This window comes from Neopsephotus bourkii, unplaced genomic scaffold, assembly GCF_033783945.1.
Source record: "Neopsephotus bourkii isolate Nb327-2 ecotype Australia unplaced genomic scaffold, CSIRO-AGI_Nbou_v1 NB_1245, whole genome shotgun sequence".
NCBI lineage: Eukaryota > Metazoa > Chordata > Aves > Psittaciformes > Psittacidae > Neopsephotus > Neopsephotus bourkii.
Window position 1 is genome coordinate 66,273 of NW_026901730.1, and position 60,948 is coordinate 127,220.

A 60,948-nucleotide genomic window follows, 5' to 3' on the forward strand; every position below is an offset into this window, starting at 1 on the left:
ATAACAAGCAGAATTTGGTAGATAACCTGCTGATGTATGTACTGTTGTCATGGTTTAAGCCCAGATGGTAACTCAGAATCACGCAGCCCCTCACTCACTCCCCCTTCTTCTTCCCCGCTCCTGGAGGGCTGGGGAGGAGAATCAAAAGAATGTAATTCCCATGGGTTGATGTAAGAACAGTCCAGTAACTAAGGTATAACACAAATCACTACTGCTACAACCAATAATGATAATGATAAAGGAATTAACAAGGGGAGAGAATACAGTTACTTACCACCTGCAGATCAATACCCAGCCTGACCCAAGCATCAGTCTGGCCTTCCAGGTAATTCCCCCTCCCAGATTATATACTGGGCATGACATGCTGTGTTATGTCTAGCTTTGGGTCAGGTGTCCTGTCTCTGCTTCCTCCCAGCTTCCCGTGCCCCTCCTCACTGGTAGAACATGAGATTGAAAAGTCCTTGATCAGAGTAAACGTTACTTAGCAACAACTAAAACATTGGTGTGTTATCAGCATTGTCCTCAGACTAAAGTTGAAAACACAGCCCTGCATCATCTACTATGAGAAAAATTACTGCTACAGACAGAACCAAGGACAACTATATATGGTCTTTTCTCACACTGATTAAATAATGCATACAGTTCCTACTATTGCATAATTAGCCTGAGTTTGACTGTGAGACTTGACCTCAGAAAGTCATGTGAAATTATGATCTTCTGAATTATCATCTTTGTATTGGCAATTGGTTCTTGTAGCATATGCTATAAATAAATGTGAAGACAGAACATAATGTCACATACTCAAAGGTCAGAAATTCCTAAGTAAGGACTTTTGGGTTCTTCAGAACAGAAAAAAGGTTAATAAAAATAACGCCAGTTAGTCTGGTGATGTCCTAAGAAGCTAGGTTGGTGAGTTTTGTGATTTCAAGTTTTACATTTTGAGAGGATTCTAGACTCCCATAGGACTTTGGAGAAGTGCTTATCAGTTGCTAGTTTTAGTGCTAAAATTTCAACTTGCTTATCACAAAAGCCCTTCTTATAAGGAACCAAAAGTGTTTTTTAGAATTGTAGGGCCTTTTTCACTGCGGACCTTTAACTGTTGACAACTGTCTTAAGCTATCAGCAGGTTTCAGGGCAAGCCTGAGATTAATGTGATTGTTTAGGCCAGGTCATAGCTGAATGGAATTCTTTGATCTCACTAAAGGTTCAAATAAGTGTTTTTTCCATCTTAAAACTCTGATTCCAGTTTCAACTGCAGCCTTTTGTGTTATAGCTATAATGCAAAGGAGTGCAGAGGTCTTCCTGGAAACTAAATTAGGATGACTGCATGTGGGAGCTGGAGCGGCATTAACAGAATAGAAACCAAAAATATTCACCTTAAAATAAAATACTGTTTCCTTTGAAATTTTCTTTTGGATAGGTGTCCTTTTTGCACATGGAGGTCTTTCTACTCTTATCCTATTTTATTATTTACCAAAAATTTCTTAACCTAGCTTTTAATCAAAATAAGGTACTGCATTCTCTTACATCTTCCCTACAGTAGTTTTGGCCAGGTCAGGTCCCTAGACTTGGAATGTATTTGCATGGACTGGTAAATTCAGACCATTCAGTATCTGGTATGACTGAAAGAAAGCAGCTTATCTGTAAATTACTTTAAGTTTGAAACTATCTCTGTTCATCCACACAGATGTATTCTAATAAAAACAAAATGAAGAAGTATCTAAATGAAGAAGTATCTAAAACAAATCCAGTTGGTTTTGTTTCTATTGTAAATGTACAGACTAAGATTTTTTTAAATTATCATGTCATTTTAGTACATCTGTTTTGGGCTGTCTTACTTGTGACCCTCAAGGAGATTTATGGAGAGCACTGATAACATACTAATTTGTAACACATGGACATCCAAAATACATTTTTTAGAGTGTTGATATTGCACAAGCTTCAGACCAGCCATTTCCTTTTAACTGACTTCTGGGCTGGGTTGCTCCTTGGTTTATCTGAGCAGGGAGCTGGTGGTAAGTATGGTAGAAGTCACAGTATCACACAGTATCACAGTATGTTAGAGATTGGAAGGGACCTCAAAAGATCATCCAGTCCAATCCCCCTGCCGGAGCAGGAACACCTAGATAAGGTTACACAGGAACGTGTCCAGGCGGGGTTTGAATGTCTCCAGAGAAGGAGACTCCACAACCTCCCTGGGCAGCCTGTTCCAGTGTTCCGTCACCCTCACTGAGAAGAAGTTTCTTCTCAAGCTTAAGTGGAACCTCTTGTGTTCCAATTTGTATCCATTACCCCTTGTCCTATCATTGTTTGCCTCTGAGAAGAGCCTGGCTCCATCCTCGTGACACTCCCCCTTTATATATTTATATACACTAATAAGGTCACCCCTCAGTCTCCTCTTCTCCAAACTATAGAGACCCAGCTCCCTCAGTCTTTCCTCATAAGGGAGATGCTCCACTCCCTTAATCATCTTAGTTGCCCTGTGCTGGACTCTCTCCAGCAGGTCCCTGTCCTTCTTAAACTGAGGGGCCCAGAACTGGACACAGTATTCCAGATGAGGTCTCACCAGGGCTGAGTAGAGGGGAAGGAGAACCTCTCTCGACCTACTAACCACCCCCCTTCTAATACACCCCAGGATGCCATTGGCCTTCTTGGCCACAAGGGCACAGTGTCGGCTCATGGTCACCCTGTCGTCCACTAGGACCCCCAGGTCCCTCTCCCCTACACTGCTCTCTAACAGGTCGTTCCCCAATCTATACTGGAACCTGGGGTTGTTCCTGCCCAGATGCAGGACTCTACACTTTCCCTTGTTATATTTCATCAAGTTATTCCCCGCCCAACTCTCCAGCCTGTCCAGGTCTCGCTGGAAGCCCACCTCCAACATTTTAATCTGCCCCTTTGTGAGTGCTTCTAGTCCATTTCGGGAGGGTTAATCTATCTGAATACTGACCTGGTTAACAGAGGGCAGACTCAGCTGACTACTGGCTTTACCCTGAAAATTATTACACACATTCTTGCAGTCAGGAATAGCAGACAGGAGATTTAAGAAGCTGCCAGGAGCACTTCCATTTGTTTCAGAGAGTGTTAACCTGTTAACTGACTGTAAGAAACTTCCAGTCTATTTCAGGATAGTGATGGACAGATGATTATAGATCTCTAATGAAAGTAATTTAACTCACCTTTCTGTCTTTGATCAGAAATAACTGCAATTAAGTTAGAGCTACTAATTTGTGTAAATTACTGTTCTTCAGCTGTTACTTCTCTGTTGGTTTTAATTTACTGGGAAATTCTCATCCTTAGTTTCCAGGACTAAGATTCTGGTCACGTGTCTCTACATTCACAAGTTACAAGGTCTCTCAGTCTTACTGCTGCAGTCTCTTCCCTGTCTTCAGCCATGGTACTTTAATGATGATTCACTTTAGTTTTAGCACATACTATCATGATTCATAAATATATGGTATATTTTAGCTGAAGGCAGAATAGCTTTGGTAGTTCAGCTCCAGATACTGATGAATGCAGCCCAGATCTAGACTGAGTAGCACGGCTTTATTTAAAAACAGACAAAACCCAAACCCAAAAGTAAGCCACACCCTATTTCTTTTAAATAGGCAATGAGTATGGCATCCTCATGAGCCATATCAAAGCATGAAAGGTATAATGAATAACATATCTTATGCTTTCAAAGGATGAGACTGTTTCTCATTCTTTAAAAGTGCTTTTCATTTTAACTAGTCCTGTTCAGAGAACAGCTGCTCTAAACCACAGCGCAGATCAGAAGACTTTAAACAGGAAGCGTCCTTGCCGCTGCTGCAGATGCCTGACTTCTACCCGGAGTGAACCCGTTCGCTACACAAAACGCAAGAACAACTGGCTGATTAATCCTCCAGCAAGAGCCTGCTCTAGGAAGATCAGGTTGCAATCCTTCCTTTGTAGCTTTACACCACACCCCTTCAATGTAAATTAGCAGGGAAGGATTCTATTCAGTACTGATTCAGGAATTCTTTCTTCAAGAACTGTTGCTAGGCGTTTGGTGAGTACTTGGCACAGACTTTGTTTTATGTGAGAGTTTTTTTTCCTTTAGCTGGCACAATGGTGTACCTACTGATATGTTTTCTTTAGAGTGTGGTAGATGGAGGAGTTAGGTGTTTAGATTTAAACTCCAGCAATGAATGCTGCAAAAAGGGAGACTTTTTTTCTCTGTAAATTTGAAACTGTAGAACGATTAATATACTTTCATGATTACTAATAAAACTACCCTTTTGTTGTCAGAATGTCAGACTAAGGTATTTTGAGCTCCAAGATAATTCTTTGAAAGTAAGCCATCTTAAAGATAAATATGTTAAACTTGATCAATAGCTGGAGTTCGGAAAAAAGCTTTTGTTTTTTAAAACGATTTCTCCTCTACAGTAGCTCAAATGGAGGCTTGATTCAGGCAGAGTGGTCTGCCATGCTATTTTAAATCATTCTAAGGCATTTGATAAGTAACATTTGAAGCAGTTAATATTTTGAGAAGTACAAGAACATTTTAGAGAATAAAATTAAGCTGATTTTGCTGTATGCCAATTTCACTCACAATGTATGTTGAAACCCTCAAGAAACTATAAACAGTGAGGAGGGTAGTGAATGAGACTTACAGTGGTGCCACTTTAACAAACACCCCACCACCACTCCCCCAAAACCCCAGAATATTATTGGTGATTTGTTTTCATATTTTACTTGGAAGAATTGACATAAACATTTTTAGTAGCTGTGTAATTAAAAACAGTAATACTAGCTTGTAGTAAAAAAGAAAGTTTTCTGGAATTTAAATAACTACTTGTAGAATATCTAAATGCAATTTAAATGAGGAAAAGACATGCAATGATGGGAAGACTGGAGTAGGGAGAACAACAATAATTTGGATGGAGAGCAGTATGTGAAAGGGGTATATGACTCAGTACCCTAGAAATTAGTCATCAAAGTACTTCATGGAAAACATGTAAAGATATAAACCTTACTTCCTGAATGTCTTGTGGCCAGATGCAAAGACAGGAAGTCCAGCTGTCAGTATGGATATGAACAGCAAAGGCAGGCTGTAGGAATTGCTAGGCATATACTTAGGGAAAAATTGGAAACCTTTTCTGCTCTTTATCTTCTGCTTGTTATTTAAGTCTACTAGGAGAGAGCTTGTGATTGTTAAGGCAGCAAGTATCTAGATCCACAGTAAATGTTTGTGTTTAAGCTGAATTTGAGAATTTTAAACATGTTGACGTAGTCTGAAATGCACACAGAGCAATGTGAGGAGGTAAAAATTATTAAAACACATTCTGCTCATCTTTTCTCCTGTCAAGTGTGTCCCATGTGAAAGGTTTCATTAAAAAGTAGTCATGTGGGCAACTGCTTTGATAAATCCATTTCTTTGAAATGTTCCTAACTTTTATGCTGGAACACAACACTCTCAGTGTGTTTTAAATTGACTTTCAGTAATCTTTATGTTTATCCTTACGCTGTGCATTGCATAGTTTGTAATCTGGAGATTTAATGTATTTCAGCTGTCCAGAGTAGTTTTATGACCTTTAAAGTGCATTTACCTTTTTTGTGCAGTGCCCACATTTACTAATATTGCTAATGAAAACTCAGTTGTTACTCATGCAGATAATATTCTAAATGGAGAATAATTGTAAGTTAAAGTTTTATGACCTTCTTGACTCAGGATATGTAGAACAGCTAATGGCATTGAATTTATCCATTTTATCTCATCAGAGAGTTAATTTTGGAAGTTTAATGTTAAAACCTTATAAATTGTTGGTATCTAATTTAGGGTTTAGTGTCAGACATACAGGGCAGTGAGGGAGAGTGTACAAAAAGGAGGCAGATACTCTGTCAGAAATAAAATTTTAAGAGACGTGGGGGGGAAAGTGCTCAAAGATAGTGTCTAGGAAATAAAACAAAGTTGTAAAGGAACAAACTTTTTAACAGGCTTTCAGAGAACATGTCCAGAGCCTTTAGTGAGTTTAAAATCTCACCTGTGTCTGCACCAGACCCACAGTTACAGAAGAAGAGTTACTGGATTCCAGATCTAGCTTCAAGGACTGTTTACATGTTTTTCCAAAAACCCTGGTTAAGTGTATAAACAGGAGCAGATACTAGCATTCAGATTGTTCTCAAGTAGAGGGGCACTGATATTGTTTACACTATTCTTCTGGCTGTGGATTTTGAGTTACTTTTAGGACAGAGAACACAGGTTGCTTCCACAGGCATATCAGTGGGATTAGGATAATTTCTGGAAACGTGGATATTAAATCTCTTAGAAAAAAGACATCAGCACCATCTCCGCATTCTGGGAATCTGCTTTAACATCTGCATCTACTTAAAGGTGATTCTGGCAGTAACTCTCTTCTGCATTTTAAAATAAACTCATAGCTGCATGAAGTGCTTTGTAACCATTATGGTCTTGTGCATTCAGTAAGCTAGTGGGAATGTCTGCCAGAGTCAGAGTGTGTGTACAGGAACAAGAAAATATATATCACAACCCAAAAATACAACATCAATAGATCTTAGGAGCCTCAAGAATTATATGATTCTATACCTCACAATTTTTGAGCTGCTTAAAATATGTCTAACTCCAGTACTTACTAATGCTCTTTGGCCTACATTCTGAACATATTTTCTCTCTAACAACTAGAAGAAGCTGATGGGGTCTTCACATTGAGAGCTGGGAGGACTGTCTCTAAAAAACAGGGACAAATTACCTACTTGTGTGTGTTTCTCTTATGAAACTGTTTTTTACAATAGGGACAGAGTGCCCCTGAGGATAGAATGAAACAAAGCCATATGGGAAATCATATGATTCCTTTCCTCTCATAGTTATTTCACACCAAAATAGGCTTATTTTTAGTCCTTTTAATTTTCTCTCACAACTCCTTTGTTCAGTTTCCTTAATTATTTCCTGTTGCTGTAAATACAGCTCGTCATTTTCCTCCTTTAGTATTGGTGCTATCTTCCATGATGTGTGCCATTCATAACTAAGTATACCTCTGAAGTTAACTGGTTAATTTGATTTACTGTTTACTGACAAAATAAAACTAAGCATCTGAACATGTTAATTCAGGATATGATCTGGGCACAAGAAGGTTCAGCCTTCTTCCAGAAACTAGAGCATTCCTTAAGAACTGATTTAAAAAAAATCACATTGAAAATAGCAATTGCAGCAAGTAAATTAGAAATACAAGTATTCTGTGAAGGAAATATTTAGCTGGTACAATTTTTATGCTTCACAGAAATGTCTGCAGAAGTGTATTATGAAATGCAGAAGCTTTTTCTGTAAACATTTTCCAGTTTGGCTGAAAAGCAATTTTTTTTTCTGTATTTGTACAGTCTCTAACATAATGAGGTTCTGGAAAATGTTTTATGCTTTCATCAGTCAGAGAAAAGGTAGCGTAGAAAGATGAGGCTGAAGTTTTTATGCTCTAAGACTCATTTGGTGAATTCTTTAGGTCCACAGAAACATAGAAGTATACAACCATAGAACAGTTTGGGTTGGAAGGGACCTTCAAAGGTCATCTAGGCCAGTCCCCTTGAAATGAACAGGGACTTCTCCAAGTTTAATCTGGCACTGCCACTAGAACAAGCAGTGGGAGATAAAGGGTATATGACCCTTTCTTTTCTATGCCAGCATTATTTTATGTTGGTTTTAAGTAATTGCAGGGCAATAATCTGATGCAGTCTGAATCTGGGGGCAATCCCACTTATTACTGGTAATTTCAACATTTCTAACTTGTGTGATGGTCTAAAGCTCATACATGCACTGCAGTAAGCATGTTTGTGGTGTCTCCAGCTACGAAGATAAACAGGGTGCTCTTAACTTGTTTGTCAAAGCCAGGAAACTTATATTTTGATGTTAAGTATACATGCAAAATGTGAGCTATGTGATGATGAGTTTACAAAAGGTTAATAGGTATGGTCAAAATCAGTCACAAGAGGCATCAGTGTGGCAAGTAGTTTCCTTCTGTGTCTGCCTGTTCTATTTTCAGTAACTGATAGCTCCACTTTAGTGAAATCGAGTAGTCTGTACAATGTGAAATTACACACAGCTGGCTTGATATCACATGTACAGCACTGAAATGGCCATTAGAGAAGGTTGTGGTAAACTAATTGGCCTCTAAATACATGACTATTTGTCAGTAAGCACAGCTGAGATTAAGAGCATACACTATACTGTTCCAGTCCAAACTGCTAGAAAAAAAGGCTGGAGGTTTTATAATGCTAAAGTTGGGACTTCTATGCTGTGTTCCTAAACCCATAACTAATATTGCTGCTTGGTTGGTTTTATAGTTGCTTTTGTGCTCTGAGAGTAGCTGTTATTAGGATGCTCAAGGTGTTTCTCTTCGAAAATAGGTTTATATGGCCTATATTTTTGCTACAAACAGGTAGTTTCTGTCCTAGTACTGTTTTGAATGTGGTGGGTTTGGTGTTTTAAGATTTATGAAATTATGTAAACTAGTTATTTGGTGTAGTCTACATTTAAAAATATGTTTGCGGGAGCAAACTACAATATCCTTTCCCTGTTGAAACCCATGTCCCAGTGAAAACAGGCTGTATACATGGAGTAGAGATTTACCTGAACTGGGATATGGCATGCTAGACTAATGGATTTGCCACATCTAAATAAATAACTGGCTTCTTTCTTTATTCCCGTTTGAATCAGTCTTCTCTGAGGTAGAAACTGAAGTTTAAATCATGCTCTCAGTAGGTCCTTTATGATAAGCTAATAACGTTGGATCATGTGGCATGTGTTTTATTTTGGGATTTTTTTCCTTATGGGTAGTAGAAGTAGCCACAGAACCATTAGTCATTCTTGTCATGGTTTAAGCCCAGCCTGTATGAACCCAGGGCAGTTCTCCATCAAGGTATCACTAGTAGTTATATGGTTTGATGTAGGTAAATCCAGTATTCCAATAAGACGTGCATCAATTTTTAAGAATCGCTCTTCATTTCAGAGTTTGTAATTCACATGAACTGTTGCATCAGGTGCTCTGCACTGCTTGATCAAGTTGTCAGGAAAATTACTTGCAGGCTACGATTGCCAAGGTATACTCTCACCACACCTCTGCCTCCCAGAATATATATCCATTTCCCAGTTCTCGGGTGGTGGATATCATGACTATGAGGCCCAGACTGAGCCAGGTAAGAAGGGGAACTCAGTGGAGGAGGAAATTAGGATCTGGAGCTGTGTCACAAGAGAAGATGATTGAAGACAGGATGGCAAAAGTACCCAGTGTCAGGTATTAGATGACTAGGAGAAAAAATTAAATAGGTCCAGGAGCTAACTTGGGAAATGTAAAACAGTTTTAAAGCACAAGTGAAGGGAGTTGACAAGGAAAGTAAAAAGGCAAGAGAGGTCTACAATGAGTTCTTGTGGTGGGCTTATTAATGTTGGTAGGGGTTTTTTGTTTTGATTTCAAAACATAACAAAGTTTTCACTTATTAGTTGTGGTTTCAAAGCAGAATTTACAACCTTAATAAAAATATAACCAAAATGGGAGTTTAAATCTGAAACTGACACCGGGTCATACAATATTTCAGCATAAAAGCTAACAAAGACCTTTGTTTTTCTAAATTTTCACTTCCCAGTTTTCACTTGGGAATTTAAGACATTGGAATACTGCAGCAGCAAATCAACATTTATGCTAAATGATGATACATAGGTTACCAACAATAATTCTTTCATAACAAGGTGGTCTCCAGAAAGAGAGCTAGCTGTAAGAGGGCTGTAGCAACTCAGACAGAGACCCCGGCCCTAACCGTGGCTGTTCAGGTCTCTGGATGCAGGGAGTGCCAGAGCCTGCTACTGCCGGGGGAGGGAGGACAGCATTCCACCTGTGTGAGGTGTGAGCAGGTAGAAGATCTGCTTAGCTTGGTGGCTAAACTTAAGGAGGAGGTTGAGACGCTGAGGAGCATCAGGGAGTGTGAAAGGGAGATCGACTGGTGGAGTAACTCCCTGGCTGGCCAGTTGGAACGGCTCCAGGGAGATACCCCCCAAAAGGGGATGGACCCCCTGCCCTCTCAGACAGAGGGGGATGGCCTGAGACAGCCCCTGCCCTGTAGCTGTCGCCCGGAGGTAGGGGACCAAAAAGATGATGAGGGTTGGAAGCAAGTTCCGGTTCGGCATCGTGGGCAGCCCTCCTCCCTTCCTGCCCTGCTTCCCCAGGTGTCCCTCCGTAATAGGTTTGAGGCCCTGGATCTTGAAGGAGAGGTAGGTGAGGATGTGGTGCAAGGCCCGCCTACAAGGCCACATAGGAAAAAGCGGTCGACTTCACACCTCAAGACTGCCTCTGATAAGAAAGAAAGAAGGGTCATTGTAGAAGGTGATTCCATTCTGAAAGGAACAGAGGGCCCGATATGCAGAGTTGACCCTCATCATAGGGAAGTGTGTAGTCTGCCTGGAGCCCGGATCAGGGATATCACCAGGGCGCTCCCCAACCTGGTGCACCTGACAGACTACTACCTGCTGCTGGTCTTCCAGACGGGTGAGGGGGAAGCTGCTTCCCGCAGTCTGAGGGGGATGAAGAAAGACTACAGGGCCCTGGGGCGGATGGTGAGAGACTCTGGGGCTCAAGTGTTCTTCTCTTCACTCCTTCCATCTTCTATTGATGATGTGGGACTGAATGGGAAAATTCAGTCCATAAACACTTGGCTTCGAGGCTGGTGCTGCAGGCAGGGCTTTGGATTCTTTGATAACAACTGGTTTTATAGGGCACCAGTCTGGACATTGGCATGTGGGAAAGGTTTATTGCACAGAGGCAAAAGGGTGCTGGGGCATGAATTAGCAGGGTTCATTTGGAGAGCTTTAAACTAGATTTGAAGGGGGATGGGGTTGTAGCTGGGCTTGCCTCAGTGGGACAGCGCTCCGGAATTGATGAAGACTGGGAGGCCTCCTGTAATCCTAGGGTGAAATCGGTGTGCTCAGCTCGCTCCCTGAAATGTCTGTACACCAATGCGCGCAGCATGGGAAATAAGCAGGAGGAGCTAGAAACCTGTGTTAAGTCAGGAGATTATGACCTGGTGGCAATTACAGAGACGTGGTGGGACAGCTCACATGACTGGAATATAGTCATGGAGGGCTATGCTCTTTTCAGGAAAGACAGGCCAGCCAGGTGGGGTGGTGGGGTTGCTCTTTATGTGCGAGAGCAGCTACAACATGTTGAGTTCTGTCCGGGGACAGATGACGAGCGAGTTGAGAGTCTGTGGGTGAGAATTAAGGGGCAGGCTGGCAGGGGCGATACTGTTGTGGGGGTCTGTTACAGGCCACCGGATCAGGGTGAGGAAGTTGACAAGGCCTTCTACAGGCAGCTGAGAGCGGCCTCACAGTCACAGGCCGTGGTCGTCGTGGGGGATTTTAACTTCCCTGATGTTTGCTGGAAGGACTACTCGGCAACCCAGCCACAGTCCAGGAGGTTCCTCCAGTGTATGGATGATAACTTCCTCATGTAAATGGTGGATGAGCCAACCAGGAGAGGTGCGCTGCTGGATCTCATCCTCACTAACAAGGAGGGTCTGATCGAAGCAGTGAAGGTTGAGGGCTGCCTTGGTTGCAGCGACCATGAGATGGTAGAATTCAGGATCTTCTGTGGTAGGGTCAGTAGAATAGCAAGTAGAATCGCAACCCTGGACTTTAGCAGGGCAACCTTTGGCCTCTTCAAGCAATTGCTAGGGGAAATCCCATGGGCTAGGCTGCTTGAAGGTAAAAGGGCCCAAGATAGTTGGTTGACGTTCAAGGACTGCTTCTTCCGAGCTCAAGATCAGAGCATCCTGACAGGTAGGAAATCAAGGAAGAGGGTCAGGAGACCTGCGTGGCTAAATAGGGAATTGCTGGGTATGCTCAAGTGGAAGAGAAGAGTTTACAGGTCATGGAAGGAAGGGCTGGCCACTTGGGAAGAATATAAGGCTGCTGCTAGAGGATGTAGGAAAGCAGCTAGGATGACTAAGGCCTCCTTGGAATTAAAGCTAGCGAGAAGGGTCAACGACAGCAGAAAGAGCTTTTTCAAATATATGGCAGATAAAACTAACACCAGAGGCAATGTAGGCCCGCTGATGAATGGGACGGGTGCCCTGGTGACAGAAGATACAGAGATGGCAGAGTTACTTAATGCCTTCTTTGTCTCTGTCTACTCTGCCGAAGGCAGTCCTGAAGAGCCCTGTACCGCTGAGACTTCAGATGAAGACAGGTCAACGGAGCGGTCTGCCTTAGTCGATGAGGAATGGGTTAAAGACCAGTTGAGCAATCTGGACATCCATAAATCCATGGGTCCAGATGGGATGCACCTGCGGGTGCTGAGGGAAGTGGCGGAGGTCATTGCTAGACCGCTCTCCATCATCTTTACCAAGTCTTGGGAAACGGGAGAGGTGCCTGAGGACTGGAGGAAAGCAAATGTCACTCCCGTCTTCAAAAAGGGCAAGAAGGAGGACCCGGGTAACTATAGACTGGTCAGCCTCACCTCCATTCCTGGGAAAGTGATGGAACACCTTATCCTTGGTGCCATCCTAAGGCATATCAAGGATAAGAGGGTTATGAGGGGCAGTCAACATGGCTTCACCAAGGGGAAGTCATGCTTGACCAATCTCATAGCCTTTTATGAGGAAATAACACGGTGGACGGATGATGGCAGAGCAGTGGATGTGGTCTACCTTGACTTCAGCAAAGCGTTTGACACAGTCTCCCACAGCATCCTTGCAGCTAAATTGAGGAAGTGTGGTCTGGATGATCGGGTAGTGAGGTGGACTGTGAACTGGCTGAAGGAGAGAAGCCAGACAGTTGTAGCCTATGGGGCAGAGTCTAGTTGGAGGCCTGTATCTAGTGGAGTGCCTCAAGGGTCGGTACTGGGACCAGTATTATTTAATATATTCATCAATGATTTAGATGAGGGAATTGAGTGTACTATCAGCAAGTTTGCTGATGACACTAAGCTGGGAGGGGTGGCCAACACGCCAGAAGGCTGTGCTGCCATTCAGCGAGACCTGGACAGGCTGGAGAGTTGGGCAGGGAGTAACTTGATGAAATATAACAAGGGAAAGTGTAGAGTCCTGCATCTGGGCAGGAACAACCCCAGGTTCCAGTATAGGTTGGGGAACAACCTGTTAGAGAGCAGTGTAGGGGAGAGGGACCTGGGGGTCCTAGTGGACGACAGGGTGACCATGAGCCGACACTGTGACGTTGTGGCCAAGAAGGCCAATGGCCTCCTGGGGTGTATTAGAAGGCGGGTGGTTAGTAGGTTGAGAGAGGTCCTCCTTCCCCTCTACTCTACCCTGGTGAGACCTCATCTGGAATATTGTGTCCAGTTCTGGGCCCCTCAGTTTAAGAAGGACAGGGACCTGCTGGAGAGAGTCCAGCGCAGGGCAACTAAGATGATTAAGAGAGTGGAGCATCTCCCTTATGAGGAAAGACTGAGGGAGCTGAGTTTGGAGAAGAGGAGATTGAGGGGTGACCTTATTAGTGTATATAAATATATAAAGGGGGAGTGTCACGAGGATGGAGCCAGGCTCTTCTCAGTGGCAAACAATGATAGGAGAAGGGGCAATGGGTGCAAACGGGAACACAAGAGGTTCCACTTAAACTTGAGAAGAAACTTCTTCTCAGTGAGGGTGACGGAACACTGGAACAGGCTGCCCAGGGAGGTTGTGGAGTCTCCTTCTCTGGAGACATTCAAACCCCGCCTGGACACGTTCCTGTGTAACCTTATCTAGGTGTTCCTGCTCCGGCAGGGGGATTGGACTAGATGATCTTTTGAGGTCCCTTCCAATCTCTAACATACTGTGATACTGTGATACTGTAGAATTTTGAAGTTCTGATGAAGGAATCTGATGGAGTGTCTAGACTCAGAACTGATAGAGACTATTAGGGCTGCTTTTGTAGGGCACAGGATGGAGGTAAGTGGGGGCAAGGAGGGAGATTTCAAAATCTTGTGCATTCAGTCAGTCAATAATGTTTGCATGCTGCTGATCCACAGTAGACTGCCTCCCTTTTTATTAAGTTGCTGTGACACTGCTAGGCTTTGCCCTGGCAGGAGTCAGTTTGTATGACAGAGCATCACTGACACTGAGACTTCTAAAGCTAGGGCATGTAACATCATTCTTTGTTCAGTTTACGTCAGAGCACAGGTGGTAGAATTGATGCTTATTTCATTCTTCATACTTACACCAGAGTAAGTGAGAAAACATGATTCTCTTCAAACAGCTGCAGAATAGCCCATGTAATCAAATACTTTCTAAGGGAGCTCACTGACTCTGCCAGCTGGGAGACAATGCTGCAGGTATGCCTAACTAAATCACTGTTATAGTAGTTGGATATCAGACAGCAAATTATGTTGCCTCTGAAGTATAGTGAACTGGAGAGGGTCTGATTTTGTATCAGAAGTGCTGTTATTTTGTTTAATTAGATCTTTTTATTTTTAATCTGTGCTCAATTCAGCCTTTGAATATGCACATTTCTTCTTCTGCTGTTCATTCCTCTGTTTAGTTACATTCTTTGCCTGTGCCTCCTCCCCCTCTTTGTTTTCGTGAGTGCATTTCCATTTCCTGGGCTGTCAGTGTGAAGTAAACCACTTTTATGGTCAATACAATGTCACTTTATGCTGTTTTCTAAAGTTGTCTGGTTTTGGCTACTACCGGAAACACTTTTCTTTTGCCTTTTCCAGTTAGTTAGTTAAGAGACAAAAAACATGTTGAAGAAATGTTTGCTTCTAAACATTCTGGTAACTTTAGAAATTGGCATTAGATAGTCTGCTAAGTAAAATATAAGTGTGTGTATATGTATATATATATATATATATAAAATGTATATATACATGCATAAAAGATCTGGCTCCAGAGGTTACAGACTGCAAGAACACACTGAGTTTTATACACATCTGTCTTTAGAAAACAAACAAACAAACAAACAAACAAATGAAAAAAACCAACCCCAAAACCAACAAAAAAACCCCAAACCACTATTTTGGGAGCTTTCTTGTATTTCTATGTTCAAGTCGCAGGATAAAAAAAGCGCATTTATAAGGCCAGGTAATAAGGTTGTGTTCCTGGGAGCTTCCATGCTTGTGCTCTGCCTTATGTACCTATATCACAGCTTGAGGGAAGTTAATGGCATTCACAAATTAAAACATTTAATTAAACTAGTAAATGGTGCAATTATTACCCATTGATCTTTGATCCCCTTTGTGAAGTAACTTAGATGTTGTCTGTTATAGGTATAAAAATGTCTTATTCAAAAGGTAGATAGTTTGGGAGCAGTAGAGTGCCAGTTCCTAAGGAAATGTCTTAGGAATTTATTAAATTTGCATTAATGACATTTGATCTAGAGAAAAGACAGTATTAATGCTGGACTGATTTCTGGCTGTCCTAAATTAGAACCCTTCTGGAGTAAGAGACTACATTTAATCGCAGAGATTTTCAGAATTTGGCCTAAATAGTCAGACCATTTAACATGAATTATTTAAACTCAAAACATTTCCTATGTTTCCTATGGCAGGCAGTCTTTCACAAAGACGTGCGTTTTATATTTTATTGAGCCAGATGTATAGTCAGATGAAGTATTTTGAATTGTGCTTTAAGTATAAATAAAATAACCAGAAAGTATTACAAAAAGAAATAAAATCAGTATCTTGACAGGCTTGCAGCCTTAACATGCTGTTACTGGGCAGCTGAACATTAAATCAGGAAACTTGTACTTTCTGGAGGGTTTTTTTAATTGAAAAAGTAGGGGCAAGTTCACTTTGATCTCGGATTTCACTCTTCCCTGAGGAAAAGCAAGACATAATGAAACTACAGATGGATTTAAGCATTTCAATGCTAAAACCTTCACCCCCTTTATTCCACCTCCACTGATACTTGACACAGTGTTCTGGGAATGTGTGACCATGGGGAAAGATGAAGGAGATTGTGTTTGGACAGTAAACTTTGCAGTAAGGCAGATATATGGTTATAAAGCCTAAATTTTTCTTCTTCGGAAATTTCTGAAGCATCAAGAATGTGTACATTTGACAATGTACTCTTTAAGGGAAATGGTAGGAGTTGAGTGGAAGAATAGAAATACTGTACCCTGGTAAGAATTTTGTTCTTTGCACAAATACACTAATTTATCCTCCTAATCGTACAGTGATAGTCAGGTATAATAGTTCAAATGAAAAAAATAAACTTATTAAAAATTTCAATTTCTGGCTGATTATTCCTTTTACTTTTCTTCTACTGAAAGCAAGCTTTAGGGAATATTGGATGACTGAGTAAAAATGGATTACTAAATTTTGCAGTCTAAATCTATACTTTGCAGATTCCTGGAAAGAACAAAGGCCTTAACTTGAGTGATCCAAAGCAAATTCAAACTGAATTTTGCTGAACTAGGGAGAGTTTTGCTGTCATGTTTGGAATAATTCAGACATAGAAAATGAGTGGCAAACTTGGAATTAATCCATGGACAACTGAGGTTGCAGATAATTTGCAAGTTCCTTTATAAAGGGTCACAACTATGCCAATGATTACAAATTAAACTTCTAAAGAAAACCATGTGCTTAGAAAATTACCCTTTCCATATATTTCAAAAACTAAAATTGACATTTTGGTTTTGGTTTTTTTTTTTGTGTTTTGTGCTCAGAGCAACCAGGCAAAATTATATTCCATTCTACATGTCTATCCAGAATAGAATAATTTAGAATGATTTTATTCTATAATATAATTCAAGTTCAATAAATAGACTAGAATAAAATAGAAGCGAATATAATTCTTTAATTCTATTCTATAATTCTAACTATTCTATGATTCTAAAATGTTAAAGTTATCACTAAGTATCAAGTCTGAAAAGCTGATGATATTTCTGCTGTTATTCAGCCTAGATGATGTCAAACTGTCGTAACCTTTATTTACATTATAATGTTAAATACTTGTGCAGTTGTTTGAAAGCTTTTACTTAATATTTCTGCCCAATTTTTCTTAGTTGTGGATTTATTTTGATTATAGTTAGTGTCAAACATACATCATGACTCAGATCATACAGGCAATCTTACACAACTTCCTGTTGCCTTGTGCAGGGTTATATTCTTCCTTTTTTAAAGCATGGTTAGACGTTTTATCAGGTTTGAATAAAAAGATTGCTGTAACTATTTCTCTAACTTTTGGATAAAAAAATAAAATTCTTCCAAGGCCATGTACCACAAAGCTCTCCATGGAAGAAAATATTTCTGGTATTAGGCCAGATACATCATAAGAGGTAGTCTGTTTCTGGAAACCATAGAATGGACTACAGAATCATAGAATCATAGAATAGTTAGGGTTGGAAAGGACCTGAAGTTCATCTAGTTCCAACCCCCCTGCCATTGGCAGGGACACCTCGCACTAAACCATGTCATCCAAGGTTCTATCTAGCCCAGCCTTGAACACCAGCAGGGATGGAGCATTTACAACAAGCGTGTCAAGGTCCCTCTGGATGGCACTCCTTTCCTCCAGCGTGTCAACTGAACCACACAGCTTGGTGACATCAGCAGACTTGCTGAGGGTGCGCTGAATCCCAGTGTTTATGTCGCCGACAAACGATGAACAAGACTGGTCCCAACACTGATCTCTGAGGGACACCATTCGTTACTGTTTTCCAACTGGACATTGAGCCATTGACCACAACTCTTCGCATGCAGGCATTCAGCCGGTTCTATGAAACCTAGTAAGAAACAGTGTTACCTCTATGCACTTTGTATGTAGTCAATGGAATTCCATTTAAAGATGTTTTCTTGGTTTATTTGGGGTTTGTGTTACAGTCTTACATGGTATTATTTTGATATGTTAAAAAAATATTGCTTATTATGTATATGATTTATTTTTAGTCTCTGAAGCCTAAGACACTATTTTTGCCAGATAGTATCTAAAGATACGCTTTGGTGGATATTTTGGCATTAAAATTCATCCACTTTTACAGAGCCTGATCAAATTCAGGGCAAAGTTCCTGAAGCTGGCTGTTGCCTTTGGTCTGTAATAGCCACTTTGCTTTCAATTTAAGTTATAGTATGTACTGTATCCAGAAAAAGGTAGAGAGGGAATATGTGTTCTTTGACTGGAAAACACAGAAGTACTCAGTGGATAGCAATAATATATATACATATATATACACATATATATGTTATGCTATATATATTTTATATCTATATGAAAATAAAATTTCAGAAATACTCTTCCTTTCCTTTATGTTGTAATGTTGAGGAAAAAGTCAGGGGTGAAATAACACTGGGACAACAGCTTGGAGGAGGATGGCATTATAAAATTGAAGTATCACATGTAAACAAGGTACTTCCAAACAGGGTGAAAAAAAGGTAAGGCAAATGAGAGCAGATGGAGTACACAAGTAAATGTAGACAATTGTATTAATGAATATACTTAAGTCTGGCATTTTAGAGTGAAATGACAAATCCATAGCACAGTGCCATGTTTTTTGCCCATTATAGCAATGCTGCAGGGATATCCTGCAGTCAGCTAAGTAGCCCACATTTAATTCCTCCAGTAAAAAGATTGGGGGTAGATTATTTATGGATTGTTCACTCTGAATGGAGCAAATGGATCACTAGAAATTTGTTGCTGGGGAAAGGGGAAAAATAATACCTTATTAAGTTTTAATATGTAAAATAATATAGGAATGAAAACTGGTGTTCTAGTTAGAAACATGAATAAAGACACTGCTTGTGTTTCTTTGAAAAATACCTGGAAATGAACAGTTGTAGCTCTTGCACATTTTCTCAGCATAATGTCATTTCAGAATTCATAACAAGGTCATTCCTATTCCAAGAGTTTATTGCCTCTGCAGTAGACAGCAACAATTTCTGAATTTGTTCATAGAAATAAAATACAGCACAAAATGAGATCTAGATTATTTTGATAAACTTTATGGGATAAAGGATTTTATTTGTAAATTAAGCTTAAACATTGAGCTTAGAAGGAATGAAAGATAAATGCATTCTTTTGTTTATTTTGGCATGAAAGCATTATGATTAAAAAGTTAACACTGTAATAATTTCCAGTTCAAATAGAAATTTTTTAGATTGCAAAATTCTGTTCCATTATACACACACACAAAAGAATGAAGATATCTGTCAATGTTTTTTCACTAAATGCATACTGAAGCCTTCTAAAGTCGAAAAAATTACCGAAAAAATTAGTGCTATTTATGGTTTGGTCTGCAGTTTAAACAAGACTTACTTTTTAAGACTTTCTACTTAGGAAAATGCTGAATATGCAGGAGGAAAAAATTGGCACATTGTCAAGAGAGAAATGAAAATTCTAGCTCTGATTTGGTGTTGAAGATATAACTGCACCTTCTAGCTCTGGCACAATTCAGGGTGGCTGTGGCAAACTGGTTAATCTCTCTTTGCACAAATTTCACCTTCTGCGACATCGTTGCTTACTAGTGTTTTCTTAGATACCATAGCTGTGATTTACATCTGACTTCACAGACAAAGATGTATCATTAAGAGTTTAATCTGTTAAATTAATTAATCTGTTAATGTCACCTGCCCCTTCATCATCCTCTCTTTAGCCTTCCTGATATAGCTCCGTATCGCAAGCACACAATGACAGGTCATCTCATTTGTTTCTATAGCCCCTCCTGCCCTCACTGTTTTAGGTGCTGCAGACAATCTATCTTCAAAGGTGTGCAAAGGAAAACGCTAAAGACAAAACGGTGTCTGAAGGCTAGGAACTTCCTAGTCCTTAGATCCTTAATTTCTATTAAATCAATATTAATTGGCTTAGCCAAATTTTAGATTTCAGAGATCACAGTATCACAGTATGTTAGAGATTGGAAGGGACCTCAAAAGATCATCTAGTCCAATCCCCCTGCTGGAGCAGGAACACCTAGATAAGGTTACACAGGAACGTGTCCAGGCGGGTTTTGAATGTCTCCAAACAAGGAGATTCCACAACCTCCCTGGGCAGCCTGTTCCAGTGTTCTGTCACCCTCACTGAGAAGAAGTTTCTTCTCAAGTTTAAGTGGAACCTCTTGTGTTCCGGTTTGTACCCATTTCCCCTTGTCCTATCATTGTTTGCCATTGAGAAGAGCCTGGCTCCATCCTCGTGACACTCCCCCTTTATCCTTCAGGATCTTTTAGTCAGTTGGAAAATATGTATTTCTAACACAGTTAAGCAAAAGTTTTTTAGAGGTGCTCACATATGTGCATACATTACCTAATCTTTGTCAACTTTAACACAACAGCTGCCATGGAATAAAAGTGGTTTCTTTGTGTGAATGACTATGATTATACTGTTTCTATGAGAAGAAAAATGGCTCTAAAGTAAGGTATTCAATATTAAAGAGATCTACAAGGTACGAAATACTTCTTATGGTACTGAAGCCCATGTTGCAAAAAGTTCACCAGCTCCTGTGAAATGCAGCTTACACGGAAGTCTGGGAACTCGGTAGCTATCAATTGATGTAATACTTGTTAAAAATAGAATCTTGTGTTTGTGCCAATGAATCTAGGGTCTGCAGACAGAGTAAAACTTATTTGGAAGGATTGTACGTGGTAGTCAACTATACATCGTGTGAAACTGGCCAGGACATTAAAAGTATTAAGTGTTACATTTTGTATTGTTATGTATTCTGGGAGGTGATTTCAACTGTGGCTTGAAATAAAAGTAATATCAATGCCTTTAATACTGGCAATAGGATACGAGGCTTGCAATCAGCTGAGCACAACTATAAATCTTGTCTTGTTTTCCATTATGTTTACAATACACTTATAATAACATAGCTCACATGATTTCTATAGTTCCAAGTTTGTATATCTACCCATAGCCATAGTGCATATGGCTATGCACTACCCTTCTAGTGACTTTTACAGAGCACTCAAGAAGTTGACTGAAGTGTGTGTGTTGTCATTTATGTGTTCTACAGGAAAGATGAAAGGAAGAAAGAAGGGCTGTTCCTTACCTTTAACCTTTATCTTGCTGTTCATCTGTACCACTGGGCATGCAACTACTAACTTAGATGAAAGAGAAGACGACTATGTCCTGGGTAAGAGGTTACAAAAACGTCACATTTTCTCAAACAGCAAAACCCACTATGTTAAAATGCACTGTAGATGTAATTCTGTACCTGACAATAGGTCTGGGAAATGTTTGAAATTGGAACTAGGCTAACAGTGCACTGATTTCTAAGAGGGAGATTCTCAGAATTTTGCATTATGCTCTAGAAAATTGTCTTCTATACTGGCTTCTGTTTCCCATGCTTTTTGGAACTTCAAATCCTAACAAACATTGTGCTAGATATCAAAATTATTCTCTTACATCTCTACTTTAAAACCCATGGAAAAGTTCAATGTTTAGGGAATGATTAAGATCATACAGTTAGTGAATTCAGGTTTTATCTCGCCATACCACACAAATGGAGCAAAAACTGGATGAGTAACATTGCAGATCAATGTTACTCTGTCCTGTGTACAACTCTCTTGAGTCACAGTTAATTTGCAAAGCTTGGCCTAAAGATGATGTAATTACTACTCTAGCCTTTTTTCTGGGGTTTGAAGATGCTCTTTGTATAGCTCCAAGTGATTTGCTGTTGCTGGATAAATGAAAACTCACCAATTAGAGATTTTTGTGAAGAAAAATCATGTCAGAAGTGTGACGGTTAGAACTCAGAAGGTTCTCTGATTCTTTCCATTTGTAAACATTGTTTTCTTCCATTTTACTGAAATTAAGTAAGGTGGATCAAATTTCTCTACTGGATCTCATTGTGAAAGATATATCAATTTACTCCCAAGCAATTTTGAGAAAGCAAGAAGACTTTTTGGGCCATACCAAAATGTTCTTCTTTCCTTTGAGAAAATTATTTAAAACTCTGATCTCTTTCTTAAGTTGCAAAGAACTATGCAGTGGATACTGCTCCCATTTGACAGGTTTGATTTTGAAGCCTAACTGGGAATGCAGCTAAAGGGAGACTTTTTTTGTGTGTTGTCACTATACTTAATATTTCCATGTCTTTTTCAATTTCCATCCAGGTTTTTTCTCATTATCAGACTTTTGCAGCAGTGTTCCTTGAAACAAAAATATTAATTATGCACAATCAAGTCTATAGTACAAATGAAGGTAGTGCTCTAGAACTGTGTCACAATTAGTCCCTATAGTTTAAGATATGCACTGTTCTGCATTAAGCATATGCTTAGCATGTTGCACAGTCAAGATTGTTTCATACAGAATAAATCTATTTCTCTTTAACCCTGAACTGCATATATTCTCTTCTTGTTTGAGGGCAAAATCACACTTAACTTTGTCCTGCAAGTCAGTTTTATAAAAATCCTTATCTTAAATTTGCAGTTCACAAAGACCAAATTGTCTTGCTTGCTAATATAACGCATTTCGTCATCAGAACAAGAAATCTGCTGGATTAATTGTTTTTCTTCTTTTTACTTTCTTTATGAAAGACAATAAGAAATTAATCTCAAAGAAATTAAATAGTTGTGGGGTTTTTGGGAGGGTGGGGGCATTATTTTATCACTGTTAATTTTACAACCCGTTACTCAAGATAACTCAAGATGCCAATAATTGATTTAGTATGAGGAACAGTTCTGAACTTTTGTGTTTGAATTTAAAAGTAAAAAACAAATGTGATGCTTAGAAATTAAACTAGGACCCTGTTTTTGCAAGTACTGAAGACTCTGTAGTAGTGTTTAAAAAATATATTTTGCAGTACTCTATAAAATGATTAGGTTGTTGATAATTAAAATTCTATTTGTGGTTTCTTAAGAGTGAAATTCTGGTCTCAGTGAATGTAACTAGCAATTTTGTATCCTGCAATTTCACTGATAGCATTTATTTTCTAAGTTAGATGGTTATGAGAAATTGACATATTTTACCCTCTAATTCAATAAATTTCAGGTATTAAAGGATAAAGTAAGTAGTGTGCATCCATTATTATAGTAATGTCATACTTTTTGATCACATTGAATACCACTGCTTTGTGAATATGATGGGATTTTTTGTCTATTAGTATTTAAATTACAGTAATAGTAAGTTTGCAAGTCAAGTACAACGGGATACAAAAGGATTTTCAATTTGCTAACTTCTGGCAAAACGTGTCATTTTTCCACCAGTAAATAAGAGTAATAGCAAAAATAAAAGGTATAAAACTAACTAGTGTATGTATGTTGGTCAGTAATACCTTACATGGCTGGGAGCACTTTACTTGGTATTCCAAAGCCTGAATAAAATGACTCTCAAGTTGAATGTGCATTTTATTCGTATGTGAAATTTTACCAAGAATAAAAGTGACTGTTTAAAGAAGGGGTAGGAAACACATGGGTAGGAAGAGCATCGAACTGTGTGCTTGTGGGAAGCTGTCAAACTGATAAAGATGGGGAGAGAAGAAAGGGTATTCCTTAGTGGCAAGTTGTTTAGTATTGATATCACTTATCAAAGAGAAACATTTACAATTGAGTTGCAAATTCTACCATGTGAATGACAATAAATGTGAGAATGGCTGTGCTGTGTAGGAACAGTCTTGGCCAGTATCCTGTTGTTGGCATTTGCCAAAAGAAGACTGAAAGAATGGAGGAAGAAGGCAGTGACATAAAATCTAAGTTCATGCTCATTGTGAGCCATTTCAACAGCATTACTTTGCTCTTACTCTTTCACGGACACCCCCTTGTCATATTTCTGGAGTCGGCTTCATGATTAAAAACTCCATCATCTCTAAACTTGAAAATTTGCCGATAGGTCATTCCGACCGTATTATCTCCTTACGTCTTCCACTACACAATAAGCAACATGTTGTTCTTTTCAGCATATATGCTCCAACTCTGCAAGCTGACCCTGCAGAAAAAGAAAAAATCTACTCTGACCTGCGTCATCTCAAAAACAGGTTCCTATAGAAGATAAGATCATAATCCTTGGTGACTTCAACGCCTGAGTAGGAAACAACTTTGAAGCCTGGAAAGGAGTACTAGGCAAGCATGGTGTTGGCAGCTGCAGTGATAACGGTCACCTCTTACTAGAGTTCTGTGCAGAGCAACAGCTTACCATCACCAACACTATCTTCCAGCAGAAAGACAGCTGGAAGACAACCTGGATGCATCCTCGATCTAGACATTGGCACCTTATTGAGTATGTTTTACTGCGCCAGAGAAATATTCGTGATGTCTGCCAGACCAGAGTGATGCCTAGTGCAGAATGCCAAACAGACCACCGCCTTGTGTGTTGCAAACTTAATTTCCACTTCAAGACCAAACCTAAGAGGGGTGGCATTCCAAGGAGGAGGCTCAATGTTGATAATCTTCAAATAGCTGCAGTGAGGGACAGCTTTCAGGCTAACCTTCAAACTAGGCTTGAAGACCAACTTAGAGATTCTTCTCCTGAAGCGCTTTGGCAATGTATCAAAAATAGCATCCTGCAGTCCTCCGTAGAATCCATTGGGTTCTCCTCAAAGAAAAACAAAGACTGGTTTGACGATAGCAACCAGGAGGTCCAGGAATTGCTGACAAAAAAGAGATCTGCTCATCAAGCACACCTCGCTCAGCCACTCTGCCATGTAAGAAAAGCAGCCTTTCGTCTTGCATGTAGCAAACTCCAACAGAAACTTAGAGACATCCAGAACAAGTGGTGGCTCAACCTAGCAGAAAAGACTCAACTATGTGCAGATTTGGGTGACCATAGAGGATTCTATGAGGCTCTGAAGGCAGTGTATGGACCCACATTTCAGGTTCAAAGCCCCTTACTTGGTGCAGATGGCCAAACGCTTCTTACAGATAAAATCTCCATCCTGAATCGTTGGTCTGAACATTTTCAAACCCTCTTTAGCGCTAATCGTGTAGTCCAAGGCAAAGGAATCCAGCACATTCTGCAACATCCAGTGAAAAACGAATTGGATTTAGCCCCTACCATGGGAGAGACTCTTAAGGCCATACAGCAGGTGAAAACTGGCAAGGCAGCTGGAGTTGACGGAGTCCCACCTGAAATCTGTAAGCATGGAGGCCAAGCACTTCACGCTAAATTTCATGAGCTAGTTGTGTGCTGTAGGGAACAAGGCAAAATACCGTCAGACTTTCGTGACGCAATCGTCGTCACTCTGTATAAGAAAAAAGGTGTCAAGTCAGACTGCTCAAACTACCGTGGTATAACTCTGCTCTCAATTGCTGGTAAAATTCTTGCAAGAATACTATTGAACAGACTAGTACATGCTATTGCAGAAGAACTTCTACCTGAAAGTCAGTGTGGTTTCAGGGCTAATAGAAGTACCACAGACATGGTATTTGTTCTCAGACAACTGCAAGAAAAGTGTAGAGAACAGAATAAGGGGTTATACGTAACTTTCGTTGACCTCACCTAAGCTTTTGACACTTTGAGCAGAAAAGGCCTGTGGCTTATCTTGGAACGATTAGGTTGTCCCCCCAAGTTCCTCAAAATGATTATTCTGTTACATGAGGATCAGCAAGGCCAAGTCAGATATGGCGATGCACTCTCTGAGCCTTTCCCAATAACCAATGGTGTGAAACAAGGTTGCGTTCTCGCACCAACCTTATTCACAATCTTCTTTAGCATGATGCTCCAAAGGGCTACGGCAGACCTCGACGAACAAGACGGCATTTATATTCGATATCATACCGATGGTAGCCTGTTCAATCTAAGGCGACTGAAGGCCCACACTAAGACCCTAAACGATCTTGTCCGTGAACTGCTTTTTGCTGATGATGCCGCCCTTGTTGCCCACACAGAAGCAGCTCTGCAGAGTTTAACATCTTGCTTTGCGGAGGTGGCTGAGGTTTTTGGGCTGGAAGTCAGCTTGAAGAAGACAGTAGTCCTCTACCAACCTGCACCGCAAGAAGATTATCGCCATCCCCATATTACCATCGGCGAGTCAGACCTTAAGACAGTTCAGCAGTTCAGCTATCTGGGAAGCATCATTTCCTCGGATGCTGCGATCGACAAAGAGATAGACAACAGAATAGCAAAGGCATATAGAGCCTTTGTAAAACTCCATAAAAGAGTCTGGTGCAATAAACACCTGAAGAAAAGTACAAAGATCAGTGTCTATAGAGCCATTGTATTGTCTACTCTTTTATATGGATCTGAATCATGGGTCATCTACCGTCATCACCTGTGACTCCTGGAACGCTTTCATCAGCGCTGCCTCTGTACAATTCTAAACATCCATTGGACTGACTATGTGTCTAATGTCACTGTCCTTGAACAGGCAGGGCCAGCATCGAGGCCATATTGCTGAAATTGCAGCTGCGCTGGGCAGGGCACGTCTCTAGAATGAAGGATCACCGCCTCCCCAAGATCGTGTTTTATGGTGAACTTGCCACCGGTAGCCGCAAGAGAGGTCCCTCAAAGAAGAGATATAAGGACTCCCTGAAACAATACCTTAGCCTTGGCCATATTGGTTACCATCAGTGGTCCACCTTGGCCTCCAATCGGGAGACTTGGAGGCACACCATACATAATGCCGCTGCCTCCTTTGAGAGCTCACAAAGAACTAGTCTTGAGGAGAAAATACAACGCAGGAAGAATCGCGCCCCACCTGTTCCACCCAAGAAGACCTTCTGCTGTGCTTTTTGTAGCTGGATTTGCCTATCCCACATTGGCCTTCTTAGTCATCAGTGTGCTTTTATTAAGCGTGGGTAAAGCCCTTCCCAAATCTTCGTTCACGAAGTCAAGCCGTGGTGATGATGACTTTGCTCTTACCACAAACTATGGAGTGGAAAGATGATTGTTAAAACAGACCTGTAGTGCTGTTAGTGTCTTCTGTTATAAAAACCTATGCAAGTGGTGTAATTAAGCTATTATATTAAAAAATCATGGAGGAGGGGGAGGAGAGGAGGTTTTGCTTTGCTTTATTTTGGTTTTAGTACGGCAAGTTATAACTTTCATGTGACAGTGAGCATCAGCTGTAACCATTAGTTAACATATTTCTAATAAAACAGACTCAGTTTTCTTGGTCTAGGGTAGTACGGTGCTATAATTATATGGATTTTCTAAGTTTATCTGGACCAGATACCTAAATCAGATGGGTAATAAATATCCAACAGGGCCAGGTCCATTGTGGAGAGCTAAAATAATTTTCTTTTTAAAACAGCAAATGCAAAATGCTATACTTAAGAAGGAGAACTTGTTGAACTTCATAAGGTTCTTGTTATCCCACTTATCCAGCCTATCCAGGTCTTCCTGCATGGTGGTTCTTCGAAGTGTCTACTTCTCTACTCGGTTTGGTACCATTGGCAAACCTCTTGGTTAGGTTACACTTGATCTCGCCTTCCAGATTACTTACAAAAGCACTGAACAGTGTTGGGTCCAATATCAAACCCTGGGGGACCACACTTCTGACAGGTCTCCAGTTAGAAAAGGAGCTATTCACCACTACCTTTGGGGTGTGGCCAGTCAGGCAGTTCCCCACCCACTGCACTGATCACTTGTCTACACTGTAAGACACCAATTTTTCCAGGAGGAGGTTGAGGGAAACTGTCTTCAAAGACCTGGGGAGATCCAGGTAGATCAAAATAAATTGGCTATATACATGGTACTGATGCGCGGATTGACTCCACAACTCGTTAAAAGTTGTAAAGTAGGTATGCTTTTTATTCAGCGTTGAGACGCACGGGGATAATTCCTCAAAGTCATGCGTGCCCCAGTGTTGTTTCCCTCTACATTTATAAGGTTGCACCATACACCTATACATATTCATGTCCTATCCCTGTTTCCTATTACAATGAGCTAGAAGGTCCTTTGCGCCTGCACAGTGCCCCCTCTGGTCATAGGCAGGGGTCTCAAGATGAAGTAAATGAGTCTTCCTCCTGTGGGTAGGGGTCTTAAAGATGAAGTAAATGAGTCTTCCTCTTCTTGAACTTTTCACCTTTTAGTCTTCACGTACGGCCTTAGGGTTTGGTCCCAGCCATCAACCATCTGCTTCTCCCTCTTAACAGTAGATTCAGGGGTCTGCTTTTCCCTATCAATAGGTGCTTATCGGTAGAATCAGGTGTCTGCTTTTCCTTGTCAATAGAACCAAGTGTCTGCTTTTCCTTATCAATAGTTAGTGCCTTTGTTCTGCTTAGTAGGCATGATAGGTACAGGCAATACCTTTTCTTAAGCAAGCGAATTCCTCTAACCCCCCTGTACGACCCCCCTGTACATGGGTCAACCCTCTGCATCAGTATTAGTCTGTCTGTACACTGAAGGAAGTACAAAAAGGTTTAATATGTAATAAGGAATATTTAGGCTGTATACTACAAAACAGGATTATCTTGCAAGAATGGTAGTAGACAGGGAACTGACTGCTTCAGGTGGATGGAAAGTTTACTTCACTGGATTTTTTTTTTTTTTTTGAAGAACAGTTTGGACAGCTGTCAGGAAAGGTCTCAAGGTATTTATTCCATAGAAATATGCCAAAAGTTGAATGTGAACCTCCCTTAAAATTCCTTCCAGTTTTAGCTTCCCATGTTTCTATTGGAGAATATTCAGTGACCTTCCTGACAGACATTTTCCCTAAATATCATACACTGTGCATTTCACACAGGACCTAAAATGTAGTAGGAACAATTTATGTCACTGTTCAAGAGCAAAGGAGGAGTCCTTATACTAAGAATTAATTTTCTTGAGGTATATTTCATATGAAATATTAGTACAAACAAATTTGGATTTTTTTTTTTATCATCTCCATGAGTTAAGTTTTCCCAGATGTAAAATAATGGCGAAGAATTCTTTCAGTGTTCCCAGACACAAGAATGATTCCGTTCCCATGAATCCCTTTGAGACGTCTTTCTTCAGAGTTACTTGGTTATTGTTTGAACTGGAGGGTTTGGCACACAGGGGTTATAAAGGGTACAGATTTTAGTCAACACACAGTAACTTCATAGCACTCCTAAGAAAATAAACATCTGATAGCCAAAAAGTATGACACAGTGTTGTGGTTTAAGCCCAGATGGTAACTCAGAACCACACAGCTCACTCCCCTCCTTCCTGCTCCTGGAGGGATGAGGAGGAGAATCGGAAGAATGTGACTCCAACAGGTTAAGAACAGTCCAGTAACTAAGGTATACAAAACAACTACTGCTACCACCAATAATAATAATGATAAGGGAAATAACAAGATGAAAGAATATAAAAGTAACAGGGGAAAAGGAAAAAAATAAACACAAGTGATGTAAAATACCACCACAAAAATGCTCACCACCTGCAGACTGATACCCAGCCTGACCCAAGCAGCGATCTGGTCTTCTGGGTAACTTCCCCCAGTTTATATACTGGGCATGAAGTGCTGTGGTGTGGAATACCCCTTTGGTTACTTTGGGTCAGGTGTTCTCTCTGCTTCCTCCCAGCTTCCCATGCCCCTCCTCACTGGCAGAACATGAGACTGAAAAGTCCTTGATCAGAGTAGGCATTACTTACCAACAACTAAAACATCGGTGTGTTATCAGTACAATTCTCAGACTGAAGTTGAAAACAGCCTGCACCATCTACTAAGAAGCTAAAAATGACTGCTACAGCTGAACCCAGGACACACAGTATTTATGTATGCAGCAGATGTCAGTACATCTGACTGACGGTGCTATTGTGACTGCAGAGGAAAGGCCTCAGGAGGTAAGCAAAACAAGGATTTAGTTATGTGGGTTTAATGTGAAATAGGTTAGGAGTTGAGACCAGAAAGTTCCTAAGATAAACTGTACTAAGCCATTTGTTCATCATCTTTCTAGTTTTGCAACTATGCTTGCACACTCTTTCTTTTTTGATAGCCCACAGCAGTGGTGTGGCATAATGTAGAAAGCAAAATGAGCTGACATAACCTTATGTCTGAAATTCCAGTAGTTAGGAAACCTAGTAAGTTTTCACAACCTCCTCCTTGACTGAACTGAGGTCACTAACACAGGTCATGTGGTTTTCATTTCTTGTATTTCAAGAAAATAACGTGTTTATAAACCAGCTGCCAGCCCTCACCCCAACCATATTTCAGTTGGATCAGCTTCTGTAGAGCCGTGAATGTGATTTTTACCATTTCAGGGGTTATTCCAGAAACTTTGATGTTATGAAGCCATTTTATTCCCTACTACTGAATGGGGGAAATCCAGTGTTTCATTTTGCAGTGAAGTATCCTCTCAGCTTCTCAGTGTTGAGCCTTTTTATCCCTTCCAAAGGATTCCCAGACCTGGTGGAGAACTTTAAACCTTTGAGGACCAATTTGGAATCTCTTGAGACTTCCAAATCCTAATTCTTTTTGGACTCAGGAAGATTCAGATAAGGCAGCTGGCAAGAAATTAAATTCAGAAATGCAAGCAGAGTTCCATAGGAAGTTTACTGAATCTAGTGACTCTTAAAAATGTTTCTTTTAACTCATTTGCATTTCTATTAGAAAGTCTTCAATAATATTTTCAAATTCCTGACTTCAAATTCTGGAAATAAAATTTCACTAGTGAGGAAACAATCACAAACTATTTAAGGGACTGAATATTTAATAAGAGTTTTGAAAATAGTAACCGTAATCTGTATTTTAACACCAAATTGTCCATTTTTTGAAAATATAATTTGTGTGCTACAATTTTTGTGTGGATGGCAATTGTGTAATAAAGGTTGTTAATATTTTTAGGATTTGAATGCTATGAATTAAAAAGAGTGCTGAAAATTGTTTCTTTCTCATAGGTTTAATAGTTACAAGTGACTCAAATGTAATAAAATTAGTAAACTTCTACTGACCTCAGTATTTATGAGGGTTTATCTCAGCTGTGCATTTCACTTAAAGGTTATAAAATAAGGTAAACTTTATATGTTAAAACCAGATATCCACTGTGGAGCTAGATAGTAGTTATACCAATTTCCTTTTTACCATGTCATAAAGCCTGATTTTTATGTATTCTTTAAATTAAAACTGGAAACTTTATCTAGTTAGTAGCACAAAGCTGTGCAATGGTCATGTAAATTCTCGTCCCCTGTGGTTTGTTTTTTGTTTTTTTCCCCCTCCTGTTTCCTGGACTGCTGCAACGAACGAGCACTGATGGATACATTTGCATATACATGTTAAGAGACATTAATGTTCTGACTAGCTGTGGGAAAATGAATGAAAATGTTAGGTCTGGTTTTTTTTTGCTGCTGTTGCAAGCACACAAGCTTCGTAAAGATTTCAAAGGCCTCTAGGGTAAAATAGTTCCTAGGAAAAGCAAAGCAGGAAAAGATATTAAACCATATATTGATAAGGGAACTGTATCACAAATTGGATCATCAGTCAGAATTTCCATATTAGGCATTAACAGTGTAAAACTTCAATAGCGTTTTTCATTATATATATGATGTTTTGTTACAAAACATTCCCTTTGAAAACATTGAAAGGCATAGAAATAGCACAATTTGAAAACATATGGTTTCTTTTCACCTTAACTTTCTGGTTGTGTACTTCTTAACTCCCAAAAGCTCTAATGCCAGAACAGTGAGACCAAAGAAAAAAAAGACAGGATGATGACATTTCCATTGTATTGAATGGCTTTATGTGCCAGTAAAGTGTAATCTGAGGGGGGAATGGTGCCCTCTTCAGGGCGTCTTGCCTTGTTTATTCCACACTGCTACGAGATGTCTGTATAACCTATGTTCACTATTAGAAGTGCATTGAGGAGAGCACAAGGAACCCTCTTTCTGCCTTTTTTTATGTAGCTGTTGTGCCTTTAGGAGATATTAGGATTTTCTCAATGTATTTCTTGTTCAGAATTGCTTACTAGCTCCATAGGTGTTTAGATATTAGAATCATAGAACAGTTAGGGTTGGAAAGGACCTTAAGATAGAATCATAGAATACTTAGGGTTGGAAAGACCTTAAGATTATCTAGATCCAAACCCCCTGCCATGGCCAGGGACACCTCACACTAAACCATGTCACCCAAGGCTCTGTCCAACCTGGCCTTGAACACTGCCAGGGATGGAGCATTCACAGCTTTCCTGGGCAACCCATTCCAGTGCCTCGCCACTCTCACAGTAAAGAACTTTTTCCTTATATCTAACCTAAACTTCCCCTGTTTAAGTTTGAACTCATTACCCTTTGTCCTATCACTACAGTTCCTAAAGAAGAATCCCTCCCCATCATCCTTGTAGACCCCCTTCAGATACTGGAAAGCTGCTATAAGGTCTCCATGCAGCCTTCTCTTCTTCAGGATGAAAAGCCCAAAATTTCTCAGCCTGTCTTCATATGGGAGGTGGGTGGGAGGGAGATGTTTATGATGAGAAGTTAAAGTTTATAATATGAGCTGTTTCGGTTGAAACTTGAAGTCGCATACTCGGTTTGCTCAAATGGACTTTGTGTCGCTGTGCAAATGACGATTTTCTTTCTACATTTATGTTTAGAGTGGTCAGAGCTTTACAGCCAGATGTTATGTAGTGCCTGTCTAGCAGAAGATGCAAGCACCGTTATTTTGAAGTCATGCTGTTCAGTGAAGCAAATTAACTTAATTAACAGCTGTTCTACCTCTCTTGTGTATTACAGGTGCTGCTTTGCCACCACTGAAACTAGGGCATTCAGTCTGTGCCATGAAAGCAGATGAAGGTCCATGCAAAGCAATCCATATGCGCTATTACTTCAATATTCAAAGCCATGAGTGTGAAATATTTGAATATGGTGGATGCCATGGCAATGAAAACAACTTTCTAACACTGGAAGAATGTCAGAAGAAGTGTGTGGTAACAGGCCAGTACACATTCTCTTATATTAGTTCTTTATTTGCATGTTATTTCTCATCCACAAACCATCTGAATTTTGGAAATAGAGGCCCTCTTCAGTTCCTATTAATACAGTAATTTGATGCCTTTAATTTTGTTCCCAAGTACTATACTTGGTTTTAGATATCTGAATTACTTTACACTGTGCAAGCAAACGTTCAGGATTCAGAAAAGATAAGTGTGACTTCTTTTAGTGGACTTGTGGAATAGAAAGACCAATGAGAGAAAGCTTATTTTCTAGCTAGAGCCCTTGTTTTGAATGAGTTCTTACATTAAAATTTATTCTAAGTCTGGCTAAGCTGGTGGGCAGCACAGATGCCCTTTATTGCTTTCATAGTACCTAAGCTAACTTTAATCCCAGGTTTCTCCTTTACTTGAGGAACTGATAGAAGCTGTCCAAAATCTTGGGCATCTTTATAACTCAACATAAGTAGAACTACAGTAGTAAATAATTTTCATTAAAAAGTGACAGTTATAGCTGTTTGTCATAAAAAATCTGTTTTGTTGAAAGAAGAAAATGAGATCCAAAATATGATACCCAGCAGAATATGAAGGAAGTGATTTGTAAATGTTGTCTTTTCTATAAAAAATGATCCTTGTAACTAAGGCTTTTAGCCTCATGAAAGTAGCCAACTCCTGTTCCTCGCAGGAATGCATGAAAGTCATAGGATTCTTACAATTGAATGTTAATGGCCATGGATCTAGAACTTTGACAAGTTCATGTTTTTAGAGTCCGAAGGAACTTTATTGAGAGTTTCCTCTGGATACCTAATATGGATCTTGCTTTCATGGAAATTAGGTAGAATGTGTCTGGTTGTCTGAACAGGAACTGATAGTGAGAGAAGTACTGAGGGGGAGCAATAGGAATAGAAAATACCAGAATAAAGATCACCTCAAGGGTGTGTGATAACCCTAATATAGTATACCAAACATACACAGTTTGTTGTTGGTTTGTTGAGGGTTTTGCTTTTTTTTTTCCCAAGTGAATTCATGCATTAGATGTTCATTTATTTAGACTTTGAGGTAAGAGGAAAGGTTTTTTAAGTGTGTGCTGAGTTTAGCTGTAACAGCTGTTTTTCTTCCTCTTAGTAGCTGGTGCAGGTATCTTTTCAACTTCAGTCTGAGAACTGTACTGATAACACTGATGTTTTAGTTGTTTCTAAGTAATGCCTACTCTGATCAGGGACTTTTCAGTCTCATACTCTGCCAGTGAGGAGGAGCACGGAAAGCCAGGAGGAAGAGAGAGAGAACACCTGACCAAAAGTAACGAAAGGGGTATTCCGCACCACAGCACTTCATGCCCAGTATATAAACTGGGGGAAGTCACCCAGAAGGCCAGATCGCTGCTTGGGTCGGGCTGAATATCGGTCTGCAGGTGGTGAGCATTTTTGTGGTGGTATTTTATATCACTTGTGTTTATTTTTTTCCTTTTCCCCTGTTAGTTTTATATTCCGTTCCCTTGTTATTTCCCTTATCATTATTGTTACTGGTGGTAGAAGTAGTGGTTTTGTGTTATACCTTAGTTACTGGACTGTTCTTATCTCAATCCGTGGGATTCACATTCTTTTGATTCTCCTCCCCATCCCTCTGGGAACAGGAAGAGCAAGAAGAGGGGGAGTGAGCGAGCAGCTTCGAGATTGTGAATTGCCAGCCGTGCTTAAACTATGACACTGTGTTGCCACCTGAAGGGCTGTGTCTGCCATAGCTAAGACTGGTGTTTGGTTTCCCCCCCCCAGCCCTGAAGGTTACCACCCCCCTTCCTTTATGCCCCTTTCCTTCTTAGTTAGCTTTAAATTGCTTCCAGTTATTTTAAATTAATTAGTTAATGTGCTTACACTATGATCAGGGACTGTAGTGACAGGACAAGGGGTAATGGGTTTAAACTTAAACAGGGGAAGTTCAGCTTAGATGGAAGGAAGAAGTTCTTTATTGTGAGGGTGGTGAGGCACTGGAACAGGTTGCCCAAAGAAGTGGTAAATGCTCCATCCCTGGCAGTATTCAAGGCCAGGTTGGATAGAGCCTTGGGTGACACTATCTAGGGTGAGGTGTCCCTGCCCATGGCAGGGGTTGGAACTAGATGATCTTAAGGTCCTTTCCAACCCAAACCATTCTGTGATTCTATGATTCATTCTCACTAGAAGGTGCTTTTCAGTCACATATGTCTTGCCAAGCAGCAGAATATGTCAGTAGGTGTTACTGAGATCAAGACAGTGGTGCTGGGCAATTCTGCAGTGCAGTTTACAGGTTATTCTGTGGATGGCCAACACAATCAAATTAAAATTGTTACTCTCTCCTGCCTATTAGACATGTGCCCTGATAACACATTACTGCTATGCAGATCTTGGTTGGTGTTAGTTTGTTTGCCCTTTTTTTTATAACCTGTGCTAGCCCTGGGTCTTTCCAGAAAACTGAAAAACTGAAAAACTGCTGGTTCTGTAGGCACTGAGTTGGTATCCAGGATATAAATTTATATCTCCTAGGATCAGCAGAGGTCACTTGCAAGCACAGCAAGTTTATGTATGTTACAAAAAATGCTTCCAGAAATTTCAAATTAGAAACTTGTTTTCAGAAGTTGCTTTTTGGGGTTTCTGATCCAAACAGACTATATATATATGTATATATATATATAAAAAAGACGATTTATAGCATCATGCTTTGTCTGTATTAAGTATACATGTCTCTGCTACCCACCTCTGTCCCTTCCAGAATTCACACCTATGTAGTATTTAGATCAGGTCTTAAATCTGTTACATTGTCTGTTTCATAGCACATTTGTATTTCGTGAATAAAAATTACTATGGATTGTGTCACTAGATTGTTTCTAGATATCAGAGTAAGTATCTGTCTCCCATCTCAGTGTGAAAATAATGATTGGGACTAATGTGCACATTACAAGGGCACGTAGGGATAGGATAAGGGGGAATGACTTTCAACTGACAGTAGGGAGATTTAGATTAGATATCACGAAGAAATTCTTCCCTATAGGGGTGGTGAGGCACAGGTTGCCCAGACCAGCTGTGGCTCCCCCATCCCTGTCAGTGTTTAAGGCTAGGTTGGACAGGGTTTGGAGCAACCTGGTCTAGTCAAAGGTGTCCCTGCCTGTGGCAAGGGATTGGTACTAGGTAGCCTTTAGAGTTCTTTAACTGTTCTATGATTACCCTAAGTAGTATTTTAATAATGTTGGTCATCATGCTTCTGATCCTCAGAATCTGCAGACTTAAACAGATGATACCAATAAGCCAGGTGCTGTAAATAAACAATTTATTGTCTTCCCTTTTGCAGATGGAAAAAGGAGGGTGGTAAGGCAACAGAAAAATTAGTGAAGCCCACAGGTTGTACTTCAGTCAGAGCAGGGAGTAAAGCTCAGGGTGTCTGGCATTTACTTGAACAGTAGATATAATCATAGAATCACGGAATCATAGAATCATAGAATAGTTACGGTTGGAAAGGACCTTCAGATCATCAAGTTCCAACGCCCCTGCCATGGGCAGGGACGCCTCACACTAAACCATGCCACCCAAGGCTCTGTCCAGCCTGGCCTTGAACACCACCAGGGATGGAGCATTCACAACTTCCCTGGACAACCCATTCCGGTGCCTCATCATCCTTACAATAAAGAACTTCCTCCTTATATTCAATCTAAACTTCCCTTGTTTAAGTTTGAATCCATTACCCCTTTTCCTATCACTACAGTCCCTAATGAAGAGTCCTTCTCCAGCATCCTTATAGCCTCCCTTCAGATACCGGAAGGCTGCTATGATGTCTCCACGCAGCCTTCTCTTCTCCACGCTGAACAGTTCCAACTTTCTCAGCTTATCTTCATACAGGAGGTGCTCCAGCCCCCTGATCATAACCGTGGTCCTCCTCTGGACTTGTTCCAATAGTTCCATCTCCTTTTTATGTTGAGGACACCAGAACTGCACACAGTAAGTGAGGTCTCATGAGAGCAGAGTAGAAGGGCAGGGTCACCTCCTTCGACCTGCTGGTCATGCTCCTTTTGATGAAGCCTAGGATATGATTGGCTTTCTGGGCTGCGAGTGCACACTGCCCCTCATGTTAAGTTTCTCATCGACCAACACCCCCAAGTCCTTCTCCGCAGGGCTGCTCTGAATCTCTTCTCTGCCCAGCCTGTAGCTGTGCCTGGGATTGCTCTGACCCAGGTGTAGGACCTTGCACTTGGCATGGTTAAACTTCATGAGGTTGGCATCAGCCCACCTCACAAGCTTGTCGAGGTCCCTCTGGATGGCATTCCTTCCCTCCGGCGTATCAACCGAACCACACAGCTTGGTGTCATTGGCAAATTTGCTGAGGGCGCACTCAATCCCACTGTCCGTGTCAGCGACGAAGATGTTGAACAAGACCAGTCCCAACACTAATCCCTGAGGGACACCACTCGTTCCTGATCTCCAGCTGGACATTGAGCCATTGACCACAACAAGACATCTCACAAGCATCTCTTCTGTCTGCATGAAATATATAGCCTTGATAATATATTATAGAGTCTTAATACCTATTTATACTTTTACAAATTTTTCAAATAGTTACAGGTGTTTAAAATGAAAGGAAAAGTTACTAGTAAGTTTTCACAGGTTCTGTTTCCTTATACTATTTTTCAGCTACAGATACAGGTAGCTGATGTGTCCTCGGAGATAGGAATACAAACCAATGCAACAGCAACACGTGTCATTGTCCAGCATAGGCTTTGTGAATATCTCAAGTCTGTAATTCAGTTCTCTGACTGAGACTTTTCTCCCTCTGTATCGAATCCAGCCACAGCAAGGGAAAGAATAAGTGACTATACACATTTATTAGACATCTCTAATTACACCAATTTCCAATAGTGTTTACAGAGTAAAGCAGGGGTCATTTTTCACCTGTACAAAGTGAGACAGAATAGTATGGATGAATGGAACAAGGCCTCAATGGGACTGTATGTATAAGTAATAGCAAAATTTAACCTCAAGTGTTTTATATGAGCACAAAGTTTCACTGATCAGAAAATAGTGAAAGAACAGCTAACAGAGGAAAACCCATCCTTCCTAAGAGGTAACCCTGGTCTTGATCCCTTTGATTTTTCAAGTGAGGAGAATGCATTTTATTTACTCACTATGTCAAGGCATTATTCCATTATACTGTTCACACCTATTTTCTGATCTGCTGGCAGCACTGTGCATTTCTGTTACTGTACCAGGCACTATAGACAATCCATTCAAGAAACCAAAAACAAAACCCACAAATATATGAATCTTAAATTCTAAAATGAAGCAGGTTCCAGTTATTTTTCTAATAAATTACATTTTCCTCTCAATTCAATGCTTATAGAACATCAAGATAGGAAAACACTACAAAATTTCACTGACAACTTGTCCAAGTGAGAAACATCAAATTGCTGGCAATCTAGTGTGATTGGCAGTGAGTGTCAATTTTTCAATGCATTTTACTCTACGGTTCAATTTGAAACTCACCTTTTAATGGCTTTTGGCAAAATCCACTAACGAGCCTCAGAGACTAGGTGTGCTCCAGGAAAGACCTTGTAAGAATCTGTCACAGTCTCACCCTCTTTACAGAAGTCACATAAAGTCATATGTGTAAATGTAGTGCTAACGATACTAAAGTAAGGTATACCTCGAAATTACATCCCACTGATGAAAAATGATAGGGAAATCATAATTCCTTAGTTACTAATTAACATAACCTAGCATTTCAAGTTAAAAAAAAAAAAAGGCATAAAGGATCTTCCTTGATTATAAATCTCTTGCCCTAAATGCAACCACACGCTAAGCTTACAAGCAGCAACAAATTTCAGATTTCTTATCTCAAGGCCAATACTCTATATTTGGGTCATTTCCTTCAACCAGGGTATGTCAGTTTTAGTGCTTGTTATTAGACAAGGTAGGGATATAGTGCTTAAAGCCTAAAAGGCAGGAGTTCATGTTGCTTCCAATTTGGACTGAAGGTTGCTACCCACCAAAAACTGTGTGTTAAAGACTTACATTTAGTATTAATTAATCATCACCCTGTAAAGGTTTATGGCTAAAGAAACTGATGTCCCTCCTCTACTTAATTCAACCTGGGCAGATTTTTGAATATTAAATATCATTACTTACTCTGTATGGTTATCCAGAATATGTATCTCTATCAGAATTGAATAATATTTTCATGAGCATTAAAGACAGATTATTTTCAATTAATATTTTACATAGTAATTGTCTGTTTTCCTGAAAAATGGCATTTCTAAACTTAAAATTCTTCCTCTTTCATATGGCTTCCATAAGTCATAGTATGTATCATGGATTTAACTAGCTTGGTTTTTTTTTCTCTATGGACAGCCAGCTTTAAAGTTTCTTTCCATATTAAATTTTCAGCACGGAAATAAAATTTGCTGCTGAACTCCACAGTTAATACATAAACATAAGGTTAAAAAAATAAAAGTTCGCAACATCATTCTGAGAACAACCCTCCTTAAAAGGCATTTTCTTCACTTCTACAGTGATCTACTTATGGCTCCCTAAATTTTAGTGAATACAGTCTTTCAAGATAAAAAATGGAAAATTGTTTTTCTTAATTAGCATTCAGGATCAGAGGGACCTGGGATCTTGAATGTGAAGATAGCACATATTTTTCTGTCACCAGGCTGGCTGTTGGTTACTTTGTAGCATTTTTGCCACTCCTGGAGCAGGGTTGTTTGCAGAACTGCAGCTGCCACCATCTTATCCAAAACATGCTACTTCCTGGTAATTTGGAGTGTTTGTCCTAAATTTGAGCTGAAATTCCAAGACAGAAGGCTAAACTGAAAAAGGCAGGGTTTATAGATAATGAATTTGGAATGTAAAGTATCCAAAAGTCCTGATCATGTCGCATGAGTGAAGATCTATAAAATTATTTCTTCAATCTAATGTTGCTATTTTGACTAATAATGTTATTTTGATTCTGACATATATGTTGGGACAGTATCTGGAACAGATCTTCTGGACCAAATCCTGTACTGGCATATAACTGGCATAAGTCCACAGTATAAAACAGTTTCTTAAAATGAGAACTGTCTTAGTGTCTACATCTTGGTACCCAGCCCAAGTACAGTATTTTGTGTATGCATAATAGTACATAGATCCAAGACTCTGCAAGTATTGAATCTGTTAGAAGGAACTGGAGCAATAAAGGCTCATTATTTCTGTACTCTTTGAATGAATAACAGCAGAGAAAATGTAGTGGCACACAGAGTATGCTGTCAACCATCAGCCATAGAACAAAGTAAATCAATAAGTTAACTGACTTTTGCCAACACAGTTCAGTAAAAAGAACATATAATTCAGTATATTTTTTGTTAAATCTGACTCTGTCTCTGCAGCTTTGTAGTGTATTCATCTTACTTATTGCTTCTAGTGTAGGAAAGTAGGTAGGAAAATGCTTAAAAATAAAGAAAATTTTAAGACACTTAGGCAGTTACCACTGCAAAGAATGTGAAGGCCAAGACTGCTAAAAATAAGCTAAAGGGAAGTTGTATGATATATATAGAAATTGAGAAGAAACAATGTGAATAGTCAAAGTTTCTGGTTTTCCAATACTAAGCACAAATACATGAATAAATGAGCCAACATGAGTGAATTGCCAGGCCTCTTAAATCAGAACAGCTTTTTAAAGACTTGCCAGAATTAAGTAATTCCTAAACCTGACTGAACTCAGAACAAGAGAGTTCAGAGAGCCAAACTACAGTTTAGAAAAAAGAATTAGCCTGCAAAAGGTACTTATAGCTAGCTACTTCAACTCCAATTAGCAGTGCCAGCAGTTACAGCACTTTGGTTGTTAGTCTGCTAAAATACTCCACTTCAGAGGAGTAAGATTGCATAATACATGATTCTGGTTCCAGTAACATGAAGAGGAATTTCCCTGTACAATTCAATATTGCCGTAATTTGATTCCAGTACTTTCCATATCCTCAAGTTTCCAGTATAGCAGGTGTTCTATAGAAAGGAAAAGATACTTCAGTCCTCCAGAACAAGCTTTTGTGTTACTTCTCTAATAAGGAGAAAAAAGAAGGGGAAGAGATTCTATATTCTTCCTCCTCAGTACTCATCATTACTGTTAAGCACCATGGTAACACAGGTGAGAATTATCAGGATTGATTTTGCTAAATACTTTAATACTTTTTTCTTTTCCTTTTTTTTTCATTTATATTGCAGAATTACTTCAGAAGAGGATGTTGACAAAAATTAAGGAAGGTAATTATGTTTACATTGTAATCGAAGGCCCTTATACAACAATAAGAGATTTAGCTTCTTTTGATACATTCCTTATGTGAACTATCAAAAGCAATCAAAAATTGCCATGTCAGACTAAAGTGAGTTCTTACTCCTATTCTCCGTTTGTTTTCATCAAAGACTTTGAGGACAGTTGTGGTCACTGAAGATGGTAGCTGCAGTCTCTTCTCCCCCAAATATACACATCATGACACTTTTCAGTAAAGACAAAAGGACTCTGCAGAGACTCAAGCGCTGCATAATTGATGTGATGTGGAACTCTTATTGTGTGTTTTGAGCCAAATCTAAATGCTTCCTCCATTGTTAGAAAAATAGGAAAAAAATCACTGTGAAAATGAACTTTTCAAGCATTGCCTGGGTAGAAGCTAACAGATGTTAGGACAGATCCCCTCGTTACACATTAAGCCATGGAACAAGTTTCTCGTTCCTGAAGGGGCAGACTGTTTAAAGAAATTTAAATGCCAGATACCCAGAGTTCCTAAATAGCCAATGCTTAAGTACTGAGAATCATTTTTCTGAAACAGTGTTGGTCTGTTCAATATCCTTGTTAGGAACATAAGCTACCTTAAGTTTGAGCTTGTGAAGACTCATTCCACCCTTCCCACTTTAGAGATGTACCTGGATTGGGCCCAATGCTGGTATCCAGAGTTTCATAAATGCAGACTTAAATATGTTTCTTCACAAGGCAGCTCATCTTTCTCTGCTTACACTTCTTCATACCTCCTTGAATTCCTGTGCATTTAACTCCTCACAGAAATACTAATATGTGCATGTATGTTTTGAAATAGATTAACTACTTTATCTTTGCAGGATGGTTTTTGTAATACTTTCATACCAGGAACAGGGAGGGGGGAAAAGGGGAAAGGAGTGAGCCAGCAACTGCGTGGGTCAGAGTTACCAGCTGGGCTTAAACTGCGACAGATGATTATTTTCTTTTCCTGTTTTCTACTGTCTTTCTCATTCTTAATGCATTAAAAAAAAAAAAAAAAAGAGTAATTCCATGCTATGGAAGTTAGTACAGTTGATTTTCTACAGATGCTGCAGACATTTGGCACTACTTTCTTTAAGTCTGACCCTAGCTCCCTGTTTTTAGAAAAAACAGAATATATCCTGTTAAATTCAGTTCATGGCTATCATCAACATCATTACATATTTACTATTGTTTAGAGTAATGTAGTCTTGAACATTGAGTCTCTGGAGAAAGACATGGCATTTAAAGGGATAATACTAGTTTGTGTAGTTAGAATGAATGGCCTTCATGACCTCTTTCTCCAAAAGTGGCTATAAAAGTTAGCTGTGAGCTCAACTTATTTGGACTTAATTTCCTTTTTCTGCAAGAACCATTTTAATATTAAGATTTTCTAAATGAAGAACAGCTGCTTTTAAAAATCTGTCATAATCCTGTAGTCTACATACTCTTATCTATCTAATAATATTTTGCTGTTATTTCACAATTTTGTGCAATGTTTGATGAACGAATTGTTTCTGTAGCTCCTATTGTGCATGAGCTCCTAATGGATGGTATAAGGAATTGATATCACTCTGGTAGACTTTTGCCTGCTACCTGTTGGCATAGCTATCTTATTTCCATTCGCAGCCGAAAGCACATCTTATGTGCATAGGCACATCTTATGCAGCACAATAGGTACTGCATTTGAATAGTAAGAAACATGAAATATCTGAACTGTAGAATACATGTACTCCCTGGCAGAGAATGAAATTGTAATGAAAAACCAAAATTAAGATGTTCAGGAGTGCTTAAAATAGTTGATTTTGTTACTTTATACAACAATGTTTTAATGGTTTAATTTTACATGAAATCTCTGAAATTTACATTTACTGTTCATGAAGATTTATAACAACTGAAATACAAGATATTGACAATTATTTCTTGCAAAAACATTATGAGTTATTATAATGTTTTATATAAATATATGATGTTCATCAGTTGAATTTAATAACATTCTGATTCTAGCAGGTTTTTAATAGATACTTGATCAACCAGATGTAACAGGATTAACTTCCTTGCAACTCCAAATCTACTTCAAAGATCTACAAACTTCAATGTAATTATGCTGTAGTAATTTTTATTAAAACAACAGCACTCTGCACACTGTTTTCTTCTCAATATTCTTTCAAGTTTCACAGGTGAGGCCTTTACATGCCATGTCTGATACAGTTGTCCTATATGATGGCTAAGTACGCTCCTCTCTGCAAGTCAGCTCAATCAAGAATTGTATTTCAAAGTATCTGCTAGTAAGAATTAGAAGACACCTCTGTAAATATTTAATTACTGTTTTCATTAATTTCTTTCAAGAATACAATTTTGATAAAAAATTGAGTATGTTGAGAAATTGATATTTGGGGATTATTGTACAGCTATGTGGTTTTCTCCTCTAAGTGAAGTCATTGGCTGACACTGTAGTTAGTGTGACTGCAAACGAGGAACTGGGACTGAAAAATGATCATAAGAATAGCTGCTCTGTCTCCCAGTTTCATGTATCCTCTAATAGCAATAGAGTGTACCAGACAAAATGTTAGATTTATTTTTTTGCTCGCTCTTCAGAAATTTTTCCTTCTCTGTTAACCCTGCTTTCTGTATAATTCACACAAACATTGGCTAAAATGCCTACATAAATGACAAGAATGTGTGTGTAGATTCAAATGATCCAGCTGAGATTTACATCTTATTTCATTTCAAAGTAAAAACTAATTTTTATCTTAGAGCTTTAATGTAAGAGGACACTTAAAGGAATCATTAGGCCTTAGTTTGCAAAATACAATTTACCGGCTACTTGAAAATAGAATAAAAAGCAATAAAACTATCCCTCTAATGCTCCAGCATAATAATGTAGTGTTATATGTAGAACAAAAGCAGTAGAATAAAGCAGCAGTTATTTTACATTTGTTCTTTAGTCCAGTTACAGGTTTATTTTGTAAATTTCCTCCAGTTCTACTGTTCTCTTGGAATGTGTGTGGATTTTTTTCTTCCTCCACCCTGTTCATCATTTACCATTGTTTGTAGAAAAGCCCAACTTCTGCTTTCATGAGAAAGACCCTGGAATTTGCCGAGGCTATTTTTCCAGGTACTTCTATAACAAAGAGACAAAGTTATGTGAAGTATTCAAGTACGGTGGGTGCCTAGGAAACCAGAATAACTTCAAGAATTTGGAAGAATGCCAGACTACCTGCCAAGGCAACTGTAAGTTGCTGTCCTCATTAGTTTTATTCTTGTATAAACAATATTGCATGTTATACTATGTTCCACAATATTTTGTCAGGCATGTTAAAAAAGCCAACAGTAGGGTACCCTGAACTGGACATAATTTATATTTATAACATTAATTATAGATACATTTTAACTAAAAATATAAACTAAACCAGCTGGTAGGTACTATTAACTGTAATTAATATTACAGACTCCTGCTTTTTTACTTAATGTAAAATTTGCCAGCTGCTTGGCTTTATAACATCATAAAATGCTAATTTATTTTTTTAACCCATACATCTGCATATACTCTTTCCAGACTAAGTCTTGTAATGAAAAGAGGTGCCAGTGTAGGGATTCATTATTCTCTGTTGCTAGCTTCCCACAAAAGTATCATGAGAAACCTGTCCCTCACTTCTGAATGATCTGGATGTTCAACTTAGGCAAAGAACAGCCATTCAGGCAGATCATAGAACTTCATCCACTTTCTTGTCCTTCTAGTTCCTATGAATTGCAATCTGACATGATGCCTCCACATAAATTTGTATAAATACTCAAGAAGAAAGAAAGGATTAGGGGCTATTGCCTTAGTTTAAATAGAACAAGGTTTTTACCTTAGTGATATTGAGTATCACAGTATCACAGTATGTTAGAGATTGGAAGGGACCTCAAAAGATCATCTAGTCCAATCCCCTTGCCGGAGCAGGAACACCTAGATAAGGTTACACAGGAACGTGTCCAGGCGGGTTTTGAATGTTTCCAAACAAGGAGATTCCACAACCTCCCTGGGCAGCCTGTTCCAGTGTTCCGTCACCCTCACTGAGAAGAAGTTTCTTCTCAGGTTTAAGTGGAACCTCTTGTGCTCCAATTTGTACCCATTACCCCTCGTCCTTTCATTGTTTGCCACTGAGAAGAGCCTGGCTCCATCCTCGTGACACTCCCCCTTTATATATTTATATACACTAATAAGGTCACCCCTCAATCTCCTCTTCTCCAAACTATAGAGACCCAGCTCCCTCAGTCTTTCCTCATAAGGGAGATGCTCCACTCTCTTAATCATCTTAGTTGCCCTGCGCTGGACTCTCTCCAGCAGGTCCCTGTCCTTCTTAAACTGAGGGGCCCAGAACTGGACACAATATTCCAGATGAGGTCTCACCAGGGCAGAGTAAAGGGGAAGGAGGACCTCTCTCGACCTACTAACCACCCCCCTTCTAATACACCCCAGGATGCCATTGGCCTTCTTGGCCACAAGGGCACAGTGTCGGCTCATGGTCACCCTGTCGTCCACCAGGACCCCCAGGTCCCTCTCCCCTACACTGCTCTCTAACAGGTCATTCCCCAGCCTATACTGGAACCTGGGGTTGTTCCTGCCCAGATGCAGGACTCTACACTTTCCCTTGTTATATTTCATCAAGTTATTCCCCGCCCAGCTCTCCAGCCTGTCCAGGTCCCTCTGGATGGCAGCACAGCCTTCTGGCGTGTCGGCTACCCCTCCCAGCTTAGTGTCATCAGCAAACTTGCTGATAGTACACTCAATTACCTCATCTAAATCGTTGATGAATATATTAAATAATACTGGTCCCAGTACCGACCCTTGAGGCACTCCACTAGATACAGGCCTCCAACTAGACTCCGCCCCATAGACTACAACTCTCTGGCTTCTCTCCTTCAGCCAGTTCACAGTCCACCTCATTGGTACCAATTTGGGTTTGGGTTTTTTCCTTATTATTTTCCTTTTATTTTTCTTTTAGCAAATTTATTGCCAATTGTTCCAACTGAAGAGCACCCTAACACTGTGAACAACAGTTCCCTGGTAGAAGTACCCAACCAGTTCCCTGGGACTTTTGGTAAGAATTTGCTTTTGCTGTTTATAGTGATCCTTCTTTATTGCAGATGTCCCTTGTCCACTCATTTTCCCATTTATTTGAAGATACGTATGTTATATGAAATCTGTAAGCACAGTGAAGACAGAAACATTAAGGATAACTTCATAACCATTTTTCTTTCAGTAATATGTATTTTGAAAAAGGCTTACAATTGCAAATGTTAGAATGTCTGCTAGCTATATAAAAACAACCTTACCAACCATGTTTGATTTAAAACTTTCATTGGTAAAATTAAAGAAGAAAAAGGAATCCATCCCAAAGATACCTCAGCATATGAGTTTCCTACACTTTTGGGACTCAAAGAAATGCTTGCTGTCTTTTAGTGGTATTAATACTGGCATGGAGCAAGACAAATGGGTACCAGTCGAAAGTTATTTTCAGAGCTTTGGTGTGTCTAGATAACCATCACTTAAGTTTCACACACACCACTTTTCTTTTCCTTTTAGTAAATTTGTTGCCAACTGCACCAAATAAGAAGTCAAACACTCTGAACAGTAGTTCCCCAAAAGAGAAGCGCAACCAGTCTCCCATTTTCTTTGGTAAGAATTCGTTTTTTCAGTTGTTAGCTGTTTGTCTTTTATGTGCAGTCTGGGTTGCTTTTCCATTTCCACCCATTTTCCAACATACCTGAGACTAAAGAATGGGCTTTGATCCATGTCAAATGTTTTCATAAGCAGAGAAAAGCAAAGATACATTGCTACTTAGAGATCTTACATAAATATCAGGAAGTGGAGGACTGACCAAATCTTGTGCTCTTCTGAAAGTGTGTGTTTCCTGAAGATCTCATAGATACAAAAAGAGCAAAAGCAGTGATGCAGAGTTCTTTTAGTCAATATTAATATTTTTGTGAGGATCAACTGGAAGCTGATTTAAAGCTCCTTTAACTCATTTAAAAAAAAAAAAAGGGACCATATTTGGATTTTGGGATATGGCACTGTATATTTATAGTAATATGTTTTCATTTTCACTAAGATAATCTGAGTGAGAGTAAATTTTTTGTCTGCTTCAAGGTAGTATTTTTGCATTATGTATTATAATGCAGATGGGACCTGTACTGTAGAGTGTTAGGTTTTAACAATTTCTGCATCTGGATGCTGTCCACTATAGATTGCTGTTATTTGCTCATACTGTAAAACGTAATTGAATTTGAGACATGTCATTTTTGATCCACAGTTATGCAAGAGGAAGCAACAAACAGTTGGAAAAAGCCTGAGCGTTCTTACCAAGTATTTCTGTTATTTTTTTGCATTTACACTTATTTGTACTTCTGGGGATTGAGTGATGACTTACAGACTCATTGAGGGGTTTGTGTTTTATATGATCTGTAAGATAGTGGGCATGTAAGATAGCATTCTTGTGCTTTTTGCTTAGAATGGTGTGTCTAATAAAGCTTGAATGTGTGTTGTATTCTATTTTTTCATTTTCACTGTGATCCATGTTAACTGTTGGGTTAAGGTAAGTTTCTGTGATAGCTGGATTGTTCACTTGCCACATACAAAGCATCAATACACACTGTTATTAAAATGACTAAATATAAACCAGTAAAGCTTTTGGCAACTTATTTTACTGTAAAATATTTTACTTACTTAAGGCCTGGTAATATGTCTAGGGAAATAAGAGCATACATGTTCCCTGAAGGTTTTCACTCATAATATGAATCCTCAAAATTAATCTATACAAGCAACAGGGCATGACTGACTGTTTTCTCAGAGGAAATTGAAGGGTTCTTGGTTGCTTCAGCACCAATGAATTTTCTGGTACAGCAGATTTTCTGAGGCATAGATGAAGGTAAGAGAAAGAGAAGATTTGAAGGTTAGTGGAAGAAAGGGTCTGTGAACAGTGGTGAGTGGAGTCAGTGTAGCTGGATGGTCAGGTAAGGTATATGACCTTGGAAGGACCAATGCATTTCAGCGGAAAGTCTGAAGGCCCCACATGTTCTCCCGTGCTATATAACCTTTGTCTGTCTTGCACTAGCTTGCCATGTGCAGCCAACTCCTGCTATTCTGTTTATCAGACTGTAGCTTTCAGGCTGCTGGGATGAGCTAAAATCTTGTGCTTTTGTGCACTACAGAGGGAGGAAGGTATAGGGCCAAAACTAACAGGTGATTTCTCCATATAGACATGGAGCACATAGCCTCCATTCCTGCTATTAATAGAGGCAAAGGTGTAAACTGAAGTTGTAAGGTAGAGCCACCTCACACAAACACACACTGTGACTTTCCCCTCAGTGAGACAAGAACCTCGCTTGTGCCTCGCTTCCCCACCTAAAAGTCCATTTGAATCCAGCCTCTAGGGTGGCCGCTCTCGGCTGTCCAGCAACAGAGTGAGTAGAGCATGAATGTTTGGCCTCTGCTCCCACAGCCAAAGAGCCAGGACAGAAAGCTGGTGCTGGGCCTCTTCTGCAGACAGCACATAGGAGGTCAGGATGAACTGTCTGGGAGGGAGCTGCTGAAGTCCGTCTTCTCAAGTACAGGCAAAATCACTGGTCTGCCACAATAACATCAGTTTTGCATGAATATTGACCTGGCTATGTATCTACATGATACGTGACCACGATTAAAAAAAATTTGCAAGAAGTTGTGTTTTATAGAATACCTGACCTCACAATTGAAATGTTATTTCATCTTGATTTCAGGAAAAAAATACATATTGTTGGTGGTATGTGTAACTCTGACATCAGATTATTAGATTTAGATGTTCTTGATCTTCAGAAAATTAAACACTTCAGTTAAACTCTTGGCTAAACAAAACACCTTTTTAGTTCCTGCATATAAACATGAAATTTACAATGCTGTCTCTCATCAATGAACTTTCTGCAGAGAGTGAAGTTGTTCTAGTCTTTGTTGCAAGATCTAAGATAACTTTTATTCTGGGAAAGTTAAGAGAAAGTGAAACCAAGAATAAAAGATTTAATTTTTAGATTGTACAAAGTGTTCTATGGTAGGAAATTACGAGAATTATACTCTACATTTGATTTGTGAGATCTAAGTGGGGTGCAGGATCAAAAGTCAATTCAGCAAATGCAGAATGGCACGCAGAGACAGTTCAGGGCTGTATCTTTCACTGTTGTAAACTGACATGGTTCTATTTGCTATAATGGATCTGCTGTAATTTATACCTGTAGAGCACTGTCAAGTGCAGATGACTCATTGTTTTTGTAATATTTTGTGTACCTGAAGATCCTTTTCTTTTCTCTCTGCTGCAACTAGAAATGAGATACTGAAGTCTACATATATCGAAAATCTGTCAATTAATCTGAAGCTTCTTTAAAGTCACACCCCTTTGTCTAGCGAAACAAAATACGGTGAGCATTGTTCCTCATCCAGATCATTTCAAACTTATTTTGTTGTGTGATGAATTAATAATTGTTTGTCACACCACCACAGATAATCCTGAGAGGTAATGATTAATGTTGCAAGGCAGAGTTGGGATTATTTTGATAAATATGAGTCTATATCTGAATAGGTATGTTTCAGAGATTCAAAAGTATAATCAGGTCATCTTTTCATGCCGTAGAGGAGTTTGCCTGGGATTCATGATAATGCTGTACCATAAGAATTAAAGCATACATATTTAGAGATTGTTTAGGTAGCAGTGAAGGATAAGGTACAGAAGTCTTACAGGTAAAAACAATAGCCTGCTTTTTGTCTATTATTTCATATAACTGGTTTACCTATTTTTTTCCAGAAATGAAATATTAAATATTGCAATTTTGGTCTTATTCTCTCACCAAAACAAAATCAGTCCAAAACATCTGCAAATTCAAATAAGAAAAATAAAAAAGTAACATAAGGATAAGGTAACAGAAAGATCTACACTATATTCTGCTGTTGTAAAACCTGAAACTCATGTGAGGAACCCCTGCAGAGCTAGTTGGGGAGTTCCAGTTCCCGAGCTCTGCTTAAGATAGGTTCCGAGACCTAATTTCCTTCAAAAGTTTTTGATGGAATTGGCATGTTTCTGAGGAACACTTTGTATTTCATTGTATTGGCATTTTCCAGAAGTAAACTTCACACCTGGAAATGTTTGACTAGCTCAGCTTGGAAGCTTTCGTTTGTCCTTTGCTTGTACTAATTGTAAATTCTTTTTTCCCAAGCTCGTTCATGACCTGATTCATAATGAATATATTTGGCAAATAATATATATAGCAAATCCGAGTTTGTGAGCTTGCTATTGGGTATTTAAACCGAGTTTCAGTCAGGTATTTTGAAAAAACAGAATAGCATGAACACAGGAGTGAAGACAGAGTCTTAAGGCTTCTTCTGTAAATGTAAATAAATAACCAGTTGGTTTCTGTAGAAATCGCATCAAAGGCCAGAAGATGGGCCATGTAGTTGCATGTATTAATATCATGGTTTAAGCCCAGCTGGTAACTCGGTACCTCAGGGATGGGGAGGAGACTCGAAAGAATGTAACTCCATGGGCTGAGATAACAGCAGTCCAGTACCTAAGGTATAACACAAACCACTACTGCTACCACCTATAATAATAATGATAAGGGAAATAACAAGGGAAGAGAATACAACCACACACCACCTACCAACCGATACCCAGCCAGACCCAGCAGTGATCTAACCCTTCTGGGTAACTGCCCCCAGTTTATATAGTGAGCATAATGTGCTGTGCTATGGAATACCTCTTTGTCTAGTTTGGGTCAGGTGTGCTGTCTCTGCTTCCTCCTGGCTTCCTCTCCTCCCTGGCAGAGCATGAGGCTCAGAAAGTCCTTGGTCAGAGTAAACATTACTGAGCATCAACTAAAAAACATTGGTGTTGTCAACGCTGTTCCCAGCTGAAAGTCAAAAACAGAGCACTGCACCGGCTACTAAGAAGGAGAAAAATGACTGCTACTGCTGAACCCAGGACAATTAAAAAGTTAGAAAGCATTTAATGACATCTGTTAATTTTCAGGTTAGTTAACTTGGTGTTAGCATGTAATGAGTTACGTAATGTGTACTGCTACTTGCACTGTGAAAATGTTTGATAAAACATAATCTAAATTGAGAAAAAAAGACTTACAAACAGCATTTCTATCTCAAGTAGCCTCTTAATAAAACTGATATCTGTAATTTACAGATCTGTAATGACTAGATTGGGGAAAACAATTCTGATAGTGGAACATGCATTGATGATTTAGTTTTGTTTTTTTTTCTCTTTTCAGTGTGCACCCTTCCTCTCTGTGTAGCTTTGTAGGTTGTGGGATTTTGCTGCTTTCATTTCTTCTTTTCTTTCATAGAAAAAGTAAGAGATACAACAGTTCAACAACACTCACTAAAATGAGGTTGTAAAACATTAGAGAGAGGAACTCAAGAACAGGCATAATATCTAAACTCAGTGTAACAACATGCGTATAAGCACAGCATTAAAAGCTGGGGCTGATAGACTGTCCTGACAATCTAGACGTTGGGCTGGACATGACACATTATGTATTTTTTGTTTACAGTAATTTAAAGATAGGTCTTTTAGTGATCAGTATATTAAAATCAATATTTTTTTATGATCCTTGGCAGACAGGAAATTATGATAAGTAATTTAATTTTTATTTTAATATCTATATTTCAGCTATATATATATAGTTGAAAAACATGGCTGCTGTATGGCAAAGTTAAGAGGTTTTCTTCATGGGCTGGTTGCTTCTGTGGTTATAAAGAATATGCAGATATTTTGAAGATGGACAGGAATAGTATTTGCTTTCTGGGACATTTATCTAGCAGTGATCTAGACAAAGAACAACATAAGTTTTAGAAAGAGTACACGAAGGATTCTGAATAGTATTTGGATGCTGCTCTGCCTGTTGCATTATATGTACATAGGTAATCCTTACTGCTAACCACGTTGTTGGCTCCGTGGCTCCCCTAAAGCTTACAGTTGTGACAGATCCTTCATGAAGGGACTGTGGAGTTTTTGGAAACTTCTACATACCAGATAAGTAATTAACATTACAATGTACTTAAATTCCGTTATATAATTAACAAATGTATGCTGTTTGTCTCTTTCCTTCTGGCAAGCCTTTCTGCTTTGTTCTTTTTAGGTTCAGAAATTATAAGGTTAAAATAGGTAAGCATTTATTTTTTTAATGTTTCTGAACATGTACTTTGAAAACTCTCCAGCTAGAGAGATTAAATGAATTCTAGGTACAAGAGTTCTCAGAGCTGTACCAAAAGCACTGCATTACTTAATTCAGCTGCCATGTTCTTTATAAATAAAACACTACATTTAATATCAAGTGTATCACATTGTGGGCTCTTACTCTGAATCCAGGGTGAACCTGTCTCTTATGATAATGTCACAGTGTATAACAAGAAATAGTGCTCATTTTATAACCTGAAATTAATTTAATCTATCTTGAAAAAACAATTTATGACTCAGTTTTTGCATTTCAGGATTCTTGTTGTATAGTATGACGATGTAACACAGCTTATTATTATTAATTTCATTTTGCTGTCTTATATATCACCATGCTGTTTCTTTCCCAGCAATTTTTCTGTAGTTTTCACCATGTCAGTTCAGCTATTATGTTTGACAGATGAGCTTTTTTCAGCAGGTGTAATGTATGAATCCATGTGTCCTGGGTTCAGCTTAAACCACGACAACATGTAAAATGCATCATGTTCTTTTTGGATATTTTCTTGTCAGCCTCTTGAATTGGCCACCTTAATTCATAACTTTTGCTTTCAGCAACTTACCTGCTTCCCACTGTTGTAACAACAGAGTGTTTTCAGTTCTGCTGTAACCCAAAGTATTCTCTAAAGTGTTTACTTTTTTTTAGTTCTGAACCACTTCTACCTTGCTTTGCAACTTCAAGAAAGCCACCTGACTAGCTGCATATTCCCATTTATGCACTCAGATCTCAGCTATCTCAATTCTGCTATGTGGAGACAGTGTTCTCACAGGAGAACACATAATTGGTGCAAAAACTGAATAATTCTGAAAGATACAGCAAGGCCATGAGAGGCCCGAGGAAGCTTAAGCAAGCAAGATAAGAAGAAGCTGGAATTCACTGAGTTAATGAGAACTGTGGACTGTTGGCAAGCTTTCGAGGTCAAGTTCTCACACTTGTGCTTAACCAATTGTGTGTTAGTCACTAAGGGTCTTCAAGACATGCATCCAATCATAATATGCCAAATCACTGTAAGTGCCTTTAAGAAATGGCATATAAGGAGTTAAAGCTTTGTAATAAATTGGCATTCGCTGATCACATTGATCGTTCCTGCCTCTGTGACTCCCACATCGACAAATGGCGCCCGAACAGGGACCCTCAGATCGGTAACTTGTGGCGTGCAAGTTTGAAGGTCCGATCAAAAGAAGAGGGGGCGGAGAGCCGGTCGAAAGTCAGCGCTGCCCCGGCGCTGTGGAAGTCAGACGTCTGCAAACAGTGGAGTAACTGTGGGATCTCGCCCTGATCGGGTGAGCGGCCAGGGAGGAGATGGGGCACTCGCCTTCCGAAGAGGAACAGGCAGTGATGGAGCTCCTCCAACATAATTCTCTCTAAAAGAGGATTGCAACATGATAGTGCCGCCTCACAGAGGCTGTTAAAGTGGGCCCGGGATCATGGCTTTATCCCCACACAGCAAGCCACCTTTGAAGTTTCTGAATGGGAACGTATAGGTCAGGCGTTGTGGGATGAGATTAGTAAAGGGACAAAGGAAGCCCTGAAGTATTAGTTATAGAGATCGATAACTGAGACTTTAAAGGAATTAAAATTGGAACGGGCAGCAATGGCATCTGCTCTCTTGGCCGCTGCTCCTTCACAAAGTCAGTCAGATGTAGAGAAGAGTGCTACCTCTATGGTATTTGCCCTCCCCATTGTGCCTAGCACGGCACCGCAGAAGCCTCCTCAGCATAAGGGGGAAGATAAAGTGAAAGGGCGCTCGCGTCCGAAAGTACAAGTAGAAAGTGCAAACGGGGTCACCTTCAACCTAGAGGAAGAAGACGCCGAATCGGAATTGGAACCAGACCCAGAGTCTCCGGCAGAACCGGGCTTGTACTCTCCCCTTCCTAATCCTGACTCAGACTCAGACGGTTCAGACAGTTCGGCTCGTTGGCAGATGCGGACCAGCCTCAGTGATGGTCAACTGTGACAGCTGCTGAAGAAATTAAAGTATTGGAGACAAAAGAAACCTCTGAACCCTCTGCCCCACCCTCCTACAATCCAGTAGTAAAGAAAGGGGAGTGGGAGGGGAGTGTTGGGCACGGGGTAGGGGATTACGGTAATAACCCTGCTAAAGGTTGGCGTGCGATGATCAAAGATGCAATTGTGGAATTTTTGGCTATGGGTCCCTCGGCATTCCCGGTGTTTAACACTCCGCAGGGGGGAAAGGAGTGAGAGGCATTGGATTTAAAGGCAGTAAAGGAGGCACGTCAACCGGTAACATCCTGCGGGTTAAATCATCATATACTCGGGCAATTACTGCACATATTTTTTCTGCATATATCTTAGCACCATATGATATCCGTGTGATAGCTCAATTGTTGCTTACTCCCCACCTTCAGATATGATTTAAAGTGAGCACAGCAGGGGAAAAGGCTGGATACATGGCTTATTGCCTTTTCTGCTGCTCTTAAACCCCTTTTACAATCAGGTTAGAGCGATTGTGGGGGTGCTAAAGGTATGAGATGTTATAATTGTGGATGGATGGGACATTTTAAAAAGAAACAGTGTACTGTAAAGAAAATTAGTTCATCAGCCCGCCCCCCCTCCCCCCCCCCCCAGTGGGGTGATTGGTTTTGCAGATAAATGTATTAGATATGACAAATTTGGACACAAGGCAACTGAATGTCGTTGCTTTGCAACCTATCTTGCCTAGCCCTTTAATGATACCTCAGGACTGGGATTTAATAGTAATTGATTTAAAAGACTGTTTTTTTTCACAATTCCTCTACACCCAAGCGATTGTGAAAAATTTGCTTTCTCTGTCCCAGCAATTAACAAAAGAGAGCCTGCTAAGAGATATGAATGGGTTGTTTTACTTCAAGGTATGAAAAATTCTCCTGTTCTTTGTCAACTGTATGTTGCCTGAGTATTGCAACCGATCTGATAAAAACTGCAAATCACTATATGGATGATATCCTAATTGCAGGCAAAGATTTAAACAAGGACCATCTGCTCTACCTGCTACAATCAGAATTAGCGAAAGCAGGACTGGTAATTGCACCAGACAGAGAGCAGCATGAAACCCTTGGAAATATCTGGGGTGGATCATTTCCGGAACTGAAATTAGGCCTCAAAAAGTTAAAATTACCACACAGATAAAAACGTTGTCTGACGTACAGAAATTGATGGGTGATATTCAATAGATCCGCCCTTTGTGTGGAATAACAAATGATGATCTGACTTATCTCATGCCCCTTCTAAAGGGTGAGTCAAAAAAAAAAAAAGAAATTAAAAGCTCAGAATGAGGGCTTAGATCACAGCATGACAGAAATCACCACCTCTTATGCTGCTCAATGGAATCCAGATTTACAGGTTATTGAGTATTATCCATTTAGTCTACTAGCACAGTGGGATCTTCAAAAGACTGATTCTTTATGCATTTTAGAATGGATTTTCCTACGTAAAACTGTAACTACTGTAACTACTTGGTTAGAAGTATTTGCTCTTTTGATTATACGAGGTCGTTCACGTTGTCAGGATATTATGGGCTGTGATCCATCACAAATTTTTTGCCACTTACCAGGGTATGGTTAGACTGGGCACAACAATCTAGCTCTGCTGTTCAGTTTGCTCTGATAGGTTTTGTTGGTCCTCTTAATATACATTTTCCACCTCATAATATGTTTACAATGGTAAAGAATAATCAGTTTGAAGATGTTACCTTTTATCCTAGTAAACCCATTGTAGGATTAACTGTCTTTACAGATGCAAGCAAAATTAATCACACAGCCGGATATGTTTGACAAACAGACGATGGTTGGAAAGAGCAGAAGATATTTGGTCATTTTTCCAATTTGCTACAAACAGTAGAGCTAAGTGCTGTTATTGCAGTATTTCAACAATGACCTGACACCCCTCAGTATTGTCTGCGATTCTTTATATGTTGCAAGGATACAGAAAGCTGTATATGTTATGAATTTTTTGCGATTGACAGGAGATTTTAATGACCCCCCCTGCTATAATACATGGTCAGGCATTAGGTTCAGGCTATATGACTAAAATTCTGGGTATTCTGGTCCAGTACAAGGATTTGGAAACTGGCATTTGGAAAGGTCCTGCAGAAGTAAAACTAAGTGGTCAAGGTAATATGTGTGTAATTACGGATTCCGGTCTGCGGCGGGTGCCAGCTCGATGGGTGAAACACTGGAAAGAGTCAGCACTGCCCCAGGACACCCCCCTTGTCAGTGATTGAATGAATTGAAATTTGAGCTTAGGACATCTGTTTTATGGATGTTTTCAGTCCTTCTTAAAGTGAAGGGAGCAACCTTTTTTACGTTAAGGTAAAAAAAAAAAAAAAAAAAACAACACCAAAAACACCACCATCCCCCATCCCCCTCCCAACCTTCGCTGGTTGCCGCTGCGGCTGCAAAGACTGAGGACAGAGATGAAGATGATCCTTTTGACTCTGGCCCCATTGACCCCGAGAAGGAGCCTGTGCACTGCTCCTAAGGTTCTGATGCCTGATAATTCTGATGCTGACGTGGATGGTCCTTTTGACCTGGAGCCTATTCATCTGGAAAAGGAGCCTGATTTATATCCCCCAGATCCTCATGTTAAATGCACAGCTGTAATGGAGAAGTGAGACCAGTGGAGGATGCAGATGTATTGTATTGTGTGCTTTCCTGGTGGTGTATGTTCTGCATCAAGACCCGCAGTGGGAAGGTCTCTCGTATGCTCTTATCAGGAGTATCGGGCAGACTGTGATGGACTGAGGACTTATGACCCCATATACAACTCATTTAATACATTCTCTGTGTGATACTCATGTACTAGAAGCTGGTAAAAATAAGTATGTCCAGGTTTCTATCGACCTTTGGAGACCTTTATAAATGCTGCTGGCTACTTCTTCCAACATAGGCTGGCCACCTGTGTCGGAATGAGTGTGCATTTTGGTCGGTATAAAACCCCAAGCCTCATGCAATGTGGGGGAGGCAGAGCCTCTGCGGGGATGCCTGCTAAGGTTGAGCCTGCCACCTCGCACTGTGATGATGCTTCTCAGAGCTGGTTTCTTGTTAGTCTCCACAGGGTCCTTGTGCCATGTTCTGTACATGGGATTGTGTAGTGGAAGTAATGATTGTTGGGATTTTGTGCTTCAAATATTGTAGTTGTGTGGAATGTGCTTGTGGGATCCCATATGTGTTGTTGAGGGCAGTGTTCTGTGTATTTTTGTTGTTGGGTTCATGTAAAAGTTTCTAATAGATAGTAGAAAAGGGGCAATGATGCAGCAAACTCCTTGTTTAACCTGTCCACTTCTCAAGAACTGATAACCTGGAGGAGGAGGTGTATTTGTGTCCTCCTGCCTACAGGTCCATGGCGAATGCCTGCAAAGTTTGTCAGGCCTTGCCATGAGCTGGAAAGACGAATGGAGGAACCTGATGCCTCAGCTGCAGGAGCTGAATGTGAACACCCCAAGCAGAATGAGATAGAGGAAGAGAAAAACCAATGATTGCTAAACATCATTTGGGGGCAACTGAAAAGTAACAGCTTGAATATGTGTGTTTGTAAAGTAGCTATTGTTCAAGGCTTTGATTTTGTGTATGAAACCACCTGTATTCACTAGCCAGTTACTGATAAGAAGCTACACCTTGTATTGTATAGATCTGTCACTTGTAAAAGAAATGTCAGAGTATGCAAATTTGTAGTAGCTGCTAGAAAATGCTAAGGCAAAAGATAGAAATATTCTAATACAATGGTAGTGTTATAAAGCAGGAACAAATTAAGAGGGTGTGAGAATTCCGCTGGTAAGAAATTTCTTTGGCTAGTCCCTTGTTGGCATCAGCATCTTCAACATGCTGCTGCACTCTGTAATAGTTACTCTGCTAATGTAAATCTGTGTGTGTGCCTTGCCATAATAACAACTTGTTATTGGATGAAGCAGGTGAAACCGCATTGACAACAAGGTGCAAGGACTGAGGCTGACCAAATGCCTGCTACCACAATCAAGGGCAAGACTGGATTGGCCTCTGTGCCTGCCACCAAGAAGAACCTTTAGCTCCGCTGCTGGCTGCAACCCAGCAGGCGTGGAGCGGTGGGGACACATGCCATGCCAGACCTTGATGGGAAGGATGGCCTCCCCTGTTACCAGAGAGCCATACAGCAGAAAAAAGGGGCAGGCCCAGCAGCCTGTAGTTGGCATATGTTGAAAATATGATTTAGCCCAAATCCCCTGCTCAAGTAGGGTCATCCAAAAGATACATAAAACAAAAAGGGGGAGATGTGGAGGCAGTGTTCTCACAGGAGAATGCATAATTGGTGCAAAAACTGAATAATCCTGAAAGATACAGCAAGGCCGTGAGAGGCCCGAGGAAGCTTAAACAAGCAAGATAAGAAGCTGTAATTCACTGAGTTAATGAGAACTGTGGACTGTTGGCAAGCTTTCGAGGTCTGGTTCTCACACCTGTGCTTAACCAATTGTGTGTTAATCACTAAGGGTCTTCAAGACATGTATCCAATCATAATATGCCAAATCACTGTAAGTGCCTGTAAGAAATGGTATATAAGGAGTTAAAGCTTTGTAATAAATTGGCATTCGCTGATCACATTGATCGTTTCTGCGTTGTCCGTGACTCCCGCGTCTAAACTGCTACTTCTTGAAGGGCAGTGGTGCTCCTTGAGGTACCTCATAACTGGTGATATAGTGGCTCCCCATAGGTTTCCTGCATCCTGTGCAGCAATTGTATCAGTTTGTATATGAGTCACTCCAGGGTGATAGATGATGAGGTTTCTTCAGGTTTGGGGATTCTGGCATGGGTTTGCTTCTTGAGCTTGCTTCAGTGCCCGGGTACTTCGGATACCCCTGGTACTTTGAATACCTCAGGCTCACCTTCCAGTGTTGCAGTTCTCAGACTCTCACTTGCAGTGACACTGAAGAAAGAAACCATCAGCCTGCGCCTTGGAATGATAAAAACCCAACTGCAGCACTAAATTACGAACATCTCAAATCACTTTGTGTATTCACTCTTCACATTCAATCCTTTGTTTTTCTACAACTCACAAGATGTTTCTTGATAACTGCTCAGTGTTTTCCGATAGACCAACTTCTGTTACTTAGCTCAAGCTTTCTGTATTCATGACAAACCTGATATTAAGGTATTGAATCTTACACTGGAAATGCTGGGTAGTTTTACCTTCTACTTTATTTCAGATTGTCTAGTAGTAATGAACTCATTAGTTATCATAAATATTTACCGTATCTTTAAAGTTGTCCAAGTTTATTTCACTTTCTACAAATACTTCACTTAAAACTTCTCTAACTTTATTTGAATAGTATCTCCTAGCACATAAATGGCAATTTTATCACTAAATACGTAATAACAAACCTTGCTTTCAGGTAAGTTTTTGCTGGCTTTTGGAGTACAAAGAAAGAATAACATTTGCTGTGGTGGTTTGTGTAATCATAAAAAAGAAAGGTGCTTAGGTATCCTGGATTTTCAGGAGGGCAGAATAAAACTTGCCAGTAAATTTTATCTAAGTTCTGTTGGCTTAAAATCTCATATACATATCAACATATCAGAAAACTGGTAAACTGCAGTGTTGTCTCTAACCTTGCTTCTCTTGGTGTTTCCAGAACCACCCCCTATCCCTTCTTTGTGTATGACCCCTATGGACAGAGGACTTTGTAGAGCCAAAGAGCTAAGATTTTTCTACAACTTCTCAACTGGAAGATGTCACACATTTAGCTACAGTGGTTGTGGTGGGAATGAAAATAATTTCACCTCCAGAAAGTCGTGTTTGAGGATCTGCAAGAAAGGTATAGGGGAGTGATACTTTCGCAGACTATCATAAGAGGTTAATGTTATACATGCTGAAATATTCTTGCAAATTTTGACAGCAAGTATTGGCCCAATAAAACATAATAGTTGAAAATCTTAGAAAAGTGAAAATGGAAATCAGAGCTAGAGAGAGAAAGATGTACAGTAAAATACAGTGCACAAGAACATAAATAAGACAACTTGGCATTGGTCAGGCATATGAAGACTTTAGGTAAGACATGTTCTCTTTTTTTAATAATATTTCTTCAACAGAAGACTTGCCTCATTTCTGATAATTTTGGATGTGTTAATCATACAGCATCTAATCTTTCTTCATTTTAACTTTAGGATTCAATAAAAAAAAAGGTGAAAGAAGATTAATAAAAATCAAGAAGAAAAGAAAGAAAGAGTCAGTAAAGCCTCTGTAAGGGGAAATCAACCCTGAAAGAATACAGCTTTGATTTTTATGGAACTGTGAACTGAATGTAATTTTTGTGGAAATGTAAACTACTATTCACCTGTGAGTGAAAGCCTTTAGTGTACACCTTTTAAATGTATTTACTGTACTGATTATTTTGATTACACTATTATTAAACTGATTGTTTTTCTTATGTATTCCTCATTCATGTTAATAAACATAACCTTTTACTTTGATACAGGCTCTTGAATGTAGTTCAATTGTATATACTTGTCAGAGATGGAAACACGACAGAGCAGACTGTGTGGGTGTATAACTCATGATAGAAGCAGACAAGATTCAAACTTACTTTACCCCAGTATTCTTTTTTAGAAATCTGTTTTTGTGCTAAAGAAAGCATAAGGCTTGTCAAAGAATAATCACTTGTCAAGCATGATTGTTTCAATTGTAGATTAAAAGATAGATCTGTTGCTATAAATAGGAAATAGGCACTGGGTTTGTTTTAGTAAGATTTATTTTAGGTTATGCAAGCTAGATTTAACTCCATCAAAGTGCATATAACAACACTATTGTAAAATGAGTATGAGATCAGAATTAA

At 39.6% G+C, this 60,948-nt stretch overlaps 1 protein-coding gene across 1 annotated transcript; it reads left to right on the top strand.

The window, feature by feature from the left end:
* Positions 1-3,747: 3,747 nt before the first annotated feature.
* TFPI (tissue factor pathway inhibitor) lies at positions 3,748-60,586 on the top strand. The gene is given in 10 exon segments (XM_061364644.1): positions 3,748-4,030; positions 20,897-21,016; positions 32,446-32,646; positions 37,449-37,469; positions 40,859-40,897; positions 43,962-44,138; positions 45,896-45,991; positions 46,477-46,569; positions 59,749-59,931; positions 60,281-60,586. Coding segments are annotated over 9 exon segments (1,038 nt in total). The 5' UTR covers positions 3,748-4,030; positions 20,897-20,901; the 3' UTR covers positions 60,394-60,586.
* The last annotated feature ends 362 nt before the right edge of the window (positions 60,587-60,948 follow it).